This window comes from Morus notabilis, unplaced genomic scaffold, assembly GCF_000414095.1.
Source record: "Morus notabilis unplaced genomic scaffold, ASM41409v2 Scaffold367, whole genome shotgun sequence".
Lineage (NCBI taxonomy): Eukaryota > Viridiplantae > Streptophyta > Magnoliopsida > Rosales > Moraceae > Morus > Morus notabilis.
Window position 1 is genome coordinate 999 of NW_010365882.1, and position 53,356 is coordinate 54,354.

Consider the following 53,356-nt stretch of genomic DNA (forward strand, 5'->3'; position numbering starts at 1 on the left):
ATATATATATAGTTTTCTCTCTTGATTTCGTTGTCCCTTCCTAAATTTTCTTTTTTTCCACCCATCGTCGTCCATTAATTGGATCTATATACCACTACCTTATTGCTCTAATATTTAACAAGTCTCCGAGGCAATATTATATATCTTCTAGACAAGTTTTATATATGTCTATCTTAACAGTCAACAAACCAGAATACATATATATATATATATATATATATATATACACACTCTCTCTCTCTAATAATGGATTTGAGGGACCTCAAATTAATGTGATTAGCTGACGTACAATGCTTTATCCCAGACAACTACAAATGGTCATTATATATATATATATATGTGTGTGTGTGTGTGTGTGTGTGTGTGTGTGTGTGTGTGTCTATGTAATCCCTGCGGCTCTCATACATACCAATCCCTCTGTTAGTGAAGTTTAACGGATATATGCATATACATACTCTATATATATATATATATATATATATATTGGCGTTGTTTTAATGATTACGCATTATTTATCCATTAATAAGTATCATTATTTTGACTGTGAGATATTGATTCAACAGTTGTAATAAATTAAATAGTTGACTGAAAAAATTAATAATAATTAATAAAACTGAATTCTTATCACGTCATATAATTAAAATTTCATATATAATAGTAACTGCCGATAAAAACGTAATCATTAAAAATTCATTCATATATATATCATACATGATCTGATAAGTGCGCAAAACACTCACCTGCACAACGGCTCTCAAGAACATTATCACTCCCTCGGTTGGTGAAGTTTAAAGGAAATCTTGGAATTCGAAGTTAGATTTAAGTATGTTCTTTTCATAAATTGAGGTGAGAACATGTGTTTAAAAATGAATTTTATGTGAAAGAGAACATAATAGTAAAAAATTAAATTTAAATTTTTATGAGATAAAACACTTTAGTAAAAACGTTTGAATTCAAATTTTTTTTATTTGTGAATTTTTTTCCTTTTCTTTTGTTTGAAATACACTTTTTTCCCCTTCTCAGCTAGAATTTTGGAGTACACTCCTTAGTCCTTAGCCTGTTAGAGGAGTAATAATACATGAATCATAAAATCTCCAAGGACATGAGAGAAACGTGCGAATGTATATGTTTCTATGGTTTTATCAGAATAATATTGATGCTACACTATCAAATTCTTATCGCATTTTTTTTTTCTTTTATATGATGAGTCTTGCCTAGTATCATGGCTTCGCATTGTCCATTGAATGACAAAACAACTGTCTTCATCAAGCAAGAATAATACTATATATATGTATAATGGAACGGAATAGTGAACTCCCACTAAAATTATGTATTACATTACTCGTGACAAAATTGAACAGTATATTCTAAACCGAAAAAAAAAAAAAAAAAAAAAAAAAAAAAAAACCCCTTTTTTAGCAGAGATATTTGTTAATTTACGTGTAAAAAAATAAAAAAATTTTTTTAAAACAAAAAAAAAAAAAAAAAAAAAAAAAAATCATCCCTGTATATATAGTGCTCTTCCTTATAGAAGTCGCCAAACACAATCAACTACAACCCAAATCTAGAACCCTGTCCATAAGGACAATCATAAGTCCCAATAGGATGAGGATAACCAACTTTGCTTCTTTTAGTAGGAAACTTGGTCCCTTATTGACCACATTATTTCGCCCCTTGTTACTCTTTTGTTCCAATCAACGTTTCTTCCTTAAGCTTAGCTATTTTCTGACCTTATCTTTAGTTGGACATTTGTCTTTGAGTGTATTTTCAAAGCCAAGAAATATAATTAGTAGTACAAGTAGTAGTAACACTAATAGTACTACTAATGCCTCAACTTTCATGCCCAAACAATTGGATGTTTTCTTCACTTCTGTGTCTGCCGCCACTGTCTCAAGCATGTCAACCGTTGAAATGGAGGTTTTTTCCAATTCCCAGCTCGTAATCCTCACAATCTTGATGGTATTGGGTGGGGAAGTCTTCACTTCCTTCCTCGAGATTCAACTCGCAAGGCTCAAACTCTCCAAACACCTCCCACCTACGACGGCGCCAGATCAAATCGATCACGAGCTAACGGTGGTTCCTCATCCCGATCATCTTGACACCGAAAACGGGAAAAAACCCGGTTCGGATGTCAACACACAATACCTAAAGTACAACTCTAGAAGGTACTTAGGTCATGTGGTTTTGGGGTATTTCTTGGTGGTCCATATAGTTGGTTCTATATTAATCTTTATGTATGTGACAATATTCTCTTCAGCAAGACAAGTACTAAAAACCAAAGGCATCAAAACACCAACCTTTTCGGTCTTCACAACTGTTTCCACCTTTGCCAATTGTGGTTTTGTCCCTACAAATGAAAACATGATTGTTTTCAAGGACAACTCAGGCCTTCTACTACTCCTCATTCCTCAAATCCTCCTTGGCAACACCTTGTACCCAGTTTTTCTTCGATGTACCATCCGGGTTTTGGAGCGAATAACTCGGAAAAGCGAGTTCAGTTTCTTGCTTAGAAATCATAGAGAAATGGGATATGATCACTTGCTGTCTGGTGTCCATTCAGCTTTTCTTGCTCTAACTGTTTTAGGGTTCATATTTGTCCAATTTGTTCTATTTTGTGCTATGGAGTGGAATTCGGACGCCATGGATGGAATGAATTGGTATCAGAGATTTGTGGCTTCACTGTTTGAGGTTGTCAATTCAAGGCACACTGGTGAATTTGTTGTTGATATCTCTACCATTTCTTCTGCCATCTTGGTGCTCTTTGTCATCATGATGTAAGTAATTTTATCTCTGATTTCTAATTTATTTTACGCAATTTTCTTTTTCCCAGTTCTTACGTATTTATAAACATCTATATATATATGATCAATGGTCGTGCTTTCATATTTAGTTACCAATCAAATATAAAAATCTAATGATGTGGTGTGATAATAATCTAATTTCATCAATTGTCATAATTTTTTTGTTAACTATTCAATATATATAATATTTTTCGAATCAAGATCTATATCTTTCGAATCAAGATCTTACATTTAAAACAACAATCATATCCACCGATACATAGATTTTTAAATTTAGTAGGATTTGTGATAAAATACAAAAATAAAGATATTTGGTATATTCTACAAGACGACACACCTTGTGTATAATCATATTACTGCTTCAGAGAAAAAAAAAATCATATTACAACTTAACAGATGATAAACAATGTGTGATGATTTTGGGGCTGAATTTTTTGTGGCTTCTTTCAAATGTTGTCGAGTGTTTTCTTTCGTAAAATCATATGATTTAAATGACACCGGTGAAAAAAAATTCTTGAAAAATTATTGTTATGACCTATGAAAAGATGTCATTAATATATTTTCAATGATTACGTGTTGAATTTTGTAAGCTTCACAAAAGTATACAATTTCATCATGAACAATAATTCGAAAGAATAGTGAAAAATCTAGATACAAATAAAGGGCAACTAACCATATTAGTCCTTCAATTATATGCACTCTGTGACTTTAAACCTTTAATCTGAACTTTTAATTTGACAAAATATTCTCTGAATTTCTGATCTTTTTACCACTTTTTGTCCCTACAATTAAAATTGACAGATGACTTTTAAATTTTCTTTTTAAAAAAAAATCACATACCAGACCCATAGTAACTAAAATTTTTACTAAAATAGTTGCTTAATTATATGAAAATTGTTCTAGTTTTTTAATAAAGTGTAATAACGATGAAGCGAAAGTTTAGCATTTAATTATAGCTATTTATGTGAAATATTTCAGTTGTTATTCATTCATAACGTGATAATCTATTTGAAATTTAATAAATTCATCGTCAATTTTAGTGTGCAAGGACTAAAGTGGTCAATATTTAAAAATTTAGAGTGTAATTTTTTACAATTAAAAGTCAAAAACTAAAGTGATAGAACATACATGAACATGATACAGGGACTAACAATGTCAATAACCCTAAAATAAATGCACATATATACTTGTATATATATGTGTTTATATGTTACAATAAACGTAATAAGCGAACTAGTTCTTTTTTTATTTATTCTATAATATCAGGATAACTAGATCTTAAGAAACAAAATATAAAAAGCTAATGTTGCGAATACTTTAATGGTTTAGTGACGCATTACAAGATGCAATATATTATAAAGTTTAAGAGATCACATATTGGGCATGAGTGCGCAAAAATGCTATACTCTTTAGGCCCTATATATATATGTGTGTGTGTGTGTGTATCAATATGATAATATGAGTGGAGAAAATCCTCATATGATATAGTAGCACTTGGCTAACTATACACCAAAATACGATTTAAGATGAGACAAGGACACTACAAATCAAATGTAATGATAAAATTCCAATTATAATTGTTATTCAATGTTCTGATTCCGCATGTTGGGTTTCCATAAGAAAAGGAAGACTCCTATAATCGTGTAAAGGAACAATCACACCTACAAATCATTTAAAACTCTATCTTAAAGACAGATTCAGTCAAAATAATCGTGTGAGAGCACAAGCATTAAGCGTACCAATAACCAAACTTATTATTTATGCGAAACACTAATAGTAAGAGAAACTTTCAAGTTTAACCATTATTTTTTCTAACTTTATTATTTATGCGATTACACAAAATTTTAATATCATTACGGTTTTTAAAAGATGACCTGCAGGTTACAAAAGATGACATGCAGGTTATAAAAAATAACCTGCAAGTTATAAAAAATAACCTATAAATTATTAGTGAAATAAGATAAATTTAATAATAATAGCATAAATAAAATAATATTACTTTATTGATGATATTTTTTAAAATTCCCCATATTTCAACAAAAAAATGATTGCCCTTACATCTCTACATGGATTTGCAACAAATTTGGTATTTGGTTCGGGCGTTATGGGTATGCAGCATAAAAAGTTCATTATTCTGATTCTTTAAAATTTTGACAATATCCTTGAGAATCATATCTATAGATCAAACCCAGGATATTTCACCAAGAAATTAAGATTAGATTAGAGTTGGTATTTGTTCTTTCTTTCTTTCTTTCTTTTTTTCCAATGGAGTATTTGTTCTTTTAACCCCACTAGAAAGTCAATGACATTGTGTCTGTGAGAGACAATGCCTAAAGACCAACTATAGACTCTCTCTCTCTCTCTCTCACACACACACATATATAGACACACACACGCACATATTAACACAAATTATTTTGTGGTCTCTAAAAATATTCATCAGTAATTGGCTAGTAGTGCGACCGCTTTCATGTCTCTTACACACTATAGCTAGTAGTGGGCACGTTCTGGTATCCTATGCATAAAGAGTTATGTTATGTATTTGAATTAATTTTATTTGATTTTGTGCTTAGATTTTAAAATTCGTTATAAACGTAGAATGAAAATTTGAACTTGTTTTGAACTCTTATAAAATCAAATAAATTGTCTAAATTATGTAATACCTAACAGTCAATATTTCGAACTTTTTTTAGGTATCTCCCACCATATACTTCATTCCTACCAGTGAAGGATGAAAATAAGGTTTCAACAAATAGCGATATTAGTGGGAAAAAAGGATTATTGGAGTATTTCACATTGTCAACTATATCTTACCTGGCGGTCTTTGTAATTCTAATTTGCATAACAGAAAGAGAAAAGATGAAAAATGATCTCGTCAACTTCAACGTCTTGAACATCATCATAGAAGTAACAAGGTCAATCTCTTCGTCACTTATAGTTTATAATTACTTAACTTTTAATTATAAATCATATTTTATTTCGTATTTTAATCCTAAATCAATTATTTGTTTTAAATTTGCAGTGCATATGGTAATGTTGGCTTCTCAACGGGCTATAGCTGTAAAAGAAGATTAAATCAAGACGGTGATTGTATAGACAAGTGGTATGGGTTTGCGGGGAGGTGGAGCTCTATGGGAAAGTTTATCCTAATTGTCGTGATGTTTTTTGGAAGACTAAAGAAATACAGTATGAAAGGAGGAAAAGCTTGGAAACTGTCTTAACCGATAAATTATGTGGTTTTAAGACCTTATCATGTTCATGTATTGATCAGTCTTATTGTACCACATAGACTTTGAGTAGTGTGTGTGTATATATATAAATATATATATATATATATGTCTTTCACTTTTTACATTTTGTTCATATAATTATACAATGTGATGACGCGAGCTTCCATGGTTCAACGTACAAGGACCCAAGTCTCAAATTTCTAAAAAAGTACTAATTAAGAGATTAATTACATGCACTTTATAGAAAAGGTATTTTATTATGGGAAAACTTGGCAATGTGGAGAATAACATGTTTCTTGACAAGAGTCCCACCATCAAAGAGAGAATAACATGTAGTAGGCCCCTGCGCCCCATTATATAAGAAGGTTGCCACAACTAAAATAGAGCGTCTTTATTCGTCCGCAAGCGTACGTTGTCAAGTTTTGATAGTATAAGATAAGTGGGTATTGTCTCTATAAGGATTGTGTATTAAATTGTCGCTAAGTACCACGATTATTGTAACTCAACTTTATCTAGACACCCGAACTCAATGAAATAAAAATAAAACTAGAACAAATATAAATACAAAAACAAAATAAAATATGGAAACTTCTATGCACAAATATACTAGGGACTTAACTTCACCTTATCATTCCTATGTTCATCCTATCAAACCATTGCTAGGTAATTCTACTCAATTCATTAATCAAGGAACTTAATCTAACCTCGTAACCTCTTCTGAACATCAAACGAAGTCATATGCATAAATACCCGAATCAGTATTCCTTTCTAACTCGTGTACTCATACACTCATTAAGTTTAGCCCTTAAATTAAAAATCAAATGTTGATCGCCTTCCAACCTCACAACAATAGAAATCCTAGATGATAATTTATGACTTGATCACATCTCAGTCTCACAATATCCTAGTTTAGCCTTTCTTTACTTTTTAGGTTTTTTTTTCCTACCTCTTACTTGACTTTTTTCTGGTTGTCCTTTCTTTCTGTGTTTTTTTAACAAGTTTTATCATGCGGAGAGCGTGTTTTTTTACTAATATATATAAATATACACACATAAACTTTCTCTTGGAGTTAATGGTCATGGAATCTTTTCTAACAGTTACAACAATTTATACATTTTATTCAATGATATTCCTATACTTTTTTTCATTGATCGTTGTTAGATTCAGATTATTTATCTAATTTTTTATATTTCAACTAGTATTTAACGAATCACATTATGATGCGTCATTAAATGGACTCGATTAAAAAGCATTTTAAATCTTTTAAATAACGTAACACAAATAATAAATTTAGACATTATTTTGAACACTACAATTAAACAAGTAATTTGAGTCATTAATAGTGTACTTGTATATATGTATCCTATAGTATTCAAGATTCTGATTCACTCGTTAGAGATTTGTGGAGATCGAAGATGAATAGTCATTACTAGTGACTTCACAAATATTAGACTATACACATTTAGCATATGTTCCTTTGACCCCACCATATAAAATATATATATATATATATATATATATATATATATATATACACACGTGAAAATTGAATTTCATCACGAGGTTCCAAAAGACTATAAAGTAAGAATCTCATACAAGCAATAAATCATTCAATTTGTGATCACAGGAAATAGCTTCATAATTACGCATGTGGAGATATATGAGAGACCATATTAAGGTGATCTATCATTTGTTAACTTTCGGGCAATATAAACTTTTTCAGTCGGCGAAAAATTAAAAATTTAAGGAAAAATTAAAATCATTAGTTATAATGTTCTATTACAACAATTCTTCTTATTGCAATAGGATGCAATTGACATTGTATTAAATATAAAAATTTTAAAATTTTTGTGCCATACAAGTGGCTCTACTTAATTTGTTGCAGCCCCACCAGTATGGTATTGATATTCTAATTTTATGAAAATTTTTGAGAAATAATCAATAGCAGTAGAAATATTAGAAAAAATTATGGGAATTGCGAAAATTTACATAAAAAAACATATTTCTAATACTTAATGATAGTATAAATATTAAACATAAATAAACAAGTTTTACATGAAAAACTTTAAACATATTAGATTTTTCAATATCAAAAGGAAGTTCTATGAGGTTCAAATGTAGTTAGAGCACATTTTAATTCAAACAATATTTGTACTATGACATGTTATTTAAATAATGTTAAATATAGTTATGAACATGTCACATATAGGTTTGTTAATTCATTCTCGCTATATTAAAAAGAAAAGAAATAAAATGTTTGAAATTTTCTTTGAACCGAAAATTTTCTGAAGTTTTCCAAACTTTTCCCAAAATTTCCTAAACTTCTTACCGAAATTACACGATATACTTACCGATATTGATGTATTTTTACCGATATTTTTTAGTGGAAAAATTTTGATCCCTCAAAACTTTTGGGTTGTAATTTTAAAAATTTCGGCTAAATTTTCATCGTTGAGTATGGCCAACAAGTGATGTAATTATTGCGTCTGTTGCTAACAATCGAATACTAGTGATACACTTGGAATTCTACAAAAAAATTATATGTTATCCGTTTGTTTTTGTTTTCGGTTCTTTTCTAACTCACGTTCTCATTCTGATTATAATTTCTAGTTACAGTCGTTCCAAAACTATAATTATTGAAATTATTTTGGAAGCAATGTTTCTTCCGGTGACCTATAAAAGAGAATTTTGAAAACGTATTGTTGTATTTCGTCTCAACTCTCATCAAGACAATTATTTGTCAAACTAATGTACGTAATGAGAAAATGACAGATTTTACCTCTTTAATTATCTGACTCACTAAAAGTATCGTTTTTAAAAATCTCTATCCATTAACTAGTAATAATTTAAAAGGTAGAAACATATGGACTAATGTTCAAGATAGAAATAAAAATGAGCTCAATTTCAAGAGGTATTTTTAAAAATTATCCTAATGTAATTGAGGAGCGAGGGCCCTTTTATAGGGTTTAGAGGGATAATAGTTTCGTTTCTTTTCAATGTGAGACAAAGAACATTACATTAATTTTGTAACTTCATCGAGTTTTTCTTTAGTTTTTTAACTTACGGGGATCATGCGCACTTTGAAAATGGATTTTTCATTCGCTTATTCACCATTTCAACATATTAATATTTTCATTTCAATCTCCTCACAACGGAGAACATAAATACAAATTAATCATGTCACTAACATGAAGTGGATTCTACTCAAAATTTAGTCTCAAAATAGTTCCTTAATAAAGGGTTTTCAAGTAATTTTTTTTTTTAACAAATCCCGTCACTAAGTTTGATTCACTAATATTTCAATCTGGATGTAATAATCTATTTAAATTTCTTATTTTGTGAGTTTCTCTGTGGTTTCTCGTGAGATCTATAGCTTTCGAGTCAGCACTCCGAAATAGTCTTCGTGGATTGTGTTCTACATAAATTTTGGTATTTCATAAGATTTATGGTTGTAATATTTGTTTCACGGCGGTCTTTATTGAAAAACCAAAAAGAAATATTGTTCTTCACAACTTTTCTCACATAGGACTTTTGGTTTTTGTTTTGATTTTTGTTTTCTCATACCTAATATTGCATATTTTAAATTTTGTTAGTTCCCTTAGTAGAGAATCATACAGTTTTATGTCACTTTTATATATTACAAAATTTTAGTCCCTCCTTTCTCTCGTACATTGATATATATGTATATATATATATATATATATATTTATCAAAAAGAAAAAAAAAATCAAACTATACCTGAATGAATAAGTTTTCAGTGCTTATGTTTCCATCAATGTTCACCATCATTAAATTGTGAGAAGAATTTAATTCATTCATTGACATATATATTTTTAATCAATTATTTAATTTATTACAACCATCGGATAAATATCACTAGATTAGACAATAATACCAAATTACCCATCTATAAATAAAACTATAATTGCGCGCGTCGGTGGGTGGATGTGTATTTAAAAAGAAATGCAAAAATCAATCCACACTCAGCCTCCTACTAGAGGGGATACACAACATTCACAAACACTCATTTTCACCAGTGCAGTAAAATGTAATGATCAAGGGAAAATAGTGTATAACAAGGCTCCATGAACGAAAGACACCTAAAGAAGTACACCAAAGAGCTGGCATATATGTGGCTACTTAATTTGCAGTATATGAATGTTGATACCCGTTTTAGTACAAAGCTTTTCCTGAGGCCCAAACCCATCTTTTCATCCCACAATGTGAATGAGATATTCATCTGCGGACCAAGTAACACTTTAAAAACATTCGTAGGTTATGGTATTATGGGACGTGAGTAGTTGAACGAGCTCATTTACCGTTGGTTCGACTTAGGTGATGGAGAAATAGCTTCCGAAACTCACCCTCTTACCTTAGGTAACCCGAAGTACTTATCCATGCTCAAGACCCGTTCTTGTCTTTGGTAACCCAGACAACCCAAAGGCTGAGTTATTATCTTCCAAAAATACCAATTGATGGAAATTGAACTTTCCAAACACTTAGGCTTTCAGCTTAAAAGGTCAACTTGTATTGTGATGGTGGCCCAATATCTTACTATACTTAAACCATGTGAGACTTTGGATATCTATTTACCTTTTACACGCCCCACAAGACAGTGCTCTTAATTTGGAGTCACTAATACTGTATTGGATGGATTGAGCTGCTCGTTCGAGTTGGTTGACTCCGATACCATGATGAAAACTGGACTTTTTAGACATTTAGGCTTCGTCTTAAAAAGTTAGAGTAATTATATTTGCACCACCCAATTAATTAATACCCCCACCAATTCATAATTTATATTTATTACAATTTTATCCTGCATTAAAATTATATTAAACTCATTAATATACCGCCACATTAATTGTAAATGGACATAATATTCAAAAAAAAAAAAAAAAAAAACATAAACCCTGATTAAGTATTATAATTAGAAATTAACTTTCAAATGAATAAAAAAACATACCCCCATTTTTTATTTTATACTAAACCAAAATCAATATGAAAACAAGAAACGAAGAACAAGACTTGATTATATAATTAGCCAAAGTAATTAAAGGAGTAGCTTTCTAAGGATTAAACCCGCAAGTTGTTCTTGTGCTTCCTGGTTCAAAGAAGGAGGAGGAGGAGAAGAAGGTAAGACGAAGACAATTGATAAGTCAAAGAAAGAGAATTGCATTAATTTTAAAAAAGAAAATATAATATTAATCACTGAAAGGGATTATATTATTTTATAAATCAAATCAAGATTAAAATTAGATGGAGGTATGAGAGGGAAAAATTAAGTATTATGAAAATTAAATCTACAAAAGAATTAATTTTTCAAATCTTTATTAGATGAACATTAATTAGTGGTGCAAAGATAAAAACAACTCAAAACCAACATCAAGCAATGCCTAAAGGAAAAGGAATACTCAAAATCAGTAAGACTATTTAAATTTATAATAGGAAAATTTATAATAGACTATTTGAACTGCAATGTGTGTGAACTGAAAATGTTTTAATTGCAATTTTCCCAATTGATAGGAAGCTAAGATCCAACGGCTTTAAATCTCCAATAAACATTTCTAGTACGAGCTTGCAACAAATGAACCCGGCAATTTTGAATCACATACAATCCATAGATTCTTTTAATTATATATTTATGAGCATACTCAGCGGCCATGATCTCTCCCATGAGATCTGCTTCAAATGCACAAGTAATTCCAAGAGGTAAAGCAAAACGACCTTTGCAAAAATCTCGATAAATCCGGAAAATACCACCACAACCCGACTTGTGTGCTGCAACGTTACAAGCACCATCAGTATTGACTTTTATTCATCCTGAAAGAGGGGTGTACTACTGGCATGACCATTGTCTCAATAGTAGGAGCTGAATTTGGTCGCTTTTGAGAAACAAACTACGAAGAATTAGAAGATCACCCTATGAATTGTTCATACTTCTAATTTTAAAGGTGCAAACAAAGTCTGAATGGGAGCTATAATGGGTTTATAAGTTAGTGGGCTACTCCACTAAGTTAACTTTTTGAGTTGGAAACTCAGTCCCTTATGGTGAAGCCCACGGTTTTGACAAGTGAACGTATCAAAGCTAGGACTCAGATGTTGCCTAAGTGTATCTACGAAAAAAATCAAATGTGCCGAATAAAGGTGTGGGCTCTTAATAATATTAGGAGAAATTCTGTGAATGCTGGAGGGGGACCTTCCCTCTACGGTAACGCAGGGCTAAAGACGCAGTTGAGACCTCGAGATTATTGTCGAGCCCACTGTTTTAACATCTAGAACTGCAAACATCTATCACTCCGATGGAAAGCCACGACATATTCGTACAATTCCATCATAAAGGAACACACTAAATTACCAAGAACAACTTCATTTAGAAAATGCCAAATGATCCAAAAGCAGACACATTGCATAGATCCACAAATTGTCAATTTATGAACTCATCTTTTTAACATATCGTGATTGATATAATGATAATTTTTATTATTAATTTAAACCCACCGTAAATGTGTAGTTCAAGTTTTTATATCAAGTAATATAAGAATATATCTCCTTTTGTTTTAAAAAAAATAAAAGTTCAAAAAGTGACAGCTAACAATATAGTCCAAGTGTAATGGTAAGGCTCCACATTAATGAAACCCTCAACTGTATCTTTGTCTCCATTAATTGCACTTTTAGGAAGTAACCAATTAAATATTAACCATGCAATATTGCAATGTAATGCAGCTGGTGAAATCTCCATTCTATTTCTCCATTAATATTATATATATCATCATTCTTCAATCACAGCTAACTGATCCTTTTTGCATCAAGAACGTGCTTTACACGCAAAATACAGCCATCTTGTCGTCTGGTCAAAACCCTCCTATATTTATCATGTATTAACTCATGATCACGATGTTTCTTCCAACATTTTCGATCTTCGCAGTTTCCTTTTTTCTGACTTTCATCAGCCTTTTTCTCAATCCTGTATGGAATTGTTTCTGCTGCATGCATGGCTAAGAGCACGTGTAGAGCCTCCAATGAAGAATTAATTATATTTGTGTGTGTATATATTACATATACGCATACATATATATATATGAGTGTAGTTATATATAGGGAGCTAGCTATATATATATTGGTGAAAGCTAGCCGGGAAAAGGAATATTAATCCTATCTAGTAAATTTTACTCTCACAAAGATTTAAACATATTTTTCATGCATGTGTTGTGGTGGCTTAATGATCTGTTAGTTATAAATTTATATTTATCTCCTGTCTTAAAATTTTCAAGGAAAATTTTTTCATGTGTCAAAGAAAAAAGAATTAAAAATATTGATGCTATATATTTCTAAACTTTATCTGTTGATCCGTTAATTTTTTATTTTATTTTATTTTGCAGGACAAACATTTCTTATTAAATTTTAGATCGTTTGCTTTTTTGTTATATGAAATGACGAATGAATTCTATATGTTAGGTATTCGTTGAAGCCAATAAATTCATATTAGACCCTTTCAAAATTTTGAGAAATTATGTAGTATAATTAATATATATATAAAATTACTTTTGCCAAAAAAAAAAAAAACATAAAATTACTTTATACTCGATCACATCAAACTTACGGATCTCCACTCTCATCTTAGATGGTTACATATATTGCTAAAAGTCTATATATATACACTATATATAGGCCTTTTTTTAAATCTTTTTTGAAGTAGTTATGGAATAGTTTCCCGTTCACTTTCGTCATGATTTCCCAATGAAATTTCGAGGCATTTAATGAGGTTTGGTGGAGATTCTGATCAAACAGATGTGGACGTATCAAACTAGTAATTTTTACTACAATATCCGAGATGCGATAGTAAATTAAATTATATGTCCCTACCCTCTATAAGCACCACCCAAATAAGTTGAAATTCATCTTTTTCTTTCATCTCTCTCTCAACCCCTTTTCTTTCTTTTCTTTTTCCCTTCATCAGTACTACTGAAATAATCTCACGCTCTAAACTTCTCTCAGAAGTCGCTTTTACATGATATCCTCTTGTGGGTCTTTCTCTTTTGTCCTTGCTCTTTTCGTGTAATCCCAAAATATATATACATATATACACACACACACACACACATATATATATATATATATATATCTTCCTCACAAAAACTCAGTTAAAGCCCTTTTGTGTGTCAAAGTTATAATGAGATTAACTGAGTTTACCGTGGTTGTTTTTCTCTTGTTTTTGGCTTGTGGGTTTGGCTCTGATGCGGTGAGAATTAGGTTGAGTTTTCTCATGACTCATGATATTGTGTCTTCAAATCTCAAAAGAAATAGCTCAAGCAATGAATCATCATCACAAGAGTTACAACATTTTGGTAAATTCAGCCATAACGTCAATAGTAATAGTAGTAGTATTTCTGCTTCCGAAGACAAAAGAGTTGTTCCAACTGGTTCCAATCCCTTACACAACAGGTAGAGTTCAAGAGAGTGAAGACTCAAGAGCTTAATATGTTCTTGATACTCCATATAATGAGGTAATATTACTACTTTCTCAATGTTTTCTTTTTAAGTTTATTTATTATAATATATATGTATTGTTCTTTTAGTTGGTGTTTAATGTTTTTTTCTTTAAATTCTTTGTCCCTTTGTTCTGTTTTTCTTTAATTTCCCTTTTTGGTGTGTTTCTTCTCCGGCTTTTACATATACATCCTTGAGAAGAAAAGAAAACGAACCTGCCTTCTACTTAATTCCCCTTTTTTAATCCTTTTTTTATCTCCTTAATAGGACATGAACTCACTCAAAGTACAATTGGTTTAAGTTACAAAAACCCTTGAATATATATATATATATATGTATATTTATATATATAGACATTAATACATGTCCGAAATCTTAAACCCAGAATTTTCTTGTTCTGGTTCCTCAAATAAACTGAAAATAACTACTTTGTGAGATGAGATTTTGAAATTAGCTTGTGTTGTTTATGTATTTAACCCTTTTCTTTTCTTTTGTTTTTGTTTTTTTTCCTTTTTTCTGGTTCTGATATATAGGATTGAAACTAAAGTGTAATTAATCTTTTACATATGTTTGTAACTGTTTTCATATTGTTTCAGGTCGATTTGTTTGGTGCCGTTTGTTCCATATATCTTAGGTGGGGGGAAAAAGACAAAGTACGTGTGTTTGTTCAACAGCAATATTATTGGTTGGATACGAACAAATTTAAAAAAAAATTACAAAAGTTTACCTGATATAGGAAATGCTTTTAAGTTTGTGTCAGGAGAGAATTAATTTCTCCATTCTGAAAAGTACTAGAATTTATTGGTGACCCTGTATCGGCTGCACCACTTCGTATGCCAGCCAGCCTGCATTGATTTTCCATGTTTTTTCTTCTTTTTTTTTTTTTTTTTTTTTTTTTTTTTTTTTTTTTTTGTCTTTTGTTTTTGGTTTGACATAGTTAAAGCTTTCCTTTTCATACAGACAGATCAGATCCTTTTTTGTCTCTGTCATTTAAGGCTATTTTTCTTAGGGTAACTTATGTTGCCCCTTTTCAAATGTATATATATTAAGAAATTTATGGACTCAAAAAATGAACTATCAAACTGTTTTTATTTTTTAACCGTTATTTTTGTATATTGTCTGTTCTATATACTGTATTTATTCTTTATACTTTAATTAACAGTTAAAAACATACACTCAGTAGGCCAGGTCTATTAGATCCCTATATATTAATCTACTTCTCTCTCTTCAATTTCTTCCTGTTAGAGAGAGAGAATTATTTGGCTTAAAGCATGCATGCAAGTGGGGTATGTTAAGGGGGACATAATGCAGAAGGAAAAGTCAAAGTTGACAGATGGAAGAAGTAAACCGGGAATCGTGCATGCATATATCATGAGTTCAACATGATCTCTTTGAAAGAATAGAATGAGAAGGCTTCATGATCATTTGGTTATCATTATGCCCTCCACCCTTCAATGTTTCAACTTTTTTTTTTTCCTTTTTTTTGTGAAGAATATAAAGAAGCTTTTTTTTTTTTTTTCTTTTTTTTGGCTACGGGAATATATAGAAGCTGTCTTTTGTGTAACAGTCTAAATGCCTTTGCAATATTTATATAGCCCTTCATATAAACATATATAGTCCTTCATGAGTAGAGCTAGGGTCTGCAAACGATCACTTTAAGTCTAACTTACGCATAAAAATGGTTATCGGTGAATTTTACTAGATTTTGAAAACGATACGAAACCTAATTTACACTTTTCTCAACCAAAGCTGAAGGCTTACGACCGCATTAATAAGGCTTTGTGTGCATTATATATATATATATATATATATATATTATTCGATTTCATAGGCAATTATTGAAATTATTTGTAAATAATGAGAGAAGGTTTAAATGTGTCTTAACGAAGCCCCAACCCAAAGCCTTAGATTGGTAGCATTGGAAGTTGGAACTTTTGGACGGCTAGGATTGATTCTCTTAATTAAATATTACCCAACAATGTAGGGTCCGTTTAGTTTGTGATTCGAGTTGAGACGTGACTTTATGTGAAAGTTTTTTTACTATAGCAAAAAAAGTTAGATGTGATTGTTTTTTAGAACTTTTTACTATAACAAAACTTGAATCGATAAAATAAACAGGGCCAAACAAAAGCATTGTTTAACAATAGTGATTCATGTGTACATATCATATATACAAAATTAAGTCGCAAAGAGTAATTGTGATAAGATAATCACTCTCCACTTTTCTCTTTCTCCCTTGGCTTTCTTGTTTCCTACTGAAGATCTTTTGTGTTTGGATTAATGTTGTCCCCAAATTGTTAGGACCAAAAGTTGATTGACCAACTGATCAGTTGAAAGGAAAGTCAAACAACTTTTAAAATAGGACAAACTAAAGAGGGAAAAGCCAAAACCAGAGACTGAAAAGAGTGGAAGGTTTCATATGCTTGTTCATATATAATGAACAAACAAATATATAGATATATATATATATATATATATTGGGAAAATTCGAAATAATGGAGGCTAGAAAAGGCGGAAGCAAGGTCAAAGCATGTTGTGCACTGCCTATAAGGACAATTATATTTATAGACTTTGAACCTTTAGCAAGAGAAGGAAATAATGAAGGGCACAACAAAATTGATGAACGTTTTCTACATTTTTACACTCCCAATGCAATTTAAAAAAATAAATATTGATCCTCCGAAACTACAAAAATCCTTATTGAATAAAAGAATCGTACGCAAAAAAAAATAAAAAATAAAAAATAAAAAATTCTCTGAACAAATATTAATGAACAAAACTTACAGTAACAAAAGGCTTGCAAACAGAAGTTATATAAAGAAAGCTAAGCCAGAAGCAAATGACAATATTCCAAAACTTGCCGTGCATGGGATTTTAAATAGCTAGAATATATGGCTATTCAACGCTTTAATCAATTAAGGTTTATAAGGTATTTCCAACGATACTGCACTAGCCATATAACATCGACGATATGATATCCATGAAACTTGCCAAAGTGCCATGCAAAGCTTTCTCTTTGCCAGTGGATGGCAAGTGAGCAAGAATCTCAATTTAAGTCCTATCTAATATTAGAAATATCCAATAAAATTTTGCAAATACATATAAAATGATCAGGTAGGTGCAATATTTTATCTTAATTTTTATGAGTCAAACAGAGTCAACCCTCTACATCATCAAAATGGAAGTTAAGAGCTTTCAGAGTACCTTTTTTTTTTTTTTTTGGCCTTTTAATGACTATCATTAAAATGAAAGCTAAGAGCTTAAGGTTTTTTTTTTTTTTTTTTTTTTTTTTTTTTTTTTTTTTTTTTGTCTTTAACTGATTAATGGTAAGCTAAGCATCCTCACGCCTTAGACGCATGCATGCTTCAAAGGCCCAGCCTTAAAGGCCCTCATGCCTCCAAGGCTGCTAAATCCGTGAGCAGCCCTCGAATTCTTCAAAGGCCCTAAGGCCTCAAAGACTCTCTTACCTCAATGGCTCTCCTGCCTTAAAGTCTCCCATGAGTAAATTCCTCAAAAGCTCCTCGTTGATTATATGAGCAATCATCATGCCTGAAACTGAAAGTAGGGTTGTTTGCGGTCGGTTTGGGTGGTTTTTTTGTTTTTGTTTTTCTTAGATACCATTGGCTAAACGAAAATAGGATGCTCGCTAAGCAAGCATCCCCACAACCTTATAGCTAGGGCAACCTTATCTCAATATTATGTCGTCATCTCCGATAACCTCCAAAATGATCGCGCTCTCATAACTTCATAAAACATGTGAAGTAGCTAGAAGTCAAACAATGACGACTTGAGATCACCAAGAAGAGCATGAGATTATCGATAAGGACTCTAGAACAATGACAAGTAAACACAGGTAGTTAAGTTGCGACCTTGAGTCTCTTGAGTCGCATAGCTACCTTAGATTACATAATATATACCAGCTTGATATGATCCAATTATGTTTGGTATGAGGATTTGTGTCATGATTCGAATTATGGTTCGTGGCCCGTTACAGTATTTTCTCTCTAAAAAAACACATGTAAACCGAGAATAATTCTGAATCATGATTTTGAATCCGTGAATCAAACATTAACTTTTTTCTCCAACTCCCATAATTGAGGAGTCTCACCACAGCCACAATCCCACAATGTTTAAAATATATGGAATAACTATCAACGCAACCACAATGGCATGAGTCTCCCGAGCACTTAGACATAATCCCCACAATTTCAAAGTAGTAAGAGATATAATAGATAGTGGTTTTGAATACGGTGAACATTGGATTAACAACATTGAGTAGTTTTAAGACTAGAAGAGCTAGTCTCCTTTATGTAAATAGGAGAAGGGCAGCGCTCTTTTACAAATCTTTACATCTTTCTTGTTTACAATTTACATTCAATTGAGAGAGAGCGAGCTCAACTGTGTAATCTTTTATGTATTCAATAAAAAGTTCAACGACTATAACAAACAAAAGGGTTTTTTTGTACAAGCACCCACTCAATTTTATATGTTTTGCAAATTAGTCTCTCAACTTTTAATTTGACAATTCACCCTTAAATTTTGAAACTCATTGCAATGTTGGACAAAGTAAAAATGAAGTTAAAAATTTGAACGGTTTCTTCCATGAGTACGTTTAATGAGGCTAATTCTAGCCTATTAGCATTGAATTGGTCCCTATGTACACATCACGAGTGAAAACTTCTTGAAATTGGGGAACTCTAATTTTTCCCTCAAAATGGTTAATCCCTAATTTTATAAAATTTTTCACTCATGATGTCCATACAGGGATTAATTTGATGCAAAAAAAAAAAAAAAAAAAAACCCAAAATTAGCCTCATTAAAAACGCTCACGTGGAAGAAACCATTTGAATTTTTTACTTCTTTTTTTTTTAATTTGACAACATTGCAACAAATTTCAAAGTTTAGGAGGGAATTGCCAAGATTAGAAGTTGAGGGACCAATTTGCTAAACTCGTAAAGTTGAGAGGGTGTCTGTACAAAGAAGCACAAACGTAAGCTATGTTTAGTTAAACCAATGTAGAATGTGTAAAGTTTTAATGGTTATTCTAATATTTATTTACTCATTAATAGGTACTGTTATGAGTTAATAGGTATTGTTAGCCATAAGATATTAAGCAGACAGTTGTAATAAATTAAGTAATTGACCAAAAAAATTACGGTAATTAATGAGGTTAAATTCTAATCATATCACATCATCAAATTTTTAGATTTGATATGTAACCGCAATAGAAACGCAGCCACTAGATTCTTTTATTTCCTTATGGCGTCTAAAGCTTCTTTTACACAAGGCAATTCGTTTGAAATATTAGATTTCTGGTTATGGACCTATATATAGTCTATTCTCCTTTAACAGAAATTGTAGTAAAATTTTTAAGATATTAAATTAAATAAATAACAGATTTTAAAATATTTGAAATAAATAGCAATGAAAATTTATTTTACCACGTAAATTTTCTGTTTATGCATTGTAAAAAGATTTTCTACCACGTAAAATTTTTATTTGTTACTTTTTTTTTAAATCATTTTAAAATCTATTACATACTTCAATTATTTATAGAAATCTGCTATTTATTTCATTCTCTCATTCTTTAATTGAAAGCTTTTGCACATTGACTGTTGTTTTTGTTTTTTTTTCGTGGGAACGGTGAATATTTCAAAAGTGTTGACTACTCATAGAATTATGTTTCCTATCTTGGAATAATTTTATACATTAATACCAATGCGACAAGGACTAATAAGAGATATCAATGTCAAAGAGCTAGGTCCGTTTCCAAGAAATTGTCATTAATTATGGCCTTAAATTCAGTCGTTTTGGGTTGAATCTTCCACGCTTGTTATAACAATATTCAAGAACCAAACCACAAGTTCATGACCTTAAAACCATATTAAACTTACAATGTAAATGCTACATCAATTTTAAAAAGAGTATTCTTCACGTACAATATGACCAATTTTATCTACTTCGATTCTCATTTGAATTCCAAGCGACAAACTAATTTATCCACCAACCAAATCCAATGTTTTCTCTTTCTTTCTCCTTTTTTTTTTCATTTTTCTTTGTTCTCCTTTATAACCACGTTAACAAATTAGAGAAATTTAAAAGAAAGGGCTAAGTTTTTTTTAGGTAAAATTTCATTCAACTAAAATATCTTATAGATACCAATAATTATGTGGATGAGCCTGTCATACACAATATAAAACACTCAATAAAAACTGATTCCATCAATAAATTCTAATGAATTAAGTATAGGGAAACGACACAACAAGAGACCCAATATCAGAAAATTACCTAGACATATCAATTTAAGCACGCATAAGACTCTTTTTAAAACCACTGTAATCGGTAGAAACTTTTGATCCATCAAGAGCATATAATGTGTAGCTTTAAGGCCACTAAATTAAACATATTAAACAGCAAAAAAGAATCCTTGAAGAAATTTTGAACTATAAGTAAGTTCGATCGTCATCATTCAAATAATTTGCAAAATGTAACGACCAAACAAGTTAATATTAATAATACCAAAAATGAGAGGTCAACTGTATAGTACTATTATTAACCAGATATCGTTAAGCGTATTCTATGCATAAATATATTGGAATTCGAGAGTAAATACTAAAGAGTACCAATCAATTAAAAGACAAGAGTCACAAGCGAAAATTATCCCCTAAAAAAAAGTTCATCAGAGAAGCTTCAGGAAAAGAAACATATGTGTGGGTCAACTTTCCCAAAAAAAAAAATAAAAGGCTCAAAATTAACAAAGGAGTAAGTAAAATAAATATTTGAGGCTGGTTAAGTGGGCGACACGAAATAAATTGGCCCAAAGACAGAGAAGTCTCAAACATTGAATAAATGGTATGAAAAAAAGAAAAAAAAAAAGGTTTTTGGTTTCCTACGAGGAGTCACAATTATATGCCTCGTTGACTCTTTCATATTGTACTCTCTTTTGGTCAAAGTATAACAATAAATATATATAGAAAGACAAACAAAATATGACCCGGCAGAATTAGTGGAATCATATTTTAAACGTTTAGGTCACATTAAAATCATATCAACTAAAAAAGTATGCAAATTTAACGCGACGGATAGTACTGTATATATGTCTCTTTCCTATTTTCCAAGAAACTATAATTTGAACTTACGGTTCCTAAAAATTATTATTACAAGCCAGACTTTAATTTGCAAATATTTTGACTTGTGTTCTCTTCTTCAATTCTGCAATATATCTCAAACATTCTCAACCATGGGGAACAAAGAAGAAGAGGCATGCAAACTAGGTCTCGGTGTTGGAGAGCAATACTACGCTGCGACGCAGACGAAAGATGATCATGATCATGATCACGATCACGGTAAGAAGATCAAACAGCCTATGGTTTGCTTAAGGCTAGATCTTTGCAGGTTTGAGGTTTTCCCGAAAGATGATCATGATCATACGGATCACCGAAGTATTCTCTTCGAGGGTCATTCGAGTTTGAAGCCAAAAAATAATCATAATATTATTCATGATGATGATCAAGAAAATCATGTAGGAAACCGTGGGAGTACGAGAAATGAGAACAATATTACTAATGGTGGTATTAGTAGAAAGAAACTGAAGCTTACCAAAGAGCAAACCATGTTTTTGGAAGGCTGCTTCAAGTCCAATACCACCCTTAATCCGGTACATAATATTAATTCATTTTATATTTGATAATTTATTTATCATCTTTTATTATTAATTATTGATCATAAAATGCTTCCAGAGAGTAATTGAGTTGTAATGGAATATAAATATGCAGGCCCAGAAACGGGAACTGGCTGAGCAATTGAATCTGAAGCCACGGCAGGTAGAAGTTTGGTTTCAGAACAGAAGAGCCAGGTAACATTTAATTTCTATATAACATTATACATGCATATATACACAGTGGAGATATTTTTTAATTTTTACTGCAGATAAACACTAATTATATATAGGATCAGTTTTCAATAGTTATATTTTCACGATGTTTATTCATCAAATATAAAATTTTAATAACATGGCATGATAAGAATTTAATCTTATTAATTGTTGCAAACGATGAATTTATGTTATTTGGGCTCCCAGAGTCAAGAGATGACAAGACATATCACCTCCTAAGAGGCCTAAAGCATTTTTAAATATTAACTACATATGTGTTTCTCATCCTTTGACTATAAATTAGACTTATATATATATATATATATGAGTAGCTTCCTTTTTCTTAACTTTTAACTAGAATAAATCTCAAGTACACATATGTGTAGTACAAGCTTTTTCTCCATTTAAATTCTTGTTCTTTGTTGTTTTTTTTTTTTTTTTCTTTTCTTTTTCTATCTCTTAATGAGTTTGAATATATGTTTTGGCTAGTATAAAGTTCACACTAAATAAAACAAACAATGTTAAATGAAACTGTGCGTGTTAACTGATTACTATTTTGCGATTCAGGACAAAGATGAAGCAAACAGAGGAAGACTGCGAATTACTGAAGAAATGTTGTGAGAGTCTTGGCCAAGAGAACAAAAGATTGAGAAAAGAATTGCAGGAGCTTCGATCGATTAGGGTTGAACAATGTCACGGGAAATTAGATGATATTCAGTTTGCTAACAATGTAAAGCTTACTATGTGCCCGAATTGCCAGAAATTAAGCAAAAATTAGAGAACAATATTACAAACTGAAGCTTCTTGAGTCAACTAGGGTTTTTTGTTATAGTATTGTGACAATGGTGAAAATAAATCGGAGAATGTTTCAATGGAGTTATAGAAAAGTATTTTATTGGCATTAAGTTTAGAAAATCAGATATCTTATGAAAATCATATATAAGAACGTCAAAAAGTGTAAATTTAACAGGCTTTAATGAAAAATTAACAATCTAAAACTGCATGCACCGATATAGTATTAAAAAAAAATAATAATTGAGTTTCGGTATGTCCAGGAAACGGATTAGTATATATCTTCCTGAACTGCTTGGTTGTGAAAGCAACGCTCAAAAGTACCATGAGAAAACTATGAGGTAGAGTAAAATTTGTTTTTTTGACTTTTGTCCTAATGAAATTATCCATGATTGGAACTACATCCAATAATCTATTAATTTTTGACATATATGGTCTTCACATTAGCCTAAGACCCTTTCGTCCAATAATACATCTCTCGTGTCCCTTTGCATAATGCCTTAGTATGTGAGCTCTTTGAATATTTGCTTAATTTACCATTTGGACTTTGTAATACTCTTGGTCATTTTATAGATTCTAGAAGCAATTAATTTTCATAAATACGTTCAATATGTAGTATTTAATGTATTATATGGGTGATCATAACCAAAAGTTAATAGAGTATAATACTTTCAAAATCAGTTAATCTTAGAATTAACTACTAAATTTAAACCAACCTTTTATGACCAAATAATCTTCAGCTTCTTCTGTATATGATAAAGTAAAATGTAGACTCAAATCACTTGTCTAATTTTTAGTGTCTAACTAATTGTGTTACAGCATTTTATTTGAATGAACAGGTCAAATAAGAGATATTAAGAATTATATAACATTTCAAGTAGGTTGGCACCTTAAAAAATCTCTTACCAAACCTCTAATAATAGAAAAGAAAATTACGAGAAAAAGTAATGAACTAAAAGGGTAGTAGCGAAAAGACAAAAACAACAGAGAATGCAATCCCCGAAAAAAAAAAGAAAAAAAAAAGAAAAAAAAAAGACTAACAACAACAAAAGCAAGAAACTGACAGACATAAAGTAAAAGCCAAGACTTTTTCTTCGATAATCAGTTCAGTAAATAAACCTCATTAAGGTTAGTAAAACCCAAAAGGGAGAAACCTAACAAGAAAAAAAGAGTTCAACGCTTGTTATTGAAAATCATGACTGATCAACAAATCTAGAATTCGGCCTATTAGACATGTCTTTCTTGACGAACAAAAATCCGGAGCATTACAACACTATGTTTGTTGATATATTATAGTAAAATATGTCATTTAATAGACCTAAATATCAAAATGAGGAAAATTAGTTAAAAAATATTTCAAATCTTTTATATAATGTGACACAATCTGATAGATTAGACACCATTTTAGACAAGTTATTTGATTTCACTCCATGGAAAAATAAAATACTGTGATAAGTGACGTTTAATTTACAGGCTAAAAACATTAATTTTGGAATTTTTGACCACAGCTATCTCCAAAATATGGTTTGATTTCTACATATTATCATGATGTTCTAGAAAGGATATATAGACAATAATTTTAGCATATTACCAAGTCAACCTATATAGGTCGTGTTTGGTTCATTAGCTCCAATTTGCGAATTTGAAAAAAGAAATGGATTTGAGTTGTTATTTAATTAGAATTTGAAATAAGTGTTTGGAAGGGTATGTAATTTGACATTTTACTTGAATTTTGTGTTTGGTGCTAACTCTTAGTATCAAAAGTTTGAGATAAAATTATATTAAAAAAATCTGCTTAACTAATCTGCAACGTATATTTTCATAAAAACCATTGAACAAAAATTTTCCCATGTTACTACATAAGAAAACCTGTCATATATGCTATTAGAAATAACAAAACACGGTAAAATGTCTTAATGCAGGCCACATGCTACTCGCCATCTCTTCCCTTAAAACACCCATTTGTCTACGATTAGGTTCTGATTTTCCTGTGTTGCCCTATCAAGATTATAACTCTGATTAACATCCTATTCCGCATTCTAGGGATTGATTTTAGTCACCCATTCTCCATCCCTAAAGTATTTGTTTGGTATAGGGTCACCATAGTGATACATGTGGATGAAGTTATGAAGTACAACACAAGAAATCAGTATTTTTACTTGTTTCTCCATTGGCTAATTATTTATCCATTTGAGAATACGAAACCTAGCTTTCCATACTCCGAAAGTGTGCTCAATACAATTCCTAAGGGACGAATTCATGTAATTGAACAACTCATGATAAGAGATGCAAACAATAAAATGATAACAACTCACATGTCACATTAGTTGGTACACAAAAGTTAAGGTTTGAGTTGGTCTCTTTAGCATTACTCATTGAAAAATAAGACCTTGAAAGCAATTGTTAATAATGAAACAACAAATTAAAGCATAGTTCAAACATGAACATACATAACCTCCATCGCCTAGCCGAATTCAACAAGATGAAGAAAAGAAAAAAAAAATAAAAATAACAAGGTTTTTAAAATACTGTGACGACCCTTAACTTTCAGTCATCTATTCTAAATTCATACTTAGCATTTCCTATCTTTTACTACTTTTTAATTATAACCTCTTAAAAATTCAGACTAATTTTTTTTTCTTCAATAGTAAAATTGATTCTAATAACATTTAGCGGAATAAAACATCGTTCAGTGATTTTTATAAAACTCGAATATCATAAATTACTATCTTGAAAACAATTTCAACTTTTCTTTTAAAACCTTGAACTTGTTCTCCTTACTCGTAGTCATGTATTTAACCTAACATTCGCATGTCATTACCATTCATATGCTCTTAAGGCATTAACATTTTTGCTATGCATGCCATTAATGTTATAATATTTTAGATACATTATGCATACCTTGGGACTTAAGGTTGCTATGCATATATAGCCTCATTCTCTCATATACTTTACTTTCATTACATAACTCGTCTACCTTCCTAAAACAATATTTACTTTATACACATAAGGCTTAGCAGCATTTTTAAAAAATGTGATGTATTCACTACCCACTTGCCCACATGTCACTGCTTCATCCTTTTCCACACGCCCAACAAACAGGTTTAGGGTGCCGGTGTCTTACTCGTGCTTCCTACAACACGAACAAACCTAATGAGCTTTCGCTCGGTAAGTAACAGTAGGCCATAATAAATGCAAATAATAATGCACACCCATATATGCATTCATATCATACGTCCTAACATGCTTCCTAAACATTCAAAGTGTTCATCATATTATGCTTTCTTACCTTTCGTATTATGCTCTCTTTTCTTTCGTTTCATATTTCTTGACATCTTTCGTTCTTGTGTCGTTCATTTTTCATAGCTTTTACTTGTTATGGGCCCCATCTCGTTGTACTGTTGCGCGCATAATTAGTGAGGAGTGGGGTAGCTAACCAAAACTATCTCACACATGATTTCATTCATAATCATAATAATCTTTCCTTGCGAAGGGCGGTACAAACAATATTATTAACTTCTTATCATTTGCCATCTTTATTTACTCATCATCTTACTATCATAATTTCATATTATGACAGTAATTTTAATCTCTTCATCTTATTGTCATCATTTCATATTATGACAATAATTTTAATCATATTGGTACATCTTTAAACATTCTTACCAATTTCCAATGAAATTGAACTTTGTTCGAATGTGTAACTTTTGTTAACTTTGACTTTGACTTTATCGCAAATTAAAATTCTACTGCTAATACAAGTCCATAAGCACATTCAAAGCAATAAACAAGTTTCAAGAAACATCTTTCACTTAATGACATACAGTGAAATCATCTTATGCACAAATTTGTGCAACACAAAAAAATAGTCTTGTTCGTGGTATAGACATAGAAAAACTATTGTACTTACAGGAGCACTGCTAACATCACGGCTTTCAAGTCTCCGGAAATCTTGCTTCCTTGATCGCCTATTAGTCCTATCATATAAATTTTTGAACATTAGATTTACAATCCAAGATCAGTAATTGAAACACAATTTGATCTGAATTCGTGGTTTCGTAAATGTTATTTTCTTAAAGTACGTATGTCGTTTTTAAAATCTTTAAAGAGATCTACGATTTCATGTTCGGTATCCGGACCGAAAAATCACCTATATCATTAATGTGCACCAAACCCGTGACCTTTTACCTTAAATCACATTTTGGACATGTTTCAAAAATCAGTCCTAAACTGATGTCTATGGTCATTTTTTAGAAAAATGCTATTTTACAAAAGTTGTTCGGAATGAAATTTCTTTCAACTTTGTGTTGATAACCTTTTGAAACTAAGCTTTTATCTTAGTTCTCTAACCCAAAACAGCGTCGGATTCAAATTTTCGGATCAATAGGCTAGATTTCAGTTTTAGTCTGAAACTGAGAATTTTTATCGTTTTAGGTTTCTATACATCTCCGATCATTGAATCGACTTACTTTTCACATCTTAATCCTCTTATTCCTTATGAAAACCGGTTTTAACTCAAAGTCTCACACTAAATTTCGGCAGAGTTCCGCCTAATTTTCCGTGTTTCCCAAGCTAACCTTAGCTCGTTTTATCTGTTGTTTCCACCTTTAAACACAAACCCCATTCTTTCTCATTCAATTTTATCATCATATATATCATGATTCTAGGATTTCATCCATATTTTTACAAAAATTCTTCATACCAAGAATTGCTAGAAATAAAAATCCAATAACCAAGAATTCATCCTTAAATCACTAGATTTTCAAGTCCTTAACAACCACAAGCTTAATCATCATCTCAAGCAAAAAAAAAAAAAAAAATTCATGCTTTTTCCCATACTTAAACGTGCAGCCAAGGTAGAAAAAAGTGAAAACAAAACCAAAGTTTACCTTAGAGAATGTTAAGAAGTTTTTAGTGACGCGAACTAATTGTGCAGTTTCATTAATTTCGATCAAAACTCATTTTTCTCACTTTGGGTGAATTTGTTTTTCTTCCTCTCTCTTTGGCTGAGTTCTCTCTGTTCTTAGCATGAAAAATGGACATTTGGTGGTATTTTTATCTCTTAAAAACCGGACCTAATAAAGTGGGAGGACTAAAATGTAATTTTGGCACTTTTGAGAGACATTTTTGCAAAATTTCACCAAAAATATCTTTTCTTTCATTTTCACTAAGCTAGGCCGGCCACCTTGCTTTCACATGTCTCAATCTCAGCCCTTCATCCAATTCTTCACTTTAAATCTCAACCATCCATTTCTAATAACTATTTTATTTCGATTCAGTTTAATTCCTATATGGTACGCGTTTTACCCGCATTTTTCATACAGTTGGTCAACTAAGTCAACTTTGTTCAACCTTATCTATCCTTTCAAGAGTGCTTATCGATCAACTCTTAGATAATAAATTTTGACTTGGTCAACCCTATTCGGTCTAAAACCTCAATTTTCTTGATTTGGCCATCCGGATCTCTTTTTCGTCCGTTTTTCGTTTTGATTGTTTCTAAAACCCTAGAATTGATGTTTTTCAATTTTTTCCATTTCTTAAACTTAACACTCATGTGTTTCCCACTTGTGGGTTTAACATAGCATTCCGTGCCCCATTCTTAAATATAGTCTGAAAATCAGTAACTGCATCACACATCATAAATTTCTGAGCTTTAACTTATAATTTGTTATTCCATATTTATATCAAAAAATACTTATCATAAAAGTATTCATATTAATAATACAAAAAATTTCAGGAAATTTTATCCTATACAATAATTTTAATAAATTTTCTGGTCATGACAAATACACCACCAAAGTTGGTCGTCACTTCCATCTCCACAATAAGCCTCTATTGTAGGTGGAAAATTAGCGCACATGCAATACGGAAGTTGTGGTTGGAAGTTCGGAGTTTGGGGGGTGAGGTTCTGGGACATGTTTTGGAATGTTTGGGGTTGTTGTTGGAAGTTTAATGCTTGATGAGAAAAAGTCAGGACTTATTGTTGGCCAAAATTAGGCGGCTGTTGGGGAAGCAGTTGGCCAAAGAAAGGCGGTGCTACATCAGAGTCATTAGGCAGCAATGACGGCTTTGTGAATACTATAAGGGCGGGTTTAAACACCGCAAGCCGTGATTTAAACATTGCCTTGTCATCCAAGGCAATGGGAAAGAAAGTGGCACGCAGTGGCCAAAGGTAGACCGGTGATCCAGAGGCTAACGCACTTATAGGACGCCTTAGTACTCTAGAAAGCCAAGAAAGTAGGCGTGGAACTAGTTTTGGTACGAATCAGCTCAGCCAAATACTTCTGTGATGCGGCAGCGTCAGACCACTATGAAGCAAATGGAAATTGATAATGAAAAGGCAGTCACATTCTTGGAGTCGATTAGTTGGTTTCCCCACTTGCAGCACTTGTTCCTCGACATGACAGAAAGTCAAAGAGGTGTTTTGTGATGAAGACGGTTAACTTAAAAAAACTAATTAAACAACCCCTCCACACTCAATACCAAAACCGGTCATGCCTTCACCCTTTATGGATCATCGCTTACCGAATTTTATATCTCCAGTCACAAACTACCAGCAACATTCACCTTTCTTTGGCCAGGCTGCCTAACTTTGGCGAACAACAAGTCCCGACTTTTCCTCAACAAGCACCAAACTTCTAGCAACATGTCCTAAAACCTCACCCTCCAAACTCACAACTTCCAACCACAACCTCTGAATTACACAGTGCGCTAATTTTTCAGTTACCACAAGGGCTTATGGTGGAGATGGAAGTGATGACCAGCATTGATTGTGTATTTTAAAACCCTCATTATTACATATTTAGTTTTTCTCTTTTCTTTGTTTAGTTGAAGTCGGTTAGGAGATTGAGGTTATGTATGCTCATGTTTGAACTATGCTTTAAATTGTTGTTTCGTTATTGACAATAATTGCTTTAAAGATCCTATTTTCCTATTAAGGACTGTAATTGGACGTATTTATTTGTTTTCAAGCAATGCTATCAAATATGATTTCCACTTGTATTAATTTCTCTCTTGACCAAATGGTGTACCATGTTATGAGTTGATGATGTATTTTTTTGTTGTTGGAATGGTGTACTCAATTATGCCTTGATGAAATATATGTATCCAGTTTTATACCATTCAGTATAATTATATGAAGAATGAATGTTATATTTTTCGCATGACATTATGTGGAACAGAGGTCCATCAAATGCGTGGCAAAGTAATACGTTCAAGAACGACTTCGACGATGATTATGAGATCGCTGTCGTCGCTACTGTGCTATACTAGCACTATACATACATGGATAGACCACCCCCTCAGCGTAAGCATACTTCTTCTTTAACAGGTATTATGCGTGACGAGTACTTGCTTGATGGATACGAAGAAGTAATTTACAAGAAAATTGGGATGGAAGGTGAATGTTACGTCTCAGTTCGTTGCTTGAGTTTAAAGGATTATTGACACCCATTAGGAATATGAATGTGGACGAATAACTTTTTATTTTCCTATACACTGTGTGCCAAAGCCAGAGCAACAGAGAGTTACAAGACAAAAGGCAGCATTATGGGGCTACTATTTCGAAGTACTTCAAAGTCGTGTTAGAGGCGATTTATCGCCTCCGATTTGACTTCATTCGTCGCCCGGATTTCAACAATGTGGATGCATTCATAGCGGCAAATGTAAACAAGTACTTACCACGGTTTCAGATAATTCATTACAAGTGACTAAACTCTTAAGGATGGATGTGTAACATATTGATCCCAATCCGAGATCTCATGCTAATTTGTATTGTCTCTTACATGTTTACAAAATTGTCTTAGAGCTCTTGATGCGACTTACATCTCTTGTGTTCCACCACCCAGCAATTGCAAAGCATAGATAAATATGAAGGATTTCTACTCTCAAAATGTGTTGGGTGTGTGCTCTCTCGACACGAAGTTCACGTATATTTTAGCTTGATCAAAACACTCAAGTGCTTACATCTGTAACGGAGATGTCGTCCAAAAATTTCCCAACGCCTCCTCCCGGTATAAGAACAATGATCGTACTTACATTTGTTTTCATACGTTAGAACTTGTTATAATTGGAGTTAGTGTTTAGATGTGTATGTTTGAGTTTAAGTCTGAATTAGAAATCTAATTTGAGTTTGCATCCAGATAAAACATAACTTGAATTGTAAATAATAAGAAATGAATGGTATATAATTTTTTTTGTTTAACATTTTCTTTAATTTTAAAAATAAATTTGATTTAAGGGAAAATAATTTATAGTTAAATAAAAAAAGGAAATATAGTAATAATAAAAAAATATAATACAAATAGGTAATAATAATGTGTTTTCATACAAAAATACAATACAATAGAACATATTAAAGCGAATGGCGATTTTGGTAAACTATCCACATTTCGGTCGCCTTCTAATCTCTTAACAAGACCATCTTTTTTCGGGGATTTCTAATGCGACACAATGGTTGACCCACATGATTGTTATTGTCATTGATGTCCCGTTCTATGTTATGGAGATCTATTTCTTGGCCGCTGGAACTCCATCTTGAGAGTACTGATTTAGTATGCACATCTAAACACAAACTCAAATTACAACTTAAATTCTAATTCAGATTTAACTCAAATCAAGACATTTTCTTTTTCCTCAATCCACTATAAAAAAAATAAATTAAATTTCCATATAAAGTATACCTGTGTAGCAATTACAATTGTCACCAACAATATTACCACAAGTCAACAATGGTATATACAGAGCACTACAATTGGTCCACCAGCGCTACAACAGTTAGTAGATTGCCATCGTTGAGTTATCATGATATTGTTGGTGGCGATCGCAATTACCATACATGTGTATTTTTTATTCTATCATGGAGAGAGAGAGTATATGATGAACAAACCATAACCTTAACTCTTCGCAAACATGTACATACATAAAAGAGCCAAGAGCCAAAGAGCTTTTTGCGCCATGCTCCTTGTTTTGGCAAGTGTCAACTTCTTCGTCTTTTTCTTCTTTGTTTTTAACTTTTTTGCTTTTTCCTTTTTGTTTTTTGTTTTTACTAATTTTTGTTCTTCCCACTTTTTTTATTTCCAGCAAATACTTTTTTGCAGTAATTTTTTTTACCATGTACTTTTTAAAAACTCTTTTTTTTTTTTCGCCTTTTTGCTTCTTTTGAAATAAATTTGATCATATATATCATCGGAATTTTACCTTAATCTTAAACATATCCACGTGTTTATATCTATCTGTCTATACATGCATGCATATATAACTCTTATTTTTAATTAAACTTAACTACTAGGAGATAATAAATAGATAATCTTTATCTTTACATCTTTTTAAGAAAAGAGCTTTTTCTCCATGCTCCTTGTTTCGCCAAGTGTCAACTTCTCCATTTTTTTCCTCTTTGTTTTTAACTTTTTCCTTTTTCCTTTTTGTTTTTTGCTTTTACTAATTTTTCTTTCTCACTTCTTTTGATTCAAGCAAATACATTTTTACGATTAATTTTTTTTTACCATGTATTTTTGTTTAAATACTTCTTTTTCCTGTTTTGCTTCTATTGAAACAAATTTGATCATGTATATCTTATCGTAATTTTACCTTCATTTTAATCTTAATCTTAACATACCTAAAAGAGTTAAAACTTCTTTTCCCCAAGCCTTCTCCACGTGTCTGTATCTAACTGTCTTTACATATATACATATATTAATTTCCTTTTCTAATTAAACTGAACTGCTAGGAGAATAATAAATAGATAAAACTAAATTTTATGAGAACTTTTGAATTTCCTTATCCAAAATATATAAGGAACGCACGCACGAGGCTCGTGCTTTTAACTAGTTTCAAGTAAAAGACTCAACCGTCAAGAGAGAAACTAACCAAAACTTTACACTCTAACCACTCCTTAAAGAGAGGAAAAAAGGATAAAATCTATATGGCTACAAGTATATGACAATATAACTTGAGTTTTTTCCTGAAAAGGGGAAAAGTTAAGAGCAATTTGACTATTTAGGTGACCTAATATTGACTATTTATATGCCAGGAATACAAAAAGATACATGGCTTACACATGAACAGAGTCACATGCTTCTTTGCTCATATACGAAATTAAATTCATGAATCCTATCTTTTTGACAATAATTTATATTTGTTACTGACAAAAAAAAATGAAAAGTTTATCGAGAATTTCTTACTGAATTTGTTTGGTGAAAAACCAAAGTGGCATAAATAACTTCATTCCATGCATCAGGAACCCGGGGAGGCACCAATGGCTGCAGTCTTGCCGCCTTTTCGAGACCTTTTTCCCAGCGGTTGAGTTCCTTCCATAGATTGACGGATGGCCATCCTTGCGGAAATTGGTCAACCTCGTCACATTCAATAGTTTCACCGGAACCCGCATATCCCGTATTGTTTCCTCTACTATCTTCATTTTCAAAGGATAATTATCAAGGATGGCCCCAATAAAGGCGGGTTTTGTTTCGCCGTTACAAGAGCCCCCTGAATCCCAATCTCCACCTCTGCATTAAGGATTTAGCCAGAAAATTTTCTCAGTCCAGACGCAATATGAAAAATATAAACTACTATTTTTAATCGAGTGGAAACGTAGTTACAAGTTTTTGTCAGGTTCAATTGTAATAGTTTTTTTAACCGAGGGACAATTGAAATTCTACAGAAATTTTATCTATAAAAACTAAAAATTTTAAATTTCAGCTGGGCTACTGCCCCATTGAGCTAGATATAGCTTTTCCCATGGATTTAAGAGCTCTTAAACAGAGACAATGTGGGAATGAATGCAATAGCTTATTCCTTAGAGCAATTTCTCTCAAGCATTTTCTCTTTTTTGTCACATGTTTGATGAAAATTGAGCAAAGATGAAACAATCAAGGCTAAAATATGGAAGTTAGATGAGAAAATATACCGGAAATGAGCGGTAGAGTATCCCCGATAAAAGACCAACTGCTTCGCCGGATTCACGTTTTTGTCAATCCAATTTGCCCAAGTTTTCAAAGATCTTCTATATGCCTCGATGGAGTCGAATTGTGGATAGACATAATCTCCCTCTCTAAAGTAGTTTTTCCTATAGCAAGTAATATGTTAAATGTACTTTTTAGAATTCACTATTTTCTAAGAAAAAGATAACAAAAAACAGAGTTCTTTCTTGGAGCATCAAACTGAACTCAGCTGTATGCTAGTTAATTCAAAGATTTGTTAGTCTAACATCGATCTAATTACCTTCAAGCCAAAGGAAATAATGAAAGTCGTTATGAAAAGAAAATGAACTGGGAAAGTGATTTTGATGTGCCAAGCTAATACAAGAAAATGTATCATCCAAAATCTCATAAAATGACTGAAGCTCAGAGACATACCCACGAGAAGTCTTTCCATGAGCCCACCAGTGGCCTGTATTGAAGATTAGAATGTCAGCCCTCTTCCAACGAGCTGAGGTCTTGTCTATTCGATCTATCGAAAGAGTTGGCTTTGAATTTCCCTGGCCATCGACGCGGACCCCTTCCCTCACAAGGAAATGCGACCTCACAAAATCCACCGTGCAGTTGTAGTCCTGTGCAAGTTTTCACAATTTGGTAGTCAGTAAAGAGTACTTTTTATATCAGCTATAATTCCTACACCTACATAATCATGTGAAAACAAATACGAAAATGCTGCAGCTGCTTACCTAAACAATGACTGTTTTTATCGATTTTAATTTTGGAAAATCTTACGGTTTCTGCTCATTGTAATGATAGTAGAACAAGATGTGTGATTCTTAAGAGGATTGTGTTACAATTTCAACCAAGAAAAGGCATTCGGAATAAATGTTTTTTTGATTCAATGCTATTTCAAGGCAAAAGAAGAAAATAAACTAACGAGTTTTTGGATATAAAACTAGACAAGTAAGGAGTATTGTGTTAAGGTTTGCGCTACAGTTTCAACCAAAATGAGGCAGAAGTTGATTTTTAATGCAAAAACATAGAAACTTCTTTATTAAGTATGTTTTTACCGAGGCTAATTGTAGACGAAAGGTTAGTAAAAATCCAGGAATGACTACTTGGGAGGTGTCCTGTATTGGAGTGAGATTTTAGATTGAAGCTATATATGAACAATGGCAGTACTTCTCACTTTAAGATCAATTGACGTCCCAGAGAATTATTAGAAGAAAATATTCTAATTTTTGTACCTCGAATTTGAAGATGTAATAACCTCTTCCCTTTGTTATTTTGTGGCCACGAACTTCATACATTTTGCTTTTATTTTGCAGGCCCTCACGGAGGAGACATAGAATTGACTCGAACTGGTTTCTGTTCATCGAATCTCCAACCAGCATCAGCTTTTTGCCCCTTATTCTTGCCAAGAAGTCAGTTGCATTAAACCTACAAGTGAAGAGTGACCCAGAGGAGAAATGTACACCTGGTGAGTCCGCTTTGAGAAAGAGAAGCAAAAAGAATAAAATTTCTTAAAATACTTGGAAAAGGGTATCCATATGTTATTCAAAGCCGGAAGTTATGACTCATGAGCAGTACCAGATTCAATACTTAAACTCACTATTTTTGCTGGAATTTGAGCTTTAGTTTACATATTGAACAAGTGCTCAACAGAAGTGCCAAGGTTGACCTGGGGAAAAGTTTTATGCATCTAATCTCAAACTCTAATTCGGTTCTTGTGCCCTGGGATTGCTTAAATATCTTCCCCTTAAATCACCTTAAAAACGTTCTTGAGATTAACACAAATAATAAGACATATTTACAAGGGGCATATCAAGGCACATCGAGCAAAGGAAGTGGTACAAAGAATCCCCTTACATGAATATCTTTTTTGAATTTACTCATATTTCTTCATTAGTATAGCTCTACCTGTTTGTTTGTGCATATGCCTATCAAAGTAACTGTATATAAAGAAAGACTGAACTTTTGCAACTTCTAGATTCATTTGAAATGAGCTGCGGCGACTATTGGTCACGAACCATAATGCTTTTTTGGTTTTCCTATGCTATGTACAGTTTTCATATTACTTTCATTAGTTTCTTATTACAGGGTACAATGTTGAGACAAGAACCCTGATTCAAGGCTCATAAGATTGGAAGGTGAGTCGCCACGTTGACTCGAATGATCTAGCCTAATTCCCACCACTGAAAAGTGAAAACCCCTCTCCATGTCAATAAGTATAACCATAAAACTCATAAGAGTTAGGAAACAAGCGGCATTGAAGAAGCCCCAAGGACTTATCCGTGGTGCCCCACAAAATCCTTATTTCCTTACTCCTTACTCCTTCCCCATCAAAACCTTCATAAAAGCCTTTATGTTTATTTATTTCTTTTTCAATTTTCGTCATTATTTTTTAAGGTTTTGTTTCTGTTAATATAAGGAGTCAATTTGAAATTCCAAACAGAGAAGACCAAAAATTTGGAATCAAGCTTCAGTTTTGATGATATCTAGTCTTTCTCTGCTAAGAATAAGATTTGATCATCATCTAATAATGGATTGGCTTGGTCAGAAAATACTATACATGTTTTTGGGGGAAGCTTTTGGATTCTCTTCTCTTAACCAGGCTATTTTGAAGCTTATTTGGAAATTTAAGGGATACAAACCTTTCATCATGCCATTGTCAATGGCCCCTTATATCCTAAATTCATTGAGGCATAAAATCATTTAGAAGTCACGTTATTAGTGTTTTCATATCATGGTAGGTAAGTGTTGTGAAGGGAAATACACTAACACACACAAGTGCATGATCTCGACCGTTAGTTCACATAGGCCCTGCTGTGGGATCCCCCGAGCCCCCCCAACAACCAAAGGCTGAGATCTTGCAATTGCATCATTCGGGAGTACATTTAGGTCTCCTCCTTGGTGTATATCTTAAGTTTCTCTAAACATTCAAATTAGCTGGTTGTTCACTTTTGCTACTACTAGTACACTACTTGGCGACAATGACACTAATTTCCAAACTAAGAAACTCAAAATCCACACCACTCAATACTAATTCTCTTACAACTTGGCAAATCATATGTCCTTTTTGTTGAGAACTTAAATGAGACCCCCCAAAAAAAAAAAAAGTACACAGATGGACCCAAATGCGATACAAGGATAAAATTAAGGACCAAGTTAGCCGGTTGTTCACTTTTGCTACTACTACACTACTTGGTGACAGTGACACTAATTTCCAAACTAAGAAACTGAAAATCCACACCAGTAAATACTAATTCTCGTTCAACTCAAGCAAATTATATGGTCTTTTTGTTAAGAACTTAAATGAGACAAAAAAAAGCATAAGGACCAAAGTGCAATACGAGCATAAAATTAAGGACCAATAATGCAAATAAGCCAAAAACATAAATACCTGGGAAGCTCACAAGTATGAGGCTTCCACCTCCATTTGAGATAGTCATGGTCAGACCTTCCATTGGTTTGGCAATCAAAAGCCTCGTCCACATAAGGACAAGAACCTGGTTTATAAATTGGATGTTGATTTTCCTCATCTTTCACCCAAGTCCCACTATACAAATCACACTCTTTTACTCTCTCCACCCACAAATCACTCTCATTTTCAACAGAAACTCCATTTTTAGGAGGTGGGTATTCCTCATTTTTGTCTAAAACTTCCTCACTGATGATTTTGGGTGTTGAAACTCCATTTTCAGGAGATGGGTCTTTCTCATTTTTGTCTGAAACTTCCTCATTGATGATTTTGGGTGTTGAAACTCCATTTTCAGGAGATGGGTCTTTCTCATTTTTGTCTGAAACTTCCTCATTGATGATTTTGGGACTAATTGGAGAAATGGGTTCTTGGATCGGTGGTTCTTGAGAAGAAAAAGAAGAAGAAATTTCAGTTTGGGTTTGGGGGAAGAAATCTCTGTAGAGAGAGATTGGGGGTTCGAGAGAACTTTTACTGAATAGGAAGATGCTGAAGAGGAAGAAGAAGAGGAAGAGAAGAGTGATAAAAGTGTAACGATATTTGTTGTGTGGAGAAGGAGACGTTGTTTGTGTTGTTAAGGTTGTTTTTGTTTTTGTTGCTGCCATTTGATTTGGAAAGTGAGTTTGAGTTTGTGATGACGATGTTAATGTTGTTCCATCTAATGTATAGTTTTCTTTTTCTTTTCTTTTTTTTTTTCTTTTTCCTTTTTTTCTTGTTTGTTTCTCGATTTTGTAAATGAATCTTTGTCATGCAATTGGATTTAGGGTTGTTCATGGGTTAGATTGGTGCGGGATAGGACCTTTTTTTTTCGTCCCAAAGGGTGCGGGTTGCATATATTTGACCCCAACGATGTTAAAAAAATTTCACAACCCAACGATGTTCGGATTAGGTTGGGGCGGTGCAGGATGGGTTGGGTGGTCGGTTTCAACATTCAAAAAATCAAAGACTTAAAGTTCAATATAATATTCAAACTTCATCATTAAATAGAAATAGTAACCATCCTTATCAGTCCGGCGAGAGAGCACCGGAGAAAGTGGGCAAGACGGCAGCCGAGAGGACTGAGCAATGAAGAGAGAGTTATGAGGGGGTTAACGGGAGAGGAATAAGAGGGAAAACTGAAAAGGAAGAGGCAAGAAGAGGGGGTTCACGGGAGGGGAGACCGAGAATGAGATTGTGAACCCTAATGTTAGCGAGCCTAAGGTAGAACTTGGGCAGTTCGGCTTGGGCCGAAAGCTTGGGGGGATGTTATGCGGGTTGGGTTGGGGATTGCGGGTTGTTATGGGCCCAACCCGCAATCCGCCCCAAACACTTCGGGCCAGAGGTATAATGGGCCGAAAATTTAAAAATAATGCTGCAAGTTGCTTTTTTCGGCTTGGGTTGGGTTTGCAGGTTGTTCGGGTTTATGAACAGCCCTAATTGAATTCGCTCCCGCGTGCCGACATCTATTATATTGGTTCGCGTCTAGAGTATGTTTATAACTACTATCACATAATTTATATTATAACAACTAATGAGGAGTTTCTTTCATTTTCAAAAAAAAATTAAAAAAAAAATGAGAGTTTCTCCGTCTGAGTCTCCTTATGAGTAGGCATCAGTTTCTAATAGGGCTGATAATCCGAGCTGTCATGTTCGTATCGTGTTAATTTTTTCAGTTGACACAATAAAATTTGATATAAACATGACTCATTTATTATTCATGTCAAAATATAAAATATAAATACGATTTGTATATTTACGAGTTAACACGACTCAACACGACTAACTCATTTATTAGACAAGTCATGATAGTGTTATGTCAACCTGTTTCTAATAACTTGTTTATTAATTCGTTTATAAAATGAGTGCTAATAAGGTCTTGTCAACCTATTTCTCACCCCGTTTCTCAAACTGACCAGCAAACATAGGTAAACGGATAATTGTGTTGTGTATTCGTGTTACCCAAATATAATGCGTTTAATAAACAGGTTACAGCAGGTCAATTGCGGGTTGACGAGTCGACTTAAAAACGACACGGTATTTAATCATGTTGTATGGGTTTCACCTGATTTTGACTCAAACCCATTTATGATAAACTCAAACACGCTAACTCCGTGCAGGTTTCGAGCCGTATTATCGTGTCGCTACTCAGATTGTCAACCCTAGTTTCTGATTACTAAATTTTGATTAAAATCACATTAAACTAAAAAAAAAATGTAGAACAAACAATTTTTTTTGAGTGGGGGTTTAAGCCCTCACTAGAGCTGCTTTGGCTCCGTCCTTGATCATAATTTAAGATAAAAAAAACTTTTTAATTTTACAGAAAATGTACAAAATAATAATGCGGAAATAGTAGAAAATAGGCCAATATGAAAAGCTTAAGAAAGTATATAGGCCAATTTTTAGTTATAGAAATTAATATGCCATAACTTGTCAAGTTATGGTTCATAACCAGATAAGTTATGGACAAACTTGTCAAGTTATGGTTCATAACCATACAAGTTATGGACAAAAACCGTGAATTACGGATAATAACTTGTCAAGTTATGGTTCATAACCAGACAAGTTATGGACAAAAACAGTAATTTAGTCTATTTATTAATTTATGTAAACTATTGGCCTATTAATTTTAATTTATCTCAAGTCTTGGCCTATTTCCCTCTTTCTCCCATAATAATGTTGTAATTATTAGCTAAGAAGTCAATAACCAATAAACCAATATCAAAATTTAGCATATGTTAAGTTTGGTGTAAGTTTGACATGGATTTAATATCAAAATTAACATTTGAGAGTAATCCCATTAAAAGAATGACGTTTTTACCTCAATGTAAACTGTTAACATAATTGGCCTAGGAGCTTAACATTGTAGTCTTGCTTTTTTACAGTCAAATAAAAGTGTGAATTAGATTAAGCGTGTTTGAACTAATGGTCTATAACCATTGTTGGAATTACTGCTGGAACTTTGGGCGGCAGGCCTGCCTAAAGCCTGAATTTTTTCGGGCTTGGCGGACAGGCACCATTGTCCGCTCGTCCAGCAGGGAATTTCGGGCTCGGGCTCAGACAGCGCAAAAAAAGTGAATTTGACGAAGCCCGCCGATTGTTCGAACCACAAGGCCCAAAGCCCGCAAATAAGTCCGCCCGAAAGCCCGACCAAGAGCCCGTCCAACAACTCCTTTTTTTTACCGTTACGCCCGACCCGACCCGCCACCCGAAAAGTCCGAGAATAACGGCTATATTTCTAGTAGTTGTCCGAAAGCCCAGCCCGACCTGAATTTCAAAAACTAGCCGTTGGACTCAATTTTGCACTCAAAAAATTGATTTTTTTAACCCAAAAATTTCCCTATAAATACCCTCCTTTCCCCAAATACTTTCTTCACAAAATTTCTCATATTCTCTCTCAATCTCTCTTAATCTATTTCACTTTTGTCTCAAATCTTTCTCACACTTTTTCCACAAACTCACTCAAAATCATAAAGCTCTCTCTCAAAATGCTCTCATTTAAATTCTCAAAGCTCTTTTAAACTTCAAGCTCTCTAAAGCTCATTATTTATTTTTTGTGTTTTTTTTATTAATTAATTTTAATTTCACTTTTATAATGGATTCCTTTGGTTATGGTGATAATCCCGTTGATTCCCAAAGTTCAATTCATACTAATATTTATACTACGCAGGAATCACAAACATAAGTACCTGAGGAACATTATCCAATTCCAAATCCCGGTTGTGGTGGATTTAGTGGAGGTCGTGGTCGCAATGGTGGGCGTGGAGAGGCAAGTGCTACTATAAGTGTTGCAACATCTAAGAGGAAATGCAAGCACACCTCCTCAGTTTGGGAGCACTTTGACATCCTAGAGGAGGCCGACAATGACAGTAACATTAAACACATAGCTCAATGTAAATATTGTCATTCTCATTTAAAAGGTGACACTATTTATGGCACAACACACTTGAGAAGACACTCCGAAAAGTGTCTTCAAAAGCGTGGCCAAACCGGCGGAGCCGAACTCCGCCAAATACAATTATCATTAGATCGCGCAACCGGTGGTCTGATCAATTAGAAATACGATCTGTATGGAAATACGATCCGCAATTATATCGTATATAAGTTGTGTGAATGATAGCTGCATTAGATCAACCACTTAGTTTTGTCAAGTATCCTAATTGGCATAGTTATATTAAAATTGTATACAATCCTAATGACCAGTTTTTTCTAAAAACTACTCTTTGGAAAGATTTGTTAAAATTATTTAAACAATAAAAAGAAGCATTAACCAACCTTTTGTACTCTACTAGCGATTGTGTTGTGTTAACGGCAGACATTTAGTCTGTCGTTACCAAAAAAGATTATTTATATGTAACCAGACATTACTTTAAAGGTTTCGATTTAGATAAGAGAATATTAGGTTTTAAATGTGTTCTAGGATCACATAGCGCCGATTTAATATATAATATAACTTTAAATGTAATTGATGAATATAGATTAAGGGATAAAGTAGTGGCTATAACATTAAATAATGCTAGTACAAATAATAAAGCAATTGAATATTTTGAAAATTGTTTAGGTTTATTCAGTGAATGTACTATTTTTCACCAACGTTGTGCATGCCATGTAATTAATTTAACAGTAAAATATGGTTTAAACTCAATGGCTATTCATATAAAAGCAATTAGAGATAGTATTGCATGGATTCAAGGTAGTAACCCAAGACAACAAGATTGGTTTAGGTTCTTACAAGCACTAAATCTAACTCCTATAGCATTAGCCCTAGATATGCATGCAAGATAGAACTCAACTTCTATAATGCTTCAACAATGCATCCCCTATAAAAATGTTATAACAAACTATATCAGTGTAAAATTAGGAACATGACATATAGACGCATATGATTGGTAAATTGTCGAAACTTTGTATCAATTTTTAAGTAGGTTTCATGAAGTTACTTTAAAACTTAATGAAACTTATTACCCAACATCGCCTTTAGCTTTAGGTGAACTTTTAAGAATTAGTATTTTATTTAGTGAATTTAGGAAGGACCCAATTTTAGGAGTTCTTATCGCTTCTATGGAAAAGAAATTTAAAAAATATTGGTCTAAATTGCCAATGTTGTATCGTTTCGGTACATTTTTTATCCTAAATTAAAATTAGAAGGTTTAGAAAGTGATTTAGAAAACTTCGGTGAATTTTTAGACATCGATTGTTCTGACCAATTTCCTAAAATAAAGGAAAACATATTTTCTCTCTATAGTGTTTATGAGAATAGGTTTCGAAACACTGCTTCTGGAGTACAAGAACCGCAACAAAGAGATGAAAACCCGCATTCATTTATGAATGTTTGCGTATTGAAGAAGAAGAAGAAAACTCAAACAGAAGCTAGGAATGGATCTTCATCAAGAGGTGGTGGCGGCGGCGGCGGCTTCAATGAGTTTCTGACGTACTTCAGCGAGAGCTTAGTAGTCGACGATATTGGAGAATTGTTTGATTTAGTTCAATAGTGGAGGGCACGAGCATTAACTTAGTCAGTCCTAACTTGATTGGCAATGGATATTTTTTCAATCCTAGTCTCTACTGTTTCATCCGAACAAGCCTTCAGTACGACCGGACGAATACTTGAGAAACGCCGAAACGCATTCCAAAGGGATATTGTTGAAGCTTTGGAGTGCATTAAGGATTGGGATCGTGCCGATCAACGTTTACAAGATACAATTTCGCCGGCAAGTCAGGAATGGATAGATGAATTTAATATATTAATATTTCACTTTGAAGACGATCCTTCAGCTTCAAATTAAATTGTAATTTCTAAATATTTATTTGCTTTTGACATTGTAATTGTAATATTTAGATTTTGTAATTTTGCAAAATTTGTAATTCATCACAAAATGATTGCACTCTTTTTTCTTTACTAAGTTTTTATCCCAATTGGATTTTTTTTGTAAGGTTTTCAACGAGACAATCATGAATCACAAATTTAAAAATTAATAAACAATTCTAATTTTTTGAATTGATTTGTGTTAATAGTGTGTATTGATTTTAATCTTAATTATAATTTTTATGTAATTTTTATAATAAATAACTTAATAATTATTTATATACAAATACAATTAATAAACAATATTATATTATATATATATAATATTAAAAAATATAAACAAAAATTCAGGGAGCCCGGGCGGGCTCGAGCTGGCCGACTGGGCTTCAGGCAGCTAAGAGCTGCTCGAAGCCCGTTCAAGGGTAAATTTGGGTTCGAGCAGGTTGTCTAAATTTCTCAAGCAAACGAGCTCAAACAACGGACACAAGTTCAATTTTTTCGAACGGTCACGAGCGGTCAATTCAAAGTTTTAATACTAATTGGAATCCGTTAGCGTCTTTATTAATTAACGAGAACTCGCAATGAAAGTACAATAATTGAAAAGAGCAAAAGTACATAAAAGTAAACATGCAAACCACAAATTAAAGTGGTTTACTCGTGAAAGAGCTATGCTTACTGTCGGAGTCGGGGTTTTATATGGGAGGAAAATGAGTACAAGATCATAGAGTTCTCTGTACAATAAGTGTTTAGTAATGAAAAATTCGCAACTCCATCTCTAGAGGGGGTCTTGTCTATTCATAGAGTGTATGGCCGTGAAACAGTGGGCACATTATCTTCTCAAAGTGGGCCCTGCGATGCATGTGTAAAAGAGCCATGTGTCGTCGACCGTGAAATAGTGGGTTGATTATTAACACGTTGCAGAGTGACTCCCAAGTGGGTGCCAACAATCAATAGCTAGAGCCACTAAGTCGATCTCTTGATTAGTCGATTCTTGTAGTCAACGCGGCCCCCTTGCCAGTCGATTTTTCTTGACATTTTCTTGAAATCTGAGTTACTAAAAAGGCTGGAGAAGCCTGAAATTTTGTTCAGAGTACTTGTCTAACGTAGAACTAATAGGTTTATTAAAGAAGGTAAGCATGGAATTAAAAGATAAATCCACCGGTATACCTTCCTTGGTTCCTTGTGGAGTATGAGAACAAACTTGTCTCTACATTCTGCATGATGCTCATCAGGTGGAACGATATATAGAGGTCCACAAAAAATAAATAAATAAAGGCAGCAAACTCAAAAAGAGGGCGAAATGAGTGGTCGTAAGTTTTTTGTTTTGGATAAACAATATATATATATTTTTTTACTTAGCCCTTTGCCTTTGCATTGAAAAAACAGATAAAAAACGATATGATTCAACCTCAAACCTATTTGAATGTAGCGGATAATAGCGGAGCCAGAAAATTGATGTGTATTCGAATCATAGGAGCTAGTAATCGACGATATGCTAAGATTGGTGATGTTGTTGTTGCTGTAATCAAGGAAGCAATACCAAATACACCGCTAGAAAGATCAGAAGTGATCAGAGCCGTAATTGTACGTACTTGTAAAGAACTCAAACGCGACAATGGTATGATAATACGATATGATGACAATGCTGCAGTTGTTATTGATCAAGAAAGAACATAACCGGACATTTAGAGAGTAGATACGGACACACATTTACTCTAAGGTTTGCGAGTCAGAAAATGAAAGTGTGTCAAAAAACTTTTTTAAGCTAGCCGGAGGACCATCATTGATGCTAATGGAATACACATCGTACTTAATTAATGAATATACCTTCTACACTCGGGAGAGAGATGAGAAGCACCTGGTCTAAAATAGTGATGTTAGTCTTCGTATTGATTCTATGCATATTTCGTCCACAAAAGAGAAGAATCTCGTATATGGAACAATGACCTACTATAGTTTTGTAGAGGACATGTGGGAACTTGACTATTGAGGATTGTGAGTGGCACTTTTTATGTGTAAGTGGACTGATAATAATTATGTAAAGGTTGATAGTGATGGAGCTATGGTGATTGACTTTCAAAGATTGGGCTACAAGAAAGATCCTTTCATTTTGGTAACGCAAGCAAAACGAGTTTTCTATACAATAGATTCCAAAGATTTGGAGTTGTCCTTAGTTGTTCTCATGAAGCCAAGAGCTATTCGTGACGGAAAAGGGGATGATGATGATTGCAACGACATTCCAACAATGAGTAGAGACTTAGCATCCGTTGATGAAGTTGTTATTTTTTATGATGATGATTCAAACCTAGTTTGTTTAGATGCTGAATGGACATGTGTTGATAATAATGGAAAGAGAAAAAATTGATAAAATATACGTTGTTGCAATTTATATGAACATTTAATTAGTATGTTGTTGTAATATTAATCGCAAACTACATTTATTGATGTATTATTTAACATTTATAATTCATTTTTATTTAGAACTTTAATTTTTTTTTTTTTTTGCAGTTATATTAGATCTTTAAATTGTGGCTAGAAAGCTAATAACACACATGATTAATAGACTAATCCGTGGGACAAAAGAAAACCACGAATTTTTATTTTTGGAAGAAAATATAACGACGATTTTTTCATAAAACCGACATTAAATCTTAACATTAGATGACGGTTTTATAAAAAAACTATCGTCTAAAATATGTGCCAACTATATTTTTTACTAAGTTTAACAACAGTTAATTACTAAAACAAACTGTCGTCTAATGTCATTTTTAACGATAGATAAAAACCGTTGTTATATGCTATAGATATTTAATGACTCACGATTAGACGATAGTTCTCTTAACCGTCGTCTAATCTTTTAACGACGGTTATTAACGGTCGTTAAATGTCAGATTTTTACTAGAGATAATAGATTAAGATCCTATATTCTAAGAGAGAGTGAATGTAGCTAGGAAATAGAAGTATATCCTTATATATATATATATATATATATACATGTATTTTTTTTTATGCAAAGCCCTTTGGAAGTTTCATTTTGTCCCTATTGTTCCCAATTTATAACAAATATTCGATCCCTTGAAATATTGTCGTCTCCGAAAAATCGATTATTCCTATGTCTTACTCTTCCAAGGCCTTCCTCTCTACTTCTCTCTCTCTCTCTCTCTCTCTCGGAATCTTCATGTTTTCCAACACCAAATAATAATAAATAACTAATGATATTAAACAAAACAAAATGGTTTGTTGATCTTGTAAATCTCTCAATTACTACTTATTCTTTCGCCTGCCGATAGCATATTCTGTTGGCTAATTCTATGTTGATTGGTGCACGATGGAAGGACTTTTTCTTGTGTTGTATAAACCAAGAAATAAAAAAAAAGCCAACTGATCATTATGATCTTGATTTATGTGAGAAATTATCGGACATGATTATTTGAAGTATCCATGTGAATACTGGCTGCTAAAAATCAAGAATTAACTAGAATTCTCTGAAGTGGTGAGTACACACACACACATATAATTTTGTTATGTTTTTATGTGAAGCTTGTTATTTTTGTTTTCTGTTATATATACAATCTCTTTCCATTCTAATAATTACAAGCAGAATATATCTTGGAATTTCAGTGTATTTTTTTTCCCCAATATATCATTTATCTGTTCATAGTTTTTATGTATCTTTAACTTGTTCCGAGTTCCAATTATGTTATATATACTCATGAAAAATTATTATATATCCACATTTTGTTGTATGCAGTGATCTCATCCATAATGAGCCCTGCATCTCAGGCAGTCTTCTTCTTCTTCCTCGGAGGAATAACCATGTTTATAGTAATGCTAATTCTTATATTAGTCTTTTGGAAAATTATCAAACCATCAGACCTCAAGAAGTTGGTCAAACGAGGTAGAAGGCGTCCAGGTTGTGATTATATAAATATATATATATTGTTATTTTCTTATGAAAAATAGCTAGCTATTTAACACGATTAGTGGTGTAATTACCACGTAAATATAACAGCGTATAAAAACTGTCATATAACAAAATAGTGGGATCTAATTCCCTCTTTTTTTTATCTTTTTATTATATGTTGAGATTAATAGCAGTGCTTATTATGACGTGTATGAAAAATATATTTAGAAAACCTAAATACATGACTTTATTAATTATAATGCATGATTTCTAGCTTTTTTTTTTCCTTTTTGCATGTGTGGCATCCACGTACAGATCTGTTTAGTGGGAACCTCCGAACAATAAGCTCATTTGACTTTCAGACACTGAAGAAAGCAACCAAGAACTTTCATCCCGGTAATCTCCTTGGAAGAGGTGGATTTGGGCCTGTTTTTCAGGTACGCGTATTGCCCTTTTTGTTTAATTCTTTCAATTTGATCATCGAATATATAAACAATATTATGGTGCAGTGGTGTTCAACATTACACACTAATAAAACCTTAATCTCACGTACGAAAAGGATATTCGACATCACTAGTCGATCGGAATATGTATCGTACCCGTGCATAACAAGTAAAGTAATCAAGTGGGTAGTGTACTCTTTTTGATCATAGGGAAAACTAGATGATGGGAGATTGATTGCCGTTAAGAAATTGTCTCTGAACAAATCCCAACAAGGAGAATCCGAATTCCTTGCAGAGGTGAGAATGTTTACAAGCATTCAACACAAGAACTTGGTTCGCCTTCTCGGATGTTGCTCAGCTGGGCCCCAACGCTTACTTGTCTATGAATACATGACTAACAGGAGTTTGGACCTCATAATTTATGGTATTCATTAATTACTACTTTTTCAATTAATTAATCTTTCTTCTTTAATTAATTTTATCATCTTTTTATTTTGTAATTACTCTATATTAGGAGCTCTTTTGATAGGACTAGAAAAAATGAACTACTAGTAGTTCTTTATTTTTAACCGTTAGATTCATATTAGAAACTGTCTGTTCTGTATATTTTTTCAATCTGATGCAATTTTAGCTATATCCAACAGTCATAAACTGGCACTACCGGTAGGACTATATATTTGGGTAAATTACTTCAGATTAATTTTAAGTTTTCATGCATGCCTCACGTACAGGAAAAAGTGGTGGTAACTTCATGAACTGGAGCACTAGGTATCAAATCATTATAGGTGTTGCTAGAGGGCTGCAGTACTTACACGAGGACTGTCCTCTAAGGATCATTCATAGAGATATTAAAGCAAGCAACATTCTTCTTGATGACAAATTTCAGCCAAGGATTGGAGATTTTGGCCTTGCTAGGTTCTTCCCCGAAGATGAAGCTTATCTTAGCACAGCATTTGCCGGAACCTTGTAAGCACATGTTTCACACCATCAAGTACATATATCTCTTGCATTAGGATATATAATTTTCTGTGAAAAAAAAAAAAAAAAATTGTAAAAACTAAAGTTAAAGTTTAGCAATGTATTGGGTCTGTTTGGCATTACATGTATGATAAGATTCTGGAATGAAAGAACGTCGGTCTAATGTTTAGGGCTTGTGGGCACCGCATGGTATGACAAAGATAATTAATTGCATTCATGGTCTAAGTTTGGCACAATTCGACTCAAACAAATAGGGTGAGCCAAACACGACACTACTATTTAACATACTAATATCAACTGCTACATTGCATGATTGCTTCTATCATTTTGGCTGACACTTTATTTTTCGAAATTTGAATAACAATATTCATGGATAATGGTATTGAATATGTTCTAATTTGGAAAAATTCATGACTACAGAATAGACTTGACTAAATGAAACAAGCTATATGGTAAAATAAACTTTGTTTAACTAGAGTATGTTTCCATCATTTTTTTTTTTTTGTCACAAATTCATTGTATATGAGTTATGAGGTTACGAATCACATAATTTTCTTCTCTACTTCTTCAGGGGTTATTCAGCACCTGAATACGCTATCCGAGGAGAATTGTCAGAAAAGGCAGACTTATATAGTTTTGGAGTTCTAGTGCTTGAAATTATTAGTTGCAGGAAAAACACAGATCTGAATTTGCCATCAGAGATGCAATACCTTCCAGAATATGTAAGGCAGTTATTAGAACAACTTTTTATTATGTTATTACAAGTATTATCCTAAATCCTTTCTAAGTATCCCTATCGATATTGCGTATTTCGAGACACATAATATCACATAATCACGTCATATAAGAATCAAAATGCTGTCATTATAATGAAACTTGATGAGGATCACAACGATGATAGTATTTGTTTTATCCTAAATTAAGAATTCTCGTTATATTCATCGTTGTTAATTGACTTTTTATTGCAGGCGTGGCTGCTCTACGAGAAGTCTAAGGTTCTTGATCTCATAGATCCAAGAATGAGAGAAGATGGATTTTTGGAGAAGGATGCGGTGCAAGCAATACATGTTGCCTTCTTGTGTCTCCAACCTCAACCAGATCTTAGACCCCCCATGTCACAAATTGTGGCCATGTTGACAAACAAAGTGGACATTGTAGGAACACCAATCATGAGACCGGCATTCTTGGACAGGAGGCGGCGTAAAAGGGCCGTCGATGTCGATAACCACCCTTCTCGCGATTCCATTTCCGAGCCATTCCCTTCTCCCCTTCAAAGTGATTCCTCCTCATTACCCAAAACCACAAAACTGGAACATGCATGATCATTTGCAAGGCCAGATGAGGAACTGAGGGAATATTGTTATATTACATATGTGGTTTCTTTTATGGCGAGAGTTTTTTATAGATCGAGCATAGATAATCAGTTAGTTTATGGTAGCTGCTATGTGGCATTTCAACTTGCTTAATTTTAAGATCATTAATTATTTATTCATTCAAACATATATATCATCCGAGGGAGTTGAGCCTCTTAAATTAATTTGCTTTCTTATGTTTAATTATTTACAGATTGAGGCCAACAACAATTATTTTTCTTGTACGTAGCCTAACAAAAAATGTAGAAACTTGTTCTTATGTTTTCTTAGGTTTTTATACAAATTGAGGCCGGCATTAATCATCGGAGGGCTGTTCGCGTGGCTCGAAACATAAGGCATCAAAGTTATATTTGACGTCTCTAAGAATGTCAAAAATAACATCTCACAATGCTATTTATGATACAACATAAAGAAACAAAAACTTTTAAACTTCCAAATCCCCAAAATGACTATGAAAAAGAAATAAAAGTATTACTAACTAACAAACTCCCAAAAAAAATACAAACTTTTAGACTTCTTAATTGCCAGAATAAATTCCAAGATAACTTTTGATCTTTCTCACATTAAGACAAGATCCCTAAACTTCCTACAACTCCAAAATTAACAACTAATGCCAATTAAATTAAGAATAGTTTCGGAACCATATAACTTCATCCGACTATAAATTGAATTCTTGTGTTTTAGATTACTACAAAACAAATGCCCCCTAGTAACATTTTTTTAAAAAAAAAAAAAAAAGGTTAATGTAATTATAACATAATGAGCTTGTGGATTTGATTCTTGAATATAATGAGAGAGGAAGGTTCAACCAAAAACAGCTTAAAAACAAAAAATAAGGGTAAGGAGATTCGAACTCTACACGATATATATGGATTCATACAGAATTATCGTTGCACCATGTTACACTATGTTTACAACCACAGAAACGACTGAATTTCATAGCGATCACTAACAACTGCTTTTGTTTGCTGAATAATTTCATTCAGAAGGAAAAAAACAAAAAGTGTAAAACGTTCACTGTTTCCACCGAACCACAAAAAAAATAATAATAATAATAAAGAAAAAAAAGTCATGTGCGAATGTCTCTAATTGAAGAACAGATCATAACTTCAGATCTAAAAATTCAAACCAATTGCCTTACAAAAAAAAAAAAAAAAAACCACCCTTCTCATCTCTCAAGTACCATTTTCACTAAAATTGGTAAAGTACTACACAAAATAAGTAATAGACTACACCAGCTAGGAAAACCTACTTAGGAAAAAAAACGACATAAAACTAAGCAATAAAAAAAACAAAGGACATTTCTTTTAAAAGAAAATTTATTCTCAAAAAGAAAATACATTTTCTGACGTGAAATCGCATCAAAATCATATATATTAATATGAAAAAGTATGTAAAACGTACGTCTTTGTAGAGCTAGATAAAGATACGACGGTTCAAACTTCAAAGTAACGCAATACTAGTAGGATACTTTTTATGCCCTAATACAAGTTTAAACATTAATGAAGGATAAGAGAGGGAGGGAGTACTACTGGGTCAATGGTGTGTCCAAAATTGAAGAGGGTGAAGGCGCAAGCAGCGGCCGGTTGGCATAGGTTTGTGTTGCTGTTTCCGTCGGCAATCATCGGCTGCCGTTTTGGGCGGTGACTATTAACACAATCCGACGTCGTTTGGGAACGGATCTGGGTCTTTCTCAGAATGTCCCACATTGTCCGTACATCCTCGTACCCGCACATCTCCACATCGTCTTGCAGCTTCACCAGCCCACTGCTCTCACTACTACAACTACTACTTCTACCTGCAATAATGTATCGTCTAGTAAATATTTTTTTTTTAACCAAATTTTCTACATATGTCAATTTTTTAGCTCAAACATAGACAATTACAAAAACATTAAAAAAAACAAAACAAAAGAAAAAGAGGCGTTATATAGTATAAACATTGCAGATTTAGCCTAGCGGTAATTTTATTGTGTTCTTATAAACTTGCCTTTAAAGTTAAATCAAACAAATATAGTGTTGTCGAATAATTAGGCGTAATCAATTAATTTAAGCTAGAATCGATCGGACTAATTACCTGTGGAGGATTTCGGATGCCTAAACGGGGAAAAGACGGCGATCCAAGCTCTTCTCATCTTGCGGAGCCAATTCATTTCTCTCTCTCTCTCCACTCTCACTCTTTACAAACAGAAGGAGAGAGTAAGGCAGTGCTTTTCAGAGAGCAAGCATTTATACGTATATATATGTTGTTGTTCATATATGTATACATATATATATATATATATATATATAGAAGAGAAATGAAGGGAATGTCAATATATATGTCATTACACTTGGCAAGATGCAAAAACTGCATTGCAAATGAGCAAATGCAAAAGATGCAAATGCATTGCACTTGGCAAGATGAGCAATAACACGTTTCTTGAGGGGCGTGCCAGGCGTCCCATCTGAGTCGCTACGATGACTACTTTTCTTTCTTGATCGTCCGTTACTTATTATACTACTACTATTACTCTCTCTCATTCTTTTCTCCTTAATTTCATACATATTCCTTTTCTTCTTCTCTTTTCTCTCCGGCTGCCCTTGGCTTTTTCTTCTTCTTCTTAACTTTGTAAATTTTAAGAAAGAATAATTGTATATTATATTATGCTATTATTATTATATGATATCACCCCACTAAACCGTTAGTGGGCCCGTCTTGTAGTGTACAGCGTGACCAAACGACATTGAAAATTTTTATTTTAAAATTTTCGTTCTTTTGAAAATATTTTTATTTTCTTTTATCTTTATTTTTAAAAGGCTCAAGAGCAACGGTTATTCTCTTAATTTTGAATTTATTTGAATGTTAGATCTTGTTTTATCTTATTTAATATTTATTAGTCATTAACCACCACTTAGGGGCGTCATAAATTTTGGTATCAGGGCCACGTTTCGATCCTAGACTTATGGTTCTTAATTTTTTTTTTATCTTTTATTCTTTAGCGGTCCACGTCATTTCATACCTCTTTTAATATGATCACATGCCATTAATTTTAACCTTCATTTGTTTATGAAACTTTCCATGATAGATAAGGATTCACTACTAGTAAAATACTAAAATAGGAAACATCCTCATATAGTCATGTGAACATGTTAGGTCACAACGTGAAGGCGTTTCCATCTAAATTTTAATGGTTATTGTCAATTTAGGAGATTTTTCAACACTTTTATTTCTATTTTTTTTCTTTTTTTTAACTCTTTGTGTTTCTTTTAGTGAAAAGTTAAAATGACGACGTTGCCAGGATTTTTTGTCCCCCCCCC

The 53,356-nt window shown here is 32.8% G+C and overlaps 4 protein-coding genes across 4 annotated transcripts; 3 read left to right on the forward strand and 1 right to left on the reverse strand.

Annotated features, from left to right (window-relative positions):
- The first annotated feature begins 1,665 nt into the window (after window positions 1–1,665).
- On the forward strand, window positions 1,666–6,022 carry LOC21387113 (sodium transporter HKT1). Its single transcript, XM_010108739.2, has 3 exons — window positions 1,666–2,774; window positions 5,495–5,716; window positions 5,824–6,022. The coding sequence occupies exons 1-3, from the start codon at window positions 1,840–1,842 to the stop codon at window positions 6,020–6,022; spliced, it is 1,356 nt and encodes a 451-aa protein (XP_010107041.2). The 5' UTR covers window positions 1,666–1,839.
- Window positions 6,023–21,758: 15,736 nt separating this feature from the next.
- LOC21387115 (homeobox-leucine zipper protein HAT14) lies at window positions 21,759–23,169 on the forward strand. Its single transcript, XM_010108741.1, has 3 exons — window positions 21,759–22,175; window positions 22,294–22,373; window positions 22,959–23,169. Exons 1-3 carry the CDS (start codon window positions 21,759–21,761, stop codon window positions 23,167–23,169), a joined length of 708 nt encoding a protein of 235 aa, XP_010107043.1.
- Window positions 23,170–31,668: 8,499 nt separating this feature from the next.
- On the reverse strand, window positions 31,669–38,197 carry LOC21387116 (protein trichome birefringence-like 5). Its single transcript, XM_010108742.2, has 6 exons — window positions 37,503–38,197; window positions 35,347–35,539; window positions 34,538–34,731; window positions 34,090–34,248; window positions 33,365–33,688; window positions 31,669–31,745 (listed from the first exon to the last, which is right to left on the reverse strand). Exons 1-6 carry the CDS (start codon window positions 38,180–38,182, stop codon window positions 31,733–31,735), a joined length of 1,563 nt encoding a protein of 520 aa, XP_010107044.2. The 5' UTR covers window positions 38,183–38,197; the 3' UTR covers window positions 31,669–31,732.
- Window positions 38,198–47,124: 8,927 nt separating this feature from the next.
- On the forward strand, window positions 47,125–50,006 carry LOC21387117 (putative serine/threonine-protein kinase). The gene is made up of 6 exons (XM_024172666.1): window positions 47,125–47,272; window positions 47,579–47,700; window positions 47,917–48,130; window positions 48,438–48,672; window positions 49,256–49,406; window positions 49,653–50,006. Exons 1-6 carry the CDS (start codon window positions 47,125–47,127, stop codon window positions 50,004–50,006), a joined length of 1,224 nt encoding a protein of 407 aa, XP_024028434.1.
- The last annotated feature ends 3,350 nt before the right edge of the window (window positions 50,007–53,356 follow it).

Excerpts from the sequence above, each read along its gene's own strand:
- LOC21387113 (XM_010108739.2), top strand. The coding sequence starts at position 1,840 with ATGCCCAAACAATTGGATGTTTTCTTCACTTCTGTGTCTGCCGCCACT. Across the intron at positions 2,775-5,494 it reads GTGCTCTTTGTCATCATGAT|GTATCTCCCACCATATACTT; the intron begins GTAAGTAATTTT and ends AACTTTTTTTAG. Across the intron at positions 5,717-5,823 it reads ATCATCATAGAAGTAACAAG|TGCATATGGTAATGTTGGCT; the intron begins GTCAATCTCTTC and ends TTAAATTTGCAG.
- LOC21387115 (XM_010108741.1), top strand. The coding sequence starts at position 21,759 with ATGGGGAACAAAGAAGAAGAGGCATGCAAACTAGGTCTCGGTGTTGGA. Across the intron at positions 22,176-22,293 it reads CCAATACCACCCTTAATCCG|GCCCAGAAACGGGAACTGGC; the intron begins GTACATAATATT and ends ATAAATATGCAG. Across the intron at positions 22,374-22,958 it reads TTTCAGAACAGAAGAGCCAG|GACAAAGATGAAGCAAACAG; the intron begins GTAACATTTAAT and ends TTTGCGATTCAG.
- LOC21387116 (XM_010108742.2), bottom strand. The coding sequence starts at position 38,182 with ATGGCAGCAACAAAAACAAAAACAACCTTAACAACACAAACAACGTCT. Across the intron at positions 34,732-35,346 it reads ATTACATCTTCAAATTCGAG|GACTACAACTGCACGGTGGA; the intron begins GTACAAAAATTA and ends AAACTTGCACAG. Across the intron at positions 34,249-34,537 it reads CATGGAAAGACTTCTCGTGG|GAAAAACTACTTTAGAGAGG; the intron begins GTATGTCTCTGA and ends TACTTGCTATAG.
- LOC21387117 (XM_024172666.1), top strand. The coding sequence starts at position 47,125 with ATGAGCCCTGCATCTCAGGCAGTCTTCTTCTTCTTCCTCGGAGGAATA. Across the intron at positions 48,131-48,437 it reads TTTGGACCTCATAATTTATG|GAAAAAGTGGTGGTAACTTC; the intron begins GTATTCATTAAT and ends CCTCACGTACAG. Across the intron at positions 49,407-49,652 it reads TGCAATACCTTCCAGAATAT|GCGTGGCTGCTCTACGAGAA; the intron begins GTAAGGCAGTTA and ends TTTTTATTGCAG.